Below are 72,089 nucleotides of genomic sequence, written 5' to 3' on the forward strand. Positions count from 1 at the left end.
TTCCAGTTTTCCCAACACCATTTGTTGAAGAGGCTTTCTTTTCTCCATTGTGTGTTGTTGGCCCCTTTATCAAAGATTATTTGACCATATATATGTGGTTTTATTTCTGGGCTTTCTATTCTGTTCCATTGGTCTGAGTGTCTATTTTTTTGCCAATAACATGCTGTTTTGATTATCGTGGCCCTATAATATAGTTTAAAGTCAGGTATTGTAATGCCCCCAGCTTCATTCTTTTTCCTTAGGATTGTTTTGGCTATTCGGGGTTTTTTATAGTTCCATATAAATCTGATGATTTTTTGTTCCATTTCTTTAAAAAATCTCATAGGGATTTTGATGGGAATTGCATTAAATTTGTATATTGCTTTGGGTAATATGGCCATTTTGATTATATTTATTCTTCCTATCCAAGAACAAGGAATATTTTTCCATCTCATTGTGTCTTTTTCGATTTCCCTTAACAATGCTTTGTAATTTTCATTATATAGGTCCTTTACGTTCTTTGTTATGTTTATTCCTAGGTATTTTATTTTTTTTGTTGCAATCGTGAAGGGGATTATTTTTTTGAGTTCGTTTTCTAATATTTCATTGTTGGCATATAGAAAGGCTATGGACTTTTGTATGTTAATTTTGTATCCTGCGACCTTACTGTATTGGTTTATTGTTTCTAATAATCTTTTTGTGGAGTCCTTCGGGTTTTTGATGTATAGGATCATATCATCAGCAAAAAGTGATAGCTTTACTTCTTCTTTTCCGATATGGATGCCTTTTATTTCTTTGTCTTGTCTGATTGCTCTGGCCAGAACTTCTAGCACCACGTTGAATAAGAGTGGAGAGAGTGGACAACCCTGTCTTGTTCCTGATTTAAGGTAGAAAGTCTTCAGTTTTATGCCGTTTAATAGGATGTTGGCTGATGGTTTATCATATATGGCCTTTATCATGTTGAGATATTTTCCTTCTATACCCATTTTGTTGAGAGTCTTAAGCATAAAATTGTGTTGTATTTTATCAAAAGCCTTTTCTGCATCTATTGATAAGATCATGTGGTTTTTGTTCTTTGTTTTGTTGATATGGTGTATTACGTTAACCGTTTTGCGTATGTTGAACCATCCTTGAGATTCTGGGATGAATCTCACTTGATCATGATGTATTATTTTTTTAATGTGTTGTTGTATTCGGTTTGCCAGTATTTTGTTTAGTATTTTAGCATCTGTATTCATTAGAGATATTGGTCTGTAGTTTTCTTTCTTTGTGCCATTTTTGCCAGGTTTTGGTATGAGGGTTATGTTGGCCTCATAAAATGTGTTTGGAAGTATTGCTTCTTCTTCAATTTTTTGGAAGACTTTGAGTAGAATAGGAACCAAGTCTTCTTTGAATGTTTGATAGAATTCACTAGTATAACCGTCTGGGCCTGGACTTTTATTTTTGGGGAGATTTTTAATAGTTTTTTCTATTTCCTCCCTGCTGATTGGTCTGTTTAGGCTTTCTGCTTCTTCATGACTCAGTCTAGGAAGGTTGTATTGTTCTAGGAATTTATCCATTTCTTCTAGATTGTTGTATTTGGTGGCATATAATTTTTCATAATATTCTACAATAATTCTTTGTATATCTATGATGTCTGTGGTGATCTCTCCTCTTTCATTTTGGATTTTATTTATTTGAGTCCTGTGTCTTTTTTCCTTGGTGTGTCTTGCCAAGGGTTTGTCAATTTTGTTGATCTTTTCAAAGAACCAGCTCCTTGTTTTATTAATTTTTTCTATAGTTTTTCTGTTCTCTATTTCATTTATTTCTGCTCTGATTTTTATTATCTCCTTTCTTCGGCTGGTTTTGGGTTGTCTTTGTTCTTCTTTTTCTAGTTCCTTAAGGTGGGAAGTCAAGTGGTTTACTTCGGCTCTCTCTTGTTTGTTCATATAGGCCTGAAGTAATATGAACTTTCCTCTTATTACTGCTTTTGCTGCATCCCATAGATTCTGATATGTCGTATTTTCATTTTCATTTGTCTGTATATATCTTTTGATCTCTGCGCTTATTTCTTCTTTGACCCATTCATTTTTTAGAAATATGTTGTTTAGTTTCCAAATTTTTGTGGGTTTTTCCCCCTCTTTTTTGCAGTTGAATTCTAGTTTCAAGGCTTTATGATCAGAAAATATGCTTGGTACAATTTCAATTTTTCTAAATTTGCTGATATTTTCTTTGTGGCCCAACATATGGTCAATTCTTGAGAATGTTCCATGTACACTAGAGAAAAATGTATACTCTGTCGCTTTGGGATGAAGTGTCCTGTAGATGTCTATTATATCCAGGTGTTCTAGTATTTCATTTAAGGCCACTATATCTTTATTGATTCTCTGTTTGGATGACCGATCTAGAGCCGTCAGCGGTGTATTGAGGTCTCCAAGTATGATTGTATTTTTGTTAGTTTTTGTTTTAAGGTCAATAAGTAGCTGTCTTATATATTTTGGTGCTCCTTGGTTTGGTGCATATATATTAAGGATTGTTATGTCTTCTTGATTCAACTTCCCCTTAATCATTATGAAATGACCATTTTTGTCTCTGAGTACTTTTTCTGTTTTGTAGTCAGCATTATTAGATATGAGTATTGCTACGCCTGCTTTTTTTTGGGTGTTGTTTGCTTGGAGTATTGTTTTCCAGCCTTTCACTTTGAATTTGTTTTTATCCTTGTTGCTTAGATGTGTTTCTTGTAGGCAGCATATAGTTGGATTTTCTTTTTTAATCCATTCTGCTACTCTGTGTCTTTTTATTGGTAAGTTTAATCCATTTACATTTAGTGTAATTATTGACACTTGTGGGTTCCCTACTGCCATTTTATAAATTGCTTTCTGTTAGTTTTGTATCTAGTTTGATTATTCTCTTTTGTTTTTCTATCATTTGTTTTTGTTTGTTTGTGTTTCATACTTCTTTCCTCTGTTGCTACCTTTTTTAAGTCAAGTGTTTTTGTGGTGGTTTTTTTAAGGGTGGTTACCATTAAGTAATGAAAAGTGTACCTACCATATTCATTGTAGTACCCTATCTTATAAGTATTTCTGCACTTCATCATCCTTTGCTACTGTTAATCTCCATCCTCTCCCCCCTTTTTTTTCCTTTGTTGTCACAGTTTAAGTTTGGTTTTATTGTGTTCTTGGTGGAGCTGTTACTTGTGGTGTTGTTTTCTTTTGTTCTTTGAATCTGGTTGGAAAACCCCCTTTAGTATTTCCTGGAGTGGGGGCTTTCTGTTGATAAATTCTCTCATCTTTTCTGTATTTGTGAATGTTTTTATATCTCCTTCATACTTGAAGGATAGCTTTGATGGGTATAGTATTCTTGGCTGAAAGTTCCTCTCTTTCAGGGCTTTAAATATTGGGGTCCACTCTCTTCTAGCTTGTAGAGTTTCTGTTGAGAAATCTGATGATAATCTAATAGGCCTTCCTTTATATGTTGTACTCTTCTTTTCCCTGGCTGCCTTGAGAATTTTTTCTTTGTCATTGGTTTGTGTCATCTTTATTATGATGTGCCTTGGAGTGGGTTTGTTGGGGTTAAGAAAACTTGGTGTTCTGTTTGCTTCTTGAATTTGAGGCTTTAGTTCCTTCCACAGGCTTGGGAAGTTCTCGTCTATTATTTGTTTGAGTATATTCTCCATTCCATTTTCTTTCTCTTCTCCCTCTGATATACCTATTATTCTTATGTTATTCTTTCTGATGGAGTCAGACAATTCCTGTAGGGCTCTCTCGTTTTTTATTATTTTTGAGTCTCTTTCTTCTTCTCTCTGTTGTGCCTCAAGTTGTTTGTCTTCTATTTCACTAATCCTATCTTCAATCTGGGCTGTTCTGTTAGCTAAGCTTGTTACCTCGTTTTTCAGCTCGTGAATTGAGTTTTTCATTTCTGTTTGATTTGTTTTTATAGTTTCAATTTCCTTGGTAATATATTCTTTGTGTTCATTGAGTTGTTTTCTGATCTCCCTATATTGCCTTTCTGTGTTTTCTTGTATATCTCTGAGTATTTTTAAGATTTCTATTTTAAATTCTCTGTCATTTAGCTCCAAGGCTTCCAATATGTTAAGTCTTTTCTCCATAGATTTTTCCACATCTATTTGTGTTACCTCTCTTTCTTTTGTATCCATAATATTCGATTTCCTCTTTCTTATTGGCATCTGAGGGTGGTCTTATTGATAGCACTAATTAGAATTAATAAAGAGTAAAAAGAAAAAAGAAAAAAAAAAAAGGTAAAACACCCCACAAAAAAAACAGTAATAATTTATTATTTCCCCCTTTTTTTCTCTCTTCTCTTTCCCTCCTCTCCCCTCCTCAGGGAAATATTGTGCCTATAATGGAGGGCCTGATTTGTGGTGAAGAGTTCAAGGGGCAAAAAAAAGGGAGTAGGGACCTACTAAATGCAAAAAAAAAAAAAAAAAAAGGAAGAAAATCTTAGACAAGCATAAGATGATTTGCTTGTAAGTGATGGTCAACTAAGAGATATAATGAGAGGGATAAGAGGGAACCAGAAAAAAGGACCAAAAAAGAATAATAAAGAAGAAAAAATAAAAATAATAAGTAAAAATCTGTTGTATTAAGTGGAGCGAACACTAAATACAATGGAGACCTTGGGTTGGGAGGACCCAAAATGCCACAAAAATAAACAAACAAGAAAAAAAATAAAAACAAAAGCAAAAAAGAGAAATAAAGCCAAAAAAAAGCCTTGAGTCCCAAATTAACTAATTTGTTCGTGACTGAGGATTATATGGGAGGAAAGTAAAATGAGAAAAGAAAAAACGAATAGAAAGGAAAAAATAAGAAAAAGAGAAAAACGAAGGAAGAAATAAAATAGGAAGAGAAAAAAACAAAATAAAGCAAGACAAAAAAAACAAAAAACAAAAGAGGAGAGAGTGAGAGTTAAGTGTTTTGGAGTATAACCTTAAAGGAGGGTGAGGATAAAGAAGAAAAATAAAATGCAACACTCATGGGTAGTGTAGTTCAAGAAAGGGGAAGCATAAGATGGGCAGAGAATAGAAGGACCGAGGTGGAGGAAATAAAGGCAAAAAGATAGAAGAAACAAACAACAACAACAACAACAAAAAAAAATTAGTGGAACAAGTTGTAAAATCTGTGGGTTTTTCTTGATTTTGAGAGGTTAACTTCTTCCTTTTTCTTTTCTCTCCCTCTTCCTGGTCGGTGACTCTGTACCCCAGGCTCTGCCCTTGTGTCACTCTTAGGTAGGGATTTGCAGTTGATGGGATTCTATGGCAATGTCATATAATTGGCTTTAGACTTGCTGGAAGTAAAGGCTTGTTGGCGTTTGTAGGGTCCAACGATGAGAGAGTTTGCTTTCCTGGATTCTCTCTCCTAGTCCCCCCTTTCTGAATTAGCAGCCTGGTGATCCAGCTATAAGGCTGCAACTGCTTCTGCCTGGGGAGTAAGAGGCTCAAAGAGCTGGGAAATCCCCACTCTATCCCCACTCAGTGCAAGGCTTTGGGAAAGGCTCTGACAGTCAGGGCCTCCAGTGTAATCAGGCGGGGGTGGGAGTCAATTGTTGTCAAGGTGACTGTTCAGCGCCTATCATTTAGTTGGACCTCTCAACCCAGGCTTTCCACACTTTGTAGCCTGTTTTTGCAGGGAAGAAGAGGCACTAGTCTCTGCTTATGACTAGTGTAGTATAGACCTTATTATCTGCCAAGTCCTTCTTGTTAGCGTTTATCCCTGAATATGGAGGCTCTATCAATCAGAAGTTGCCCCCGCCCCTTTAGCGAGAGGCACTAAAAAATATCACGCCTCTTGTCTTGGATTGCTGAACTGAGAGAGATCTTATTAATTAGAACCGAGGGTGCACAGATTTCATGGGTTAAGCTAATTTCAGTGATTGGGTCGCAGCTGTGCTTCCGAAGGTATTTTAGGCTGCCTGCGTGCGCCCCTCCCCCAACGCTTGATTGTTAGCTTGAATGGCTGGGTGAGGTGCCCCGCCCACGGAGAGAATCTCCCAAGCCTCTCCCGCTCGCCCCGCCACTGGCGGCTGGACCGCACCAGGCGCAGGATAATGGAGCCCCCTGGGTGTGCGGGCCAGCAGGGCGCCCTGGGCGCGTAGAATGCCCAAGGCACACCCGCGAATGGGGCTCTCCGGGCACCGGTGGCCGGCGACCCCCACTCGCAGTGTGCGGGCCGCTGGGAACGTCAGCGGTGCTCAACCGGACCGGGCGCGCGCGTGGCTGCTCGCGGCGGCTCGCGGCGGCGGCTCGCGGTGGCGGCGAGCGGCCCGCTCGCGGCGGCTCGCGGTTCCCAAGTATATGGGCTGACTCACCACAGGCGCACTTCCTTGCGGTTTGAAAGAACGTCCCTGTGGTAGATTCCTCCACACCCTCGTCTCTCAGATTCAAGTGATAACAGTCCTTTCGCTATCAGTTTGTGTGGAACTCCGGAATGCTCCGAGGATAAATTTTTCTGTTTCTAGTTGATAAATTTGTTGTGATTTAGGGGAGAGCTGTCGGACACGCTGCTCACGGCGCCATTTCCATGACGTCACTCGACAGTCTTTTACTGATCTGTTTTATACAAAATTTTTTTCTCATGACCTTCCTCAATTCTCTAAATAGTTACCCTCCCCTATTTTGTTCATGAATTGTAAATTTTGCTACTTCATCTTTTTGTTTCTGTTTTGTAGAATCTTCCCACATTCACCTCCCCTCTCATCCTCCACCTCCACCCTTTGCGTTCCCTTTCCTTTATTTATATATTGTCTTAAGCTTCTTCTATCTTCCAGATGATTATTATAATTTCACTTAAATGTTGGTGAGATGAAGAGGGTTAGGTTCAGAATGTGTTTGTTTTTGTTCAAGAGATCTTCTAGAAATATTCCTTTACTTGAGTTCTCCAGCATTTTCTCTAGCTATGGATTGACCTTGCTTTGCACACAATAACAATCTAATTTTAAGTGAAGAGATTAAATCTCAAAGTTTCTAATTGGAGATCTTCTTTCTATTGAAGCTTTAGGCATACTGACCATGCTGTAGTCAAGTGTAATCTTGAGGCTTCCTATTCTACTTCCCTGAATCATGTTCTCTAGTGATGCAAACTATATAAATATTTTTACATGAGAGTATCTAGAAATGTTCTCTTTCCAACCATAGTGATCACTCTTCTTTTATTTGCATTAATGGAATGACTACATCACTAAATGAATCTTACTTTGGGATCTTTATACATATTTTCTTCACTGAAATCAATCTCGTATCTCTAACAGGCAGGGTATCTCAATTCTAAGACATTTATTTATATGCCACTCTCTGGTACCCCACTCCAAAATTTATTTAAACTTTTATGTCTTTACATGTCATTTGGTGTTTTTAAAATTATAGTAATGTTTTCAGTGGAATAAGTTATCAAGATATATTCTTTATTTATGGATTAGAGGTGACTTGCTGCAGGAAAAAACCATTAGCAGATGTAGGGCTTTACTTCCTCTTCCTTATAGTGTGTAGAAAAGCTCTCAAACATGTGTACTTAGATACTTCCTTTCTCACTGAAGAGAATGGCATAATAAGGACCGGTGAGAAACGGAGTATCAGTCAGAGAATCCCAGTCCAGTCTCTTGCCTACATTCTGCACTCATGAGAACTAAATAAGCCTTATTAAGGATGATTTAAAAGAGACACTCAAACAAAGTACAGCTAAAATCTATCCATGGACAAAAACATGGAGAACACAGACCCTGACCCTGTGTCACTGGGAGGAGCTGTGTGTCAGTGCTCCTTCCACAGTGTAGTGGCCACTCTGCATGATGTCACTGCTGCAGCAGTGAGACTCACCGATGTGTTTAATGTAACCAATGACCATACTAAAGCTAACAAACAGAATGACAGAAACATAATTATCTCAAATACATCAAGAATATTCCTAGTCTGTCTTGTGGTAGCACCAGGAGTTGAGTGTTGACCTGAAATGCTGAGGTTATCAGTTCAAAACCCTGGTCTTGTCTGGTCAAGGCACATAGGACAAGCAATGTACAGCTGAAGTGAAGCAGCTATGAATCAAATTTCTTCACTCCACCACCTCCTCTAACTGTAAAATCAATATAATCTTTATTACAAAGAACATTTTTGTAACTAACCACCAAAGTTTATATTTTAAAATTTATACTCTTTTATTAATTAACTCCATTTAACTTGTTTTTATTTACTGCAGAATACCTCTGGACAATAGTTAGCTCTGAGCCTTTGTGTGTGTGGAAGGGAGGATTCATGGGAGATGTGTGTGTGTGTTCATGTGAAATATGTTAAGGTTCATTATAAATGGGAATTTCTGAGTGAGTTTAATAGTTTTTGTGGTTTGTAGCTCATGATATTAATTTTGATTTCTTTTTTTTCCAGAGAATTTAAAGAGAAAATTAGGTAAAATTACTGATATCCTTTACTCTTGATCCACCGTAAAACTGGGGCTCATTTCTCTTTTGGACTCATCCTTCCTTTTAACCAGGAGCCTCCATGGCCCTGCCCTCCACCTTGATGTTCACTGTCCTCACCTGATTCTAGGACAGCAGTTCTCCCATGTGGGGCTCTGTCCATTTCCGTTTCCTATCTTCCCTCCTTTCCCATTCCTTCTTCTGTCATTTTTCACAATTATTTCCCTGCAAACATTTTCTGTGTTTGTTTTGCAGAACATTGACGCAGTTTCATTAAAACATTGGTAGCTGAAGGATATTTTGCCAACAGACACATGACTTTTAATATAAGCATATGTTATATATATATCTATAAAGGTCTTTATTTATAAATATATGTATTATTTCTGGAATTCATTCAAGCAAGACTTCTGTCAAATTCTTCAAATTTGAGGACCCATAACTATGTAATTGATCTTTTTCTAAACCCTTGAGAGAAAAGAGTCCAAACATTCAGCGATCAGTGTCTCTCTCCATTGTCTTTTCAAAGCCTGTGTCATGATAAATACATCATTCACTGGTCAGATGTGAGTAGGTCATCACCTTTCCACTGTCTTTGATTATATGAATCAGGTGTTACAAGGTATCTAAATATTTTACATAATTGTTTTTGGTCTATAAAAATATCAAACTATACAAGTATTTATCCTTTTGTATTATTTTTGAACCGATATATATGACAAACTGCACTTAAAACAACAATTTTCAGAAGGACAATATTTCTTAAGGCTGGTGGAGAAGTAATGCATCTCTGACCTGAACTTTTTATGTAAATGATGCTAAAAAAATAATTGACCTCAATGTTTCAAAAAGAATAAAATTTAATCATCCAAATCAAAATAAATGGTAAATATATACTATTTATTGTATATTTACCATGATATTTTTGTTTCCATGGGAAGGGTCTTTAGGATTATATTCCTCTATGTACACAGCAGGTTTCATATAACGAGTGCAACAAAAATTTTTATTGAGATGGGTGCCTGTACAGAAGGCTTCCTCACTGCTGGTTCAGTCCCTGTCTCACAAGTGAATATATATATTCTTTTCATCTGAAAAAATGCTAGTGTAGTGACAGGAACACTTACTATTGCACATCCCAAATTTTCTGACCTAACGTCCTCATTGTTTTATGTCCTGACTTAGTCTCCTGTGCACAGGGGACAGGGGAGGGAGAACAGCGCTGACTCTGATGGGGGAGGTGTCCTTTGGATCCTCAGGGTTCCTGCTTCCACAGACATGGATCCCCGTGTGCTCCACAGTGAACTAGGAAAGGGGCTCATTTCTGTTCTCCTTCCTTCCTGATTTTGTGTTTTTACTTGGAATGAGTTGTTTATTTCTTCCTCTTACTTTTCAGCGAAATATGAACAAGAAAAACGTAAGTACTGATAACTCCTACCCTGGTTCTTCCCTCACCTGGTCCTCATTCCCTGTCCTCTCTCAGGGGTCATCTACATTTGTCTCACTGCCTTCGCCTTCCAACTCTGAACCTCAAAATCAGATTTCTCCCATTTCTCCATGCCTCTGGTTGCAATCAAGGAGGCAGAGCTTTTCTGTCAAATTACTTTTATCACTAAGATATCTGGAAGCTTAGGGACATTTAAAGTTTCTGAGTGTAAGTTTTCTCCCAGGACAGCTCAGGTCATTTGAGTCAGAACCTCCCTCACTGTCAGTTCTTCCACTTTGTCTGATTCACTCAGCTTCATTCAGGCCTGAGTTGAAACAGAAACTCTGGTTTAATATGGTTGTGAATTAACTGGTGAAGAAAAGCGTTGTGAATAGACAGACGCACATAAGAACCTAATCCTTATTTACCTATACGAGCCGTCTTCAGGAACTCTTCTGCAGTGTTTGTATCAACTTTGGACAATGTAGATACTGCCATTAGAATTGAATGCATACATTAAATATAGAAGCCTCCACAGACCATTTTATATATAACAAATATTTCATAGTACTTTACACGAAGTGAAATGGGATCAAGTATATTTTTGTTTTATAATCTCCAGAATAATTTTATCAATTTTTGCACACATTTTTAACTACACTTTTTTTTTCTGTTTTACATATTTTAAAATCTGTTTTTGAGTTTATTATGGTGACCTTGGTTAACAAATGTACGCAGGTCTCATGTGCACAGTTCTATCTCTCTCTGTGTGGCTGTGTGTCCCCACCCCAGTCACATACCTCATCACTCTTTTCATTTGTGTTAGAGCTTGTCTGCCCCATAGTGAGCTCTGAGTTACTAACTGTGTGTGTGTGTGTGTGGGAGGGTGAGTGTATGCTCATCTTCTTCTTGATAAAATCTATTTAAATACATATTTTTCAATAATTTCAATTGTTTTTGTGTGTTTTTTCATGTAAAATATATTTATCCACCTTTTAACAAAGAATTTCAGAAAACATGTGGTAAATTTTCTGCTATGCCTTTACTTTTGATTTCTTTCAAATGACTGGTACTGGATATCTTTAGAATTCCTTATCTTTTTATCTCTATGTCATCTGTCTGCTCATGTTTCCTGGCTATCCAGTCATCTGACCCCGTGTTTTTGGTGTTTGGATTCTCCGCTGTTGAGTGATGTTCACTGCTGTCTCCCTCACCTCCACCCGTTTCCATCCCTTCCTTTCCCACTTCATGACATCATTCCCTATAGACATGGGCATCCTCTGTCTGGAGAGAGTTGCGGCAGATTCATTAAAAGTTTGGTGACAGTACATTAAAAATATTACTGGGAAACTATGCAAACTCCTAACCGATGTCAGGTGTTTGAAGTTCCATTATTTTGCAATTGACACCTCCCTAAAACATTATGAGATAAGGAAAGATTCCAAAGATGCTGAGTTGAGTTTCTCTGGCTATTGTTCAACAAAGGCTGTGTAAAAACTGACATCATCTTCTTGGTCTAGTGTGAACTTGATGGTCACACTTGCACTGCCTTTGAACATATCATCCAAGTGTCTTCACATATCTAAATATATCTCAACTTCTTCTGGCATTAAAAACAAATTCCTACCCTACTACTTGTTCTCTTTCTGCATTTTAATGACACACCGATCAAATTAGCAAACTTCAGTTCCTGTCAAATATTTTTGGATTTTGAATTTTAAAGAAAGCTAAATATATCTCTCAACTCTGAAATTTTAAATGAAGAATTCAAGAACAATTGTCCTGCTATACTCCAAAAAGAAAACTTTATATAATTTTTCAAAGTTGAATATCCTCCCTTTGAGGACAATTTCTATTATATTCTTCAGAATAATATATTCAATATTATTTAGTTTTATTCAATTCTATTCTTGGATGTGCAATTTATAAATATATATTTTTTAATGTATACAGTAGGTTTTATGTGACTGGTACAACAGAAACAGTTTTGGATGGTTCTGTATCTTTACTGTAACATAAATGTCACTAGTAAATTCTTGTCTCATGTATGAATACATTTTTGCATTTTTATATGAATAAGCTGATGGCGAATGAAGAACACTGATATTGTGCATCCCAGAAGGAGTTTAGCTCGATTTCCTCCACAGTATTGTTTCCCAATAGAGTTCCTTTATAATTAAAAATATAGAGGTGACAGGGGTTAATAACATTACATAAGATGCACATGTAATATTCTGTCACACAGCATATATACATTGCACTGTATGTTAACCACCGAAACTCTAGTCTCCCATCACCATGTATGTGATCACTTTTAACCCTCTTCATCCTCTTCCCACTCACTTCCCATTAGTACCCACCATCTTGTTGTCTGTCTATGAGTTTGTGTGTTTGTTTTGTTTCTTTATTTTAGCTTGCAGTTTTATAATTCATGTGAATAAATTAATATGGTTTTAGTATTTTATTCCATATGACTTATTTCACTTAACATGATACTGTCAGGATCCATGCATGTTGCTACAAATGGCAATATTTGACCCTTTCTTATGACTAATTATTGTTCTATTGTACATATCTTTCATATCTTCATCCAATCCACCCATTGAAAGTCACCTGGGTTGTTTTCATGTCTTGACTCTCATACATAAAATACTGCAATGAACACAGAGCTACTAATATCTATACAAATACATACTTTCAAATTTATTGCATCTCTACTCAGAAGAAGTATTGCTGAGTCACAGGGTAGCTCTATTTTTTATTTTCTTGAGGAACCTTCATACTGCTACTATAATGGCTATACCGGTTACACTCCCGCCAGCAGAGTATAAGGGTTCCTCCTCTTAAGATCCTTTTTAACACCAGTCATTGCCTTGTCTTATAAAAGAGGCCATTCATTTTAACAGGTGGGAGGGGCTATCTCATTGTACTTTTAATTTGCATAAAGGTAGTCAATTGCTGGCCTGACCTGTGGTGGCACAGTGGATAAAGCGTTGACCTGGAAATGCTGAGGTCGCTGGTTTGAAACCCTGGGCTTGCCTGGTCAAGGCACATATGGGAGTTGATGCGCCTGCTCCTTCCCCCTTCTCTCTCTCTGTTTCTCTCTCTCCCTCTCTCTCTCCTCTCTAAAAATGAATAAATAAATAAATAAATAATTTTTTTTAAAAAGGTAGTCAATTGCAATAAAGAAATCAACATGTAATTATCCAAATAGAGTACACACACAATGACTAACCTCCTTCAGAAGACACAGCTTTGGATGTGGATCTCAAGTCTCTTTTACTTGCCTCAAATACATAAAACTACCTTCCCACAATCACATCTGGGTCTTCAGTAGAACACCCAAACCAAGGCACATCTTGAATTTGGTAACACTGAGGAAGTCATATCAGGAGCCCATATTTGCTTGTGACTCTGCAGACTGTTTTCTAGGCAGACTCTTGCTGAAGGGGGTGAATGTGAGTTCAAGGTCCCTGTGGGCCCTTTTGCACAGAAATAGTATGCTGAGAAGACAATATCATGAATGGTCCAGATAAACACTTAACGAAGTATGATTGTGTTGTTTTATACAGATAACATGTTGAATCTGATAGATTCATGAATGTTGGTTAATTTATAAAATTTTAATTTTATATTAAGTGTCAAGGCAGTATTATTACTTTTTCGTATTTTTATATTTTTCAAAATTGAGAAGAGGGGGGAGGCAAACAGATACACTCCCGCATGTGCCTGGCCAGGATGCACTCGGAATGCCCTACTGGGAATAATGTTCTGCCAATCTGGCCCATTGCTATGCTGCAGTTGGAGGTATTCTAGTGACATAGGTAAAGGCCATGAAGCCATACTCAACGTCCTGGCCAACTTTGCTCCAGTGGAGCCAGGGTCGCAGAGAAGAAGAGAGAGACAGAGAGAGATGACAGGTGCAAGACTGGAGAAGCAGATGGACACTTCTCCTGTGATCCCTGGACAGGAATTGAACCGGGGGTTTCCACACGCTCGGCTGAAGCTCTACCACTGAGCTAACTGGCCTGGGCCAACAAAGTATTATTGAAGCTTAATTTATATTAGTATATATAGATTATAAATTTGTAAATGTTCATGTGATTGTACATGTAATTTATGAGAGTATAAAATGTATCTCTCCAGATGTATGTATAGAGGGAATATCTGTACATGTTACTTACAAATATATATGCATCTATATCTATATCTATAATAGATATAGATATAGGGGATCCCCAAACTTTTTACACAGGGGACCAGTTCACTGTCCCTCAGACCATTGGAGGGCCGCCACATACAGTGCTCCTCTCACTGACCACCAATGAAAGAGGTGCCCCTTCTGGAAGTGTGGTGGGGGGCCGAATCAATGGCCTCAGGGGGCCGCATGTGGCCTGCGGGCTGTAGTTTGGGGAAGCCTGATAGAGAATAGAGAGATTTCATCACCCTTGTACGTACGTCCACTTCTTATTTTCTGGAGAATTTTAAAGAAAAACTTGACTTCTTTTGTCACTGATGGTTGTGTGTGTGTGTGTGTGTGTGTGTGTTTGTGTTTAACAGCATTTGATTGATTAACTTCACATTCTCATCTTTAAACAAATTTGAATTGCCCTCATGTTGTTTCCCTTGATATTTACATTATATTTTCTGTTTCATTTTACAGACTATCTTCACAGAAACTATGGTAAATATCCTGACAATCAGTCTGTCCTGCACAGCATTATTTTTTTTTATTTCTTGAAATTATATTTAGAAAATTAAATTTAATGATTTGACATTATTTAATAAGAGTAAGTACACTCCAGGTAAACTACTCTACAGCTTTGGACTATTGATTGTGTTGTGTGCGCATCATCCACATTCAAATCATCTTTCATCAATGTGTGTTTGTCCATCTTTGCTTCCTCCTCTCCTGGGTGCCATCACCTGTGAGGCTCTTCCTCCTCCCCAGTGTACAGTCTCTTTCCTCCTTCTCTGGCTTCTGCACTTCTCCCAATGAAGTGTCTTCCTTTCTATTTCCCTAATCCTTCCACCCTTTCCCATTTCTGTGTTTTTCATATCATGTTCTGCTGTTTTCATAAACGTTATCTTTCTCTGTCTTTTAAATGTCACTCATAGTTTCATTATAAAGTTGGTGAGGAGAAAGGAGTTAACATAATAAACATATGGTTTTCAATCAATATGTAATTATTGGCAGACTTCCTTTACTTGGGTCCATCATGGATTCTCCAATGGGGAGCACATTACTCAGTCCAGGATGCTATGTTGATTTTTAAGATTTGAGAGAACACTTTAAAGCTATGAAGTCCTTTGTCATTTTTTCTTTCAAACATTGTGTATATATTGCTGTTATTCATCAGTAAAGTGTGAGATGGTGACTCACTCTTCCATGCCCCTAAATCACATTGCACAAGTGTTTACACATGTGTATGTTTACATGATTTTGCCTGAAATTTGGAGCTTTTTTAATCTCCAGTCAATATAATTATTCTTCTTTTTCTTTATTTTCAATCACCTCGCTATTTTCAATCTATATTTAAATATAGCTTAATTGTATTTATTAGGGTGACGCTAGTTAACATAATCACACATGTTTGAGATTTCCAGCTCCACAAGACATCTCTGTGCATGACACTGTGTGTTCACTCACCCAAGTCATGTCTTCATCCTTCTCCACTTATCCACCCAGACCTTCCTACACTTACCTCCATCTCGGAAATCAATTACTGAATATATTAAGGTGACTGGTTAATAAAATGATATACGTTTCAGGTGTACAATTCTATAATCTCTCATCGGTATATTTTTCTGTGTATTCATAACCCCAATCAAGTGTATTTCCATCACCATTTATTCCCCCATTTTTATTTTCCACCTCCCCTGCCCCGTTGCCTCTTGTAAGTCCCATACTGTTGTCAGGATCAATGATTTTTTTCTTTGCTTAATTTCTTCACCACTTTCTCGAGTCCTCAAACCCTTGCCCCCCCCCATTCTCTCTGGAAGCTGTTAGTCTGTTCTCCATATCTATATCTCGGTTCCTGTTTGTTAGTAAATTTACTTCACTAGATTCCACACATACAAAAAATCATATGGAACTTGTTTTTTGTTTTTTTTTTAATTTTTCCGAAGCTGGAAACGGGGAGGCAGTCAGACAGACTCCCACATGTGCCGACGGGGATCCACCTGACCTGCCCACCAGGGGGTGATGCCCTGCCCCTCTGGGGCATCGCTCTGTTGCATCCAGAGCCATTTTAGCACCTGAGGCAGAGACCACAGAGCCATCCTCAGTGCCCGGACCAACTTTGCTCCAATGGAGCCTCGGCTGCAGGAGGGGAATAGAGAGACAGAGAGGAAGGAGAGTGGGAGGGGTGGAGAAGCAGATGGGCGCTTCTCCTGTGTGCCCTGGCCGGGAATCAAATCCGGGACTCCTGCAAGCCAGGCCAACACTCTACCACTGAGCCAACCGGCCAGGGCCATGGAACTTGTCTTTTTATGACTGGCTTATCAGAATATAATTACCCAGGTCTGCCCATATCGTCCTGAAAAGGAAGAAGTGTCTTCTTTTCTTCAGCCAAGTACAATTCCCTGTGTAAATGTATCAAAGCTTTCTTACTCACTCATCTTGATAGGCACCTGCACTTCTTCCAAATCTAGGTAACTGTGAATAGCATTGCAATGAACATAGGGGTGCATATGCTCTTTCACACCAGAGTTTCAAGTTTCTTCAGATATAGTCCCAGAGGAGGAATCTTTGGGTCATAAGAGAGTGGCATTTTTAATTGTTTGAGGAATCTCCATACTGTTTGTATACTGGCTATACCGGTTTACATTCCCACCCACAGAGTATAAGGGTTCCTCCTCTCCAGATCTTTATAACACCAGGCATTGCCTTGTCTTAATGGAAGAAGCCACTCATGTTAACAGATTTAGGGGCATCTAATTTGCATGAAAGAAGTCAATTGCAATGGAGAAGTCAACATGTAATTATTCAAATAGTGTACATACACAATGACTAACCCTCCTTCAGAAGACACAGGTTTGGATGTGGATCTTGAGTCTCTTTTACTTGCTTCAAATACATAAAATTTCTTCCCACAATCACATCTGGGTCTTCAGTAGAACATCCGAACCAGCGAACATCTTGAATTTGGTAACAATGAGGAAGTCATATCAGAAATCCACATTTGCTTGTGACTCTGCAGACTGTTTTCTAGGCAGACTCTTGCTGAAGGGGGGTTAGTGAGTTCAAGGTCCCTGTGGGCCACTTTGTACACAAATTGTATGCTGAGGCAGCAATATCATGAAGTGATTTAGATAAACACTTAACAACGTATGATTTTGTGTTTTAAAAAGATACCATGTGGAATCTGATATATTCATGAATGTTGTGCAATCTTTAAATTTTTAATTTTAAATTAACTGTCACGGAAGTGTTATTTTTTTTTGTATTTTTGTATTTTTCCAAAGGTAGAATAGGTGGTGGGAGGCAAACAGACAGACTCCCACATGCGCACGACCAGGATGCACCCAGCATGCTACCAGGGGGCAATGCTCTGAACATCTGGGGCTTCACTCTGCTGCAATCAGAGCCATTCTAGTGCCTGAGGCAGAGGCCATGGAGCCATCCTCAGCACCGGGACTAACTTTACTCCAGTGGAGCCTTGGCTGTTGGAAGGGAAGAGAGAGACAGAGAGAATGGAGAGGAGGAAAGATGGAGAAGCAGAATGGGGCTTCTCGTCTGTGCCCAGAAATCAAACTGGGGACTTCCACATGGCCTGCTGATGCTCTGTCACTGAGCTAACGGGCTAGGTCCAAAGCAGTATTTTTGAAGCTTATTTTACACATATATCTATATCTATATCTATATCTATATCTATATATATATATGGACTATAAGTATGTATTTATTCACGTAACTGTACATGTAGTTAATGAAAGTATAAATGATATTTGTTCAGATGTGTGTATAAAGAGAATATCTGCATATATTATTTACAAATATATAAGCATCTATATCTATAACTATTTAAATCTCTGCCACTTATCTACAGATAGAGTCAGAGTCAAAGAATATATTAGAAAATAAGGACATTTCATTACCCTGATACCTCCCTGCACTTCTTATTTTCTGGAGAACTTTAAAGAAAAATTTGACTTAGCTTGTCACTGATGGTTTTGTGAGCGTGTTTGTGTGTGTGTGTTTAGAAGCATCTGATTGATTAACTTTACATTCTCATCTTTAAACAAATTTAAATTGACATCATGTTGTTTCCATTGATATTTACATTATATTTTCTGTTTTATTTTACAGAATATCGTCAGAGGAAATATGGTAGATATCCTGACAATTTGTCTATCCTGCACAGGATGCTTTTTCTTATTTCTTGAAGATTTATTTAGAAAATTAAATGTAATGATTCGACAATAATTAATAAGAATGCATAGTCTAAGGATAAACCTCTCTATCACTGTGGAGTGTTGACTGCATTCTGCCCATCACCCACATTCCTATCATCTTCCTTCACTGTACTTGGTGTCTTTAGTATTCTCTGCCTTTTTATCTCTGTGTTGTCTGTCTGCTCATGTTTCCTGGCTGTCTAGACATCTGACCCCATGTTTTGTTGTTGGGTTTCTCCACTGTTGAGTGATGTTCACTGCTGTCTCCCTCAATTTCACTGGTTCCCATTCCTTCTTTTTTCAATTCAAGCCATTATTGCTTATAAACATGCGCATTCTCTGTCCTCAGAGATTTGCTGAAGATTCATTTAGATGTTGGTGAAACTAACTTATAACAATGCTTTGAATCCATGCAAACATAGAACCTAGTCAGTAATTTTGAAGTTTGAGGTTCTATTATTATGCAATTGATACTTACCCCAAACATTATGAGATAAGAGAAGATGGCATGATTGCTGAATTTATTAAGCCAGAGTCACATCTGGGTCTTCAAAGGAACACCCGAACCAGGGAATATCTTGAATTGGGTAACACTGAGGAAGTCATATCAGGAACCCACATTTGCTTGTGACTCTGCAGACTGTTTTCTAGGCAGACTCTTGCTGAAGGGGGTGAGTGTAAGTTGAAGTTCACTGTGGGCGCCTTTGCACACAAATTGTATGCTGAGAAGGCAATATCATGTATGGTTTAGATAAACAATTAACCATGTATGATTGTGTCTTTTTATAGAGATACCATGTTGAATCTGATTTATGAATGTTGGTCAATTTATAAAATTTTAATTTCAAATTAACTGTCACGGCAGTATTATTACTTTTTTTGTATTTTTATATTTTTCCAAATTGAAAAGAAGGGAAAGCAAAAGGATACCCTCCCACAAGTGACCAGCCAGGATGTACCTGGCATCCCCTACTAGGAACAGTGTTCTGCCAATCTGGGCCATTGCTACACTGCAATCAGAGCCATTCTAGTGCCTGAGGTAAAGGCCATGAAGCCATCCTCAGCGTCCCGGCCAACTTTGCTCCAATGGAGCCAGGGCTGTAGAAGAAGAAGAGAGAGACAGAGAGAAATGAGATGGGGGAAGGACTGAGAAGCAGATGGGCACTTCTCCTGTGTGCCCTTGACAGGAATTGAACCGGGGATTTCCACACACTCGGCTGAAGCTCTACCACTGAGCTAACTGGCCTGGGCCAACAAAGTATTATTGAAGCTTAATTTACATTAGCATATATAGATTATAAATTTGTAAATGTTCATGTGATTGTACATGTAGTTTATGAGAGTATAAAACATATGTCTTCAGATGTATGTATAGAGGGAATATCTGCACATGTTATTTGCAAATATATATGCATCTATATCTATATCTATTTAAATGTCTCTCACTCATCCATGCAGACAGACAAATCAAAGAACATAATAGAGAATAGAGAGATTTCATCACCCTTGTACGTACGTCCACTTCTTATTTTCTGGAGAACTTTAAAGAAAAACTTGACTTCTCTTATCTCTGATGATTGTGTGTGTGTGTGTTTAACAGTATCTGATAGATTAACTTCACATTTTCATCTTTAAGCAAATTTGAATTGTCCTCATGTTGTTTCCCTTTATATTTACATTCTATTTTCTGTTTTATTTTACAGAATATCTTTACAGAAACTATGGTAAATATCCTGACAATCTGTCAATTCTGCACAGCATTCTTTTTCTTATTTCTAAAATTTTATTTAGAAAATTAAATGTAATGGTTTAACATTATTTAATAAGAGTAAATATGCTCCAGGTAAACTACTCTACAGCTTTGGACTATTTATTGCATTGTGTGGCCATCACCCATATTCATATCATCATTCGTCTTTTCTTCCCCCTCTCCTGGGTGCCATCACCTGTGAGGCTCTTCCTCCTCCCCAGTGTACAGTCTCCTTCCTCCTTCTCTGGCTTCTGCACTTCTCCCAATGAAGTGTCTTCCTCTCTATTTCCCTAATCCTTCCACCCTTTCCCATTTCTGTGTTTTTCATATCATGTTCTGCTGTTTTCATAAACGTTATCTTTCTCTGTCTTTTAAATGTCACTCATAGTTTCATTATAAAGTTGGTGAGGAAAAAGGAGTTAACAGAATAAGCATATGGTTTTCATTCAATATGTATTAATTGGCATACTTCCTTTACTTGGGTCCATCATGGGTTCTCTGAATGAGAGCACATTACTCAGTCTGCCAGGATGCTATGTTGATTTTTAAGATTTGAGAGAACACTTTAAAGGTATGAAGTCCTTTATCCACTTTTCTTTCAAACATTGTGTAAATATTGCAGTTATTCATCAGTAAAGTGTGAGAAGGTTACTCACTCTTCTACTCCCCTAAATCACATTGCACAAGTGTTTACACGTATGTATGTTTACATGATTTTGCCTGGAACTTGGGGCTGTTTTTTTATCTCCCGTGAATGTAATTATTCTTCTTTTTCTACATTTTCAATCACCTCACTATTTTCATTCTATATTTAAATATAGCTTAGTTGTATTTATTAGGGTAATGCTAGTTAATATAATCATACAAGTTTCATGTTTCCAGCTCCACAAGACATCTCTGTGCATGACACTGTGTGTTCACTCACCCAAGTCATGTCTTCATCCTTCTCCACTTATGCACCCAGACCTTCCTCCACTTACCTCCATCTCAGCAATCACTTATTGAATATATTAGGGTGATTTGCTTAATAAAATAAGTTTTAGGTGTACAATCCTATAATCCTATCAGTATATTTTTTTGTGTATTCATGAACCCAATAAAATCTCTTTCCATCACCATTTATTATCCCATTTACATTATCTACCTCCCCCGCCCCGTTGCCTCTTGTAAGTCCCATACTGTTGTCAGGATCAATGATTTTTTTTTTCTTTGCTTAATTCTTTCACCATTTTCTCAAATTCCCAACCCACACCCTCCATTCTATCTGGAAGCTGTTAGTTTGTTCTCCATGTCTATATCTCGGTTCCTGTTTGTTAGTTAATTTACTTAACTAAATTCCACACATACAAAAAATCATATGGAGCTTGTCTTTTTATGACTGGCTTATCAGAACATAATTATCCAAGTCTGTCCATATCGTCATGAAAAGGAAGGAGTGCCTTCTTTTCTTCAGCCAAGTAGAAATCCCTGTGTAAATGGATCACTGCTTTCTTACTCATTCATCTACTGATGGGCACCTACACTTCTTCCAAATTTAGGTTATTGTGAATAGCATTGCAATGAACATAGTAGTTCATATGTTCCTTCACACCAGTGTCTCAGGTTTCTTCAGATATAGTCCCAGAGGAGGATCCCTGGGTCATAAGACAGTTGCAATTTTAATTGTTTGAGGAACTTCCATACTGTTTGTATACTGGCTATACCGGTTTACATTCCCACAAACAAGAGTATGAGGGTTCCTCTTCTCCAGATCTTTATAACACTAGTCATTGCCTTGTCTTATTGGAAGAAGCCATTCATTATAAAAGGTGTGAGGGGCTATCTCATTGTGCTTCTAATTTGTAGAAAGGAAGTCAATTGCAATGGAGAAATTAACATGTAATTGTCCAAATAGTGGATGTACACAATGACTACCCCTCCTTCAGAGGACAGCTTTGGATGTGGATCTCGAGTCTCTTTTACTTGCTTCAAATACATAAAACTCTCTTCCCACAATCACATCTGGGTCTTCAGTACAACACCTGAAACAGGGAACATCTTCAATTTGGTAGCACTGAGGAAGTCATATCAGGAGCCCATATTTGCTTGTGACTCTGCAGACTGTTTTCTAGGCAGACTCTTGCTGAAGGGGGTGAATGTGAGTTCAAGGTCCCTGTGGGCCCTTTTGCACAGAAATAGTATGCTGAGAAGACAATATCATGAATGGTCCAGATAAACACTTAACGAAGTATGATTGTGTTGTTTTATACAGATAACATGTTGAATCTGATAGATTCATGAATGTTGGTTAATTTATAAAATTTTAATTTTATATTAAGTGTCAAGGCAGTATTATTACTTTTTCGTATTTTTATATTTTTCAAAATTGAGAAGAGGGGGGAGGCAAACAGATACACTCCCGCATGTGCCTGGCCAGGATGCACTCGGAATGCCCTACTGGGAATAATGTTCTGCCAATCTGGCCCATTGCTATGCTGCAGTTGGAGGTATTCTAGTGACATAGGTAAAGGCCATGAAGCCATACTCAACGTCCTGGCCAACTTTGCTCCAGTGGAGCCAGGGTCGCAGAGAAGAAGAGAGAGACAGAGAGAGATGACAGGTGCAAGACTGGAGAAGCAGATGGACACTTCTCCTGTGATCCCTGGACAGGAATTGAACCGGGGGTTTCCACACGCTCGGCTGAAGCTCTACCACTGAGCTAACTGGCCTGGGCCAACAAAGTATTATTGAAGCTTAATTTATATTAGTATATATAGATTATAAATTTGTAAATGTTCATGTGATTGTACATGTAATTTATGAGAGTATAAAATGTATCTCTCCAGATGTATGTATAGAGGGAATATCTGTACATGTTACTTACAAATATATATGCATCTATATCTATATCTATAATAGATATAGATATAGGGGATCCCCAAACTTTTTACACAGGGGACCAGTTCACTGTCCCTCAGACCATTGGAGGGCCGCCACATACAGTGCTCCTCTCACTGACCACCAATGAAAGAGGTGCCCCTTCTGGAAGTGTGGTGGGGGGCCGAATCAATGGCCTCAGGGGGCCGCATGTGGCCTGCGGGCTGTAGTTTGGGGAAGCCTGATAGAGAATAGAGAGATTTCATCACCCTTGTACGTACGTCCACTTCTTATTTTCTGGAGAATTTTAAAGAAAAACTTGACTTCTTTTGTCACTGATGGTTGTGTGTGTGTGTGTGTGTGTGTGTGTTTGTGTTTAACAGCATTTGATTGATTAACTTCACATTCTCATCTTTAAACAAATTTGAATTGCCCTCATGTTGTTTCCCTTGATATTTACATTATATTTTCTGTTTCATTTTACAGACTATCTTCACAGAAACTATGGTAAATATCCTGACAATCAGTCTGTCCTGCACAGCATTATTTTTTTTTATTTCTTGAAATTATATTTAGAAAATTAAATTTAATGATTTGACATTATTTAATAAGAGTAAGTACACTCCAGGTAAACTACTCTACAGCTTTGGACTATTGATTGTGTTGTGTGCGCATCATCCACATTCAAATCATCTTTCATCAATGTGTGTTTGTCCATCTTTGCTTCCTCCTCTCCTGGGTGCCATCACCTGTGAGGCTCTTCCTCCTCCCCAGTGTACAGTCTCTTTCCTCCTTCTCTGGCTTCTGCACTTCTCCCAATGAAGTGTCTTCCTTTCTATTTCCCTAATCCTTCCACCCTTTCCCATTTCTGTGTTTTTCATATCATGTTCTGCTGTTTTCATAAACGTTATCTTTCTCTGTCTTTTAAATGTCACTCATAGTTTCATTATAAAGTTGGTGAGGAGAAAGGAGTTAACATAATAAACATATGGTTTTCAATCAATATGTAATTATTGGCAGACTTCCTTTACTTGGGTCCATCATGGATTCTCCAATGGGGAGCACATTACTCAGTCCAGGATGCTATGTTGATTTTTAAGATTTGAGAGAACACTTTAAAGCTATGAAGTCCTTTGTCATTTTTTCTTTCAAACATTGTGTATATATTGCTGTTATTCATCAGTAAAGTGTGAGATGGTGACTCACTCTTCCATGCCCCTAAATCACATTGCACAAGTGTTTACACATGTGTATGTTTACATGATTTTGCCTGAAATTTGGAGCTTTTTTAATCTCCAGTCAATATAATTATTCTTCTTTTTCTTTATTTTCAATCACCTCGCTATTTTCAATCTATATTTAAATATAGCTTAATTGTATTTATTAGGGTGACGCTAGTTAACATAATCACACATGTTTGAGATTTCCAGCTCCACAAGACATCTCTGTGCATGACACTGTGTGTTCACTCACCCAAGTCATGTCTTCATCCTTCTCCACTTATCCACCCAGACCTTCCTACACTTACCTCCATCTCGGAAATCAATTACTGAATATATTAAGGTGACTGGTTAATAAAATGATATACGTTTCAGGTGTACAATTCTATAATCTCTCATCGGTATATTTTTCTGTGTATTCATAACCCCAATCAAGTGTATTTCCATCACCATTTATTCCCCCATTTTTATTTTCCACCTCCCCTGCCCCGTTGCCTCTTGTAAGTCCCATACTGTTGTCAGGATCAATGATTTTTTTCTTTGCTTAATTTCTTCACCACTTTCTCGAGTCCTCAAACCCTTGCCCCCCCCCCATTCTCTCTGGAAGCTGTTAGTCTGTTCTCCATATCTATATCTCGGTTCCTGTTTGTTAGTAAATTTACTTCACTAGATTCCACACATACAAAAAATCATATGGAACTTGTTTTTTGTTTTTTTTTTAATTTTTCCGAAGCTGGAAACGGGGAGGCAGTCAGACAGACTCCCACATGTGCCGACGGGGATCCACCTGACCTGCCCACCAGGGGGTGATGCCCTGCCCCTCTGGGGCATCGCTCTGTTGCATCCAGAGCCATTTTAGCACCTGAGGCAGAGACCACAGAGCCATCCTCAGTGCCCGGACCAACTTTGCTCCAATGGAGCCTCGGCTGCAGGAGGGGAATAGAGAGACAGAGAGGAAGGAGAGTGGGAGGGGTGGAGAAGCAGATGGGCGCTTCTCCTGTGTGCCCTGGCCGGGAATCAAATCCGGGACTCCTGCAAGCCAGGCCAACACTCTACCACTGAGCCAACCGGCCAGGGCCATGGAACTTGTCTTTTTATGACTGGCTTATCAGAATATAATTACCCAGGTCTGCCCATATCGTCCTGAAAAGGAAGAAGTGTCTTCTTTTCTTCAGCCAAGTACAATTCCCTGTGTAAATGTATCAAAGCTTTCTTACTCACTCATCTTGATAGGCACCTGCACTTCTTCCAAATCTAGGTAACTGTGAATAGCATTGCAATGAACATAGGGGTGCATATGCTCTTTCACACCAGAGTTTCAAGTTTCTTCAGATATAGTCCCAGAGGAGGAATCTTTGGGTCATAAGAGAGTGGCATTTTTAATTGTTTGAGGAATCTCCATACTGTTTGTATACTGGCTATACCGGTTTACATTCCCACCCACAGAGTATAAGGGTTCCTCCTCTCCAGATCTTTATAACACCAGGCATTGCCTTGTCTTAATGGAAGAAGCCACTCATGTTAACAGATTTAGGGGCATCTAATTTGCATGAAAGAAGTCAATTGCAATGGAGAAGTCAACATGTAATTATTCAAATAGTGTACATACACAATGACTAACCCTCCTTCAGAAGACACAGGTTTGGATGTGGATCTTGAGTCTCTTTTACTTGCTTCAAATACATAAAATTTCTTCCCACAATCACATCTGGGTCTTCAGTAGAACATCCGAACCAGCGAACATCTTGAATTTGGTAACAATGAGGAAGTCATATCAGAAATCCACATTTGCTTGTGACTCTGCAGACTGTTTTCTAGGCAGACTCTTGCTGAAGGGGGGTTAGTGAGTTCAAGGTCCCTGTGGGCCACTTTGTACACAAATTGTATGCTGAGGCAGCAATATCATGAAGTGATTTAGATAAACACTTAACAACGTATGATTTTGTGTTTTAAAAAGATACCATGTGGAATCTGATATATTCATGAATGTTGTGCAATCTTTAAATTTTTAATTTTAAATTAACTGTCACGGAAGTGTTATTTTTTTTTGTATTTTTGTATTTTTCCAAAGGTAGAATAGGTGGTGGGAGGCAAACAGACAGACTCCCACATGCGCACGACCAGGATGCACCCAGCATGCTACCAGGGGGCAATGCTCTGAACATCTGGGGCTTCACTCTGCTGCAATCAGAGCCATTCTAGTGCCTGAGGCAGAGGCCATGGAGCCATCCTCAGCACCGGGACTAACTTTACTCCAGTGGAGCCTTGGCTGTTGGAAGGGAAGAGAGAGACAGAGAGAATGGAGAGGAGGAAAGATGGAGAAGCAGAATGGGGCTTCTCGTCTGTGCCCAGAAATCAAACTGGGGACTTCCACATGGCCTGCTGATGCTCTGTCACTGAGCTAACGGGCTAGGTCCAAAGCAGTATTTTTGAAGCTTATTTTACACATATATCTATATCTATATCTATATCTATATCTATATATATATATGGACTATAAGTATGTATTTATTCACGTAACTGTACATGTAGTTAATGAAAGTATAAATGATATTTGTTCAGATGTGTGTATAAAGAGAATATCTGCATATATTATTTACAAATATATAAGAATCTATATCTATAACTATTTAAATCTCTGCCACTTATCTACAGATAGAGTCAGAGTCAAAGAATATATTAGAGAATAAGGACATTTCATTACCCTGATACCTCCCTGCACTTCTTATTTTCTGGAGAACTTTAAAGAAAAATTTGACTTAGCTTGTCACTGATGGTTTTGTGAGCGTGTTTGTGTGTGTGTGTTTAGAAGCATCTGATTGATTAACTTTACATTCTCATCTTTAAACAAATTTAAATTGACATCATGTTGTTTCCATTGATATTTACATTATATTTTCTGTTTTATTTTACAGAATATCGTCAGAGGAAATATGGTAGATATCCTGACAATCTGTCTATCCTGCACAGGATGCTTTTTCTTATTTCTTGAAGATTTATTTAGAAAATTAAATGTAATGATTCGACAATAATTAATAAGAATGCATAGTCTAAGGATAAACCTCTCTATCACTGTGGAGTGTTGACTGCATTCTGCCCATCACCCACATTCCTATCATCTTCCTTCACTGTACTTGGTGTCTTTAGTATTCTCTGCCTTTTTATCTCTGTGTTGTCTGTCTGCTCATGTTTCCTGGCTGTCTAGACATCTGACCCCATGTTTTGTTGTTGGGTTTCTCCACTGTTGAGTGATGTTCACTGCTGTCTCCCTCAATTTCACTGGTTCCCATTCCTTCTTTTTTCAATTCAAGCCATTATTGCTTATAAACATGCGCATTCTCTGTCCTCAGAGATTTGCTGAAGATTCATTTAGATGTTGGTGAAACTAACTTATAACAATGCTTTGAATCCATGCAAACATAGAACCTAGTCAGTAATTTTGAAGTTTGAGGTTCTATTATTATGCAATTGATACTTACCCCAAACATTATGAGATAAGAGAAGATGGCATGATTGCTGAATTTATTAAGCCAGAGTCACATCTGGGTCTTCAAAGGAACACCCGAACCAGGGAATATCTTGAATTGGGTAACACTGAGGAAGTCATATCAGGAACCCACATTTGCTTGTGACTCTGCAGACTGTTTTCTAGGCAGACTCTTGCTGAAGGGGGTGAGTGTAAGTTGAAGTTCACTGTGGGCGCCTTTGCACACAAATTGTATGCTGAGAAGGCAATATCATGTATGGTTTAGATAAACAATTAACCATGTATGATTGTGTCTTTTTATAGAGATACCATGTTGAATCTGATTTATGAATGTTGGTCAATTTATAAAATTTTAATTTCAAATTAACTGTCACGGCAGTATTATTACTTTTTTTGTATTTTTATATTTTTCCAAATTGAAAAGAAGGGAAAGCAAAAGGATACCCTCCCACAAGTGACCAGCCAGGATGTACCTGGCATCCCCTACTAGGAACAGTGTTCTGCCAATCTGGGCCATTGCTACACTGCAATCAGAGCCATTCTAGTGCCTGAGGTAAAGGCCATGAAGCCATCCTCAGCGTCCCGGCCAACTTTGCTCCAATGGAGCCAGGGCTGTAGAAGAAGAAGAGAGAGACAGAGAGAAATGAGATGGGGGAAGGACTGAGAAGCAGATGGGCACTTCTCCTGTGTGCCCTTGACAGGAATTGAACCGGGGATTTCCACACACTCGGCTGAAGCTCTATCACTGAGCTAACTGGCCTGGGCCAACAAAGTATTATTGAAGCTTAATTTACATTAGCATATATAGATTATAAATTTGTAAATGTTCATGTGATTGTACATGTAGTTTATGAGAGTATAAAACATATGTCTTCAGATGTATGTATAGAGGGAATATCTGCACATGTTATTTGCAAATATATATGCATCTATATCTATATCTATTTAAATGTCTCTCACTCATCCATGCAGACAGACAAATCAAAGAACATAATAGAGAATAGAGAGATTTCATCACCCTTGTACGTACGTCCACTTCTTATTTTCTGGAGAACTTTAAAGAAAAACTTGACTTCTCTTATCTCTGATGATTGTATGTGTGTGTGTTTAACAGTATCTGATAGATTAACTTCACATTTTCATCTTTAAGCAAATTTGAATTGTCCTCATGTTGTTTCCCTTTATATTTACATTCTATTTTCTGTTTTATTTTACAGAATATCTTTACAGAAACTATGGTAAATATCCTGACAATCTGTCAATTCTGCACAGCATTCTTTTTCTTATTTCTAAAATTTTATTTAGAAAATTAAATGTAATGGTTTAACATTATTTAATAAGAGTAAATATGCTCCAGGTAAACTACTCTACAGCTTTGGACTATTTATTGCATTGTGTGGCCATCACCCATATTCATATCATCATTCGTCTTTTCTTCCCCCTCTCCTGGGTGCCATCACCTGTGAGGCTCTTCCTCCTCCCCAGTGTACAGTCTCCTTCCTCCTTCTCTGGCTTCTGCACTTCTCCCAATGAAGTGTCTTCCTCTCTATTTCCCTAATCCTTCCACCCTTTCCCATTTCTGTGTTTTTCATATCATGTTCTGCTGTTTTCATAAACGTTATCTTTCTCTGTCTTTTAAATGTCACTCATAGTTTCATTATAAAGTTGGTGAGGAAAAAGGAGTTAACAGAATAAGCATATGGTTTTCATTCAATATGTATTAATTGGCATACTTCCTTTACTTGGGTCCATCATGGGTTCTCTGAATGAGAGCACATTACTCAGTCTGCCAGGATGCTATGTTGATTTTTAAGATTTGAGAGAACACTTTAAAGGTATGAAGTCCTTTATCCACTTTTCTTTCAAACATTGTGTAAATATTGCAGTTATTCATCAGTAAAGTGTGAGAAGGTTACTCACTCTTCTACTCCCCTAAATCACATTGCACAAGTGTTTACACGTATGTATGTTTACATGATTTTGCCTGGAACTTGGGGCTGTTTTTTTATCTCCCGTGAATGTAATTATTCTTCTTTTTCTACATTTTCAATCACCTCACTATTTTCATTCTATATTTAAATATAGCTTAGTTGTATTTATTAGGGTAATGCTAGTTAATATAATCATACAAGTTTCATGTTTCCAGCTCCACAAGACATCTCTGTGCATGACACTGTGTGTTCACTCACCCAAGTCATGTCTTCATCCTTCTCCACTTATGCACCCAGACCTTCCTCCACTTACCTCCATCTCAGCAATCACTTATTGAATATATTAGGGTGATTTGCTTAATAAAATAAGTTTTAGGTGTACAATCCTATAATCCTATCAGTATATTTTTTTGTGTATTCATGAACCCAATAAAATCTCTTTCCATCACCATTTATTATCCCATTTACATTATCTACCTCCCCCGCCCCGTTGCCTCTTGTAAGTCCCATACTGTTGTCAGGATCAATGATTTTTTTTTCTTTGCTTAATTCTTTCACCATTTTCTCAAATTCCCAACCCACACCCTCCATTCTATCTGGAAGCTGTTAGTTTGTTCTCCATGTCTATATCTCGGTTCCTGTTTGTTAGTTAATTTACTTAACTAAATTCCACACATACAAAAAATCATATGGAGCTTGTCTTTTTATGACTGGCTTATCAGAACATAATTATCCAAGTCTGTCCATATCGTCATGAAAAGGAAGGAGTGCCTTCTTTTCTTCAGCCAAGTAGAAATCCCTGTGTAAATGGATCACTGCTTTCTTACTCATTCATCTACTGATGGGCACCTACACTTCTTCCAAATTTAGGTTATTGTGAATAGCATTGCAATGAACATAGTAGTTCATATGTTCCTTCACACCAGTGTCTCAGGTTTCTTCAGATATAGTCCCAGAGGAGGATCCCTGGGTCATAAGACAGTTGCAATTTTAATTGTTTGAGGAACTTCCATACTGTTTGTATACTGGCTATACCGGTTTACATTCCCACAAACAGAGTATGAGGGTTCCTCTTCTCCAGATCTTTATAACACTAGTCATTGCTTTGTCTTATTGGAAGAAGCCATTCATTATAACAGGTGTGAGGGGCTATCTCATTGTGCTTCTAATTTGTAGAAAGGAAGTCAATTGCAATGGAGAAATTAACATGTAATTGTCCAAATAGTGGATGTACACAATGACTAACCCTCCTTCAGAGGACAGCTTTGGATGTGGATCTCGAGTCTCTTTTACTTGCTTCAAATACATAAAACTCTCTTCCCACAATCACATCTGGGTCTTCAGTACAACACCTGAAACAGGGAACATCTTCAATTTGGTAGCACTGAGGAAGTCATATCAGAAACCTACATTTGTTTATGAGTCTGCAGACAGTTTTCTAGTCATACACTTGCTGGAGGGATGAATGTGAGTTCAAGGTTCCTGTGGGCCACTTTACACACAAACTGTATACTGAGGCAGCAATATCATGAAGTGATTTGCACACTTAACAACATATGGCTGTGTCTTTTTATAGAGATACCATGTTGAGTCTAATATATTCATGAATATTGGGCAATTTTTGAAATTTAAATTTCAAATTAACTGTCAGTATTATTGTTAATTTTTATTTTTATATTTTTCCAAAGTAAGAAGGGGTGAAGGGAGGGAAACAGATAGACTCCTGCCATGTGCCCAACCAAGATGCTCCCAGCATGTCCTACCTGGAGTCGTATTCTGCCCATCTGGGCCATTGCTTCACTACAATCAGAGCCATTCTAGCACCTGAGGTGGAGGCCATGGAGGTATCCTCAGCACCCGGGCCAACTTTGCTCCAATGGAGCCTTGGTTGTGGGAGGGGAAGAGAGAGACAGTGAGAAAAGAGAGGGGGAAGGGTGGAGAAGCAAATGGGTACTTCCTCTGTGTTTCCTGGCTGAGAATTGAACCCAAGACTTTCACACGCCCAGCTGAAGCTCTATCGCTGAGCCAACCGGCCAGAAAACAGGAAGTATTATTTTGCTTATTTTTGATATGCATATATGAATTATAAGTTTGTATATGTTCATGTGAGTGTACCTGCTATTGATGAGAGTATAAAGGACATTTGTTCAGATGTGTGTACAGAGAGAATATCTGCATAAGGTGTTAGCAAATATATATGCATTTATATCTATATCTATTTATACCACATTATATATATGAAAGAAGCAGAGTCAAGGAACATATTAGAAAATAAAGTACATTTCATCACCTTTGTAAGTTTCTCAGCTTCTTATTACCTGGAGAATTTTTAAAAAAAAAAATTGACTTCTGTCACTGAAGTGTGTGTGTGTGTGTGTGTGTGTGTGTGTTTAACAGCATCTGATTGATTAACTTCACATTCTCACCTTAAACAAATTTGAATTTTCTTCATGGTGTGTCCCTTGATATTTACATTATATTTTCTGTTTTATTTTACAGAATATCCTCCATGGAAAAATGGTAAATATTCTGACAACCTGTCAGTCCTGCACAGAATGATTTCTTCATGTTTTTAAATTTTAGTTAGAAAATTAAATTTAATGATTTGACATTATTTAATAAGAGTAGATATGCTAAAAAAAAAAGAGTAGATATGCTCCAGATAAACATCTCTATCGCTTTGAACTATTGCTTGCATTGTGTGCCCATCACCCATATTCATATCATCGTTTCTCACCGTACTTGCTGTCTTTAGTATTCTCTGCCTTTTTATCTCTATGTCATCTCTCTGCTCACTACTTCCTGGCTGTCCTGTCATCTGACACCATGTTTTTAGTGTTTGACTTCTCTGCTGTTGAGGGATATTCACTGCTGTCTCCCTCACCTCCACCCTTTCTCATTCCTTCCTTTTCCATTTCATACCATCGTTTCCTATATACATGGGCATCCTCTGTCTTCAGAGACTTGCAGCAGATTCGTTAAGATGTTGATATAACTTATTTATATCAGTCCTTTGACTACATGCAAACATAGAACCTAGTCAGTAATTTTGAAGGTTGAGGTTCTATTATTATGTAATTCATTCTTTCCAAAAACATTATAAGAGAAGATGCCAAACTTAATGAGTTTAGTATCTCTAGTTACCGTTCTTTCAAATTCTGTGTAAAAACTGATACCATTCATTTGTTCAAGTGTGAACTGATGGTCACACTTATACTGCCTTTGAACATAAAATTCAGAAGTACTATCTAAATATATTTTGTAATTTTTCCTGGCTTTTAAAATATATGCCAACCCTATTAATTGTTCCCTTTTATATATTTATAATGACACACTTCTCAAATTGGCTAATTTCACTTTCTTTCAAATACCTTTGGAACAATTTTTCTTGTAAAGAGAGGACAAACATATCTTTCAATTCTGAAGATTTTAAATGAACAATACAAGTACTATTATCTTGCAGTGTTTCCAAATAATACGTAATAGAGATATTTAGTTAGATATTCTCCCTTTCAAATGAAAATTTCAATTATAATCTTGAGGTTAATATATTCAACTTCACTTAGTTGTATTCAACTTTATTTTTAGACATGCATTCTAGGAAGATATCTCTTTAAAGTACAGAGCAGGTTTCATGTGAGTGATGCAAGAAAAACTGTTTTGGGTCTGACCAGGTGGTGGCGACGTGGATAAAATGTTGGCCTTGGATTCAGAGGACCCAGGTTCAAATCCCCAAGATTGTAAGCTTGAGCACAGGTTTATTAGTTTGAGTGATGGATTGCTGGCTTGAGTGTGGGATCATACTCACTGGCTTGAGCAAATTGTCATTTGCTAGGCTGGAGCCCCCCGGTCATGGCACATATAAGATGGGAATCAATGAACAACTAAGGTGCTACAACAAAGAATTGATGATTCTCATTTCTCTCCATTCCTTTCTGTTTGTCACTCTCTCTTTCTCTCTTTCAAAAGAAAAAAAAATTGACAGTTTGAATGGATGAGTGAACCTACTATAACTTCTGTGTCACTGTGATGCACCTTAAGCCAATCATAAGTAAATACGTATGAGATAAAGATCTAGGTGATCTCTGACACTATTTTAACCTTTACTCTTTATTGACTCACTTGAGAAATGTCGCTTATTTTTCTCAACTTTCTAAAAATATAATTTTCTGCAGATTTTTATGTTTTGGTTTGTTTTCTGCTTATTCTCTTCCCGTTATATTCATTGCACCAATTTACTTTGAATTGGCCATTATCAATTGATCTTAATTTTTTGTGTTTGTTATCCTTATATTTATAAAATTTTTCTATTATCTTTTTCAGATGAATTTCAACAGGAAAATGGTAACTTTTCTCAGACTGACACTCTTTTACTGATATATTTCTTAGAAAAGATTTTCCTTGTGACCTTCCTTAATAATCTAAATCATTACCCTCCAATATTTTGTTCATGAATTGTAAGTTTTGTTATTTCATCAATTTATTTCTGTTTCATAGAATGCTCCCATATTCACCTATCCATTCATCCTCCACGTCCACCCTTTCAATTACCTTTTTTTGATATATTTTCTTAAGCTTCTACTATCTTCCAGAAGATTACTATAATTTCACATAAATGTTGGTGAAATGAGCAGAATTAGCTTAAGAAGAATGTGCTTGTTTTTGTTCAAGAGATCTTGTAGAAACTTTCTTTACCTGGATTCTCCGGCATGTTCTCTGGATATGGATTGCCCATTGCTGTGCACATGATAACATTCTAATTCTTAAGAGAAGATATCAAATCTCAATGTTTTTGATTGAAGATCTTCCTTCTATTGAACTTCTAGGCATACTGACCATACTGTAGTCAAGTATAATCTTGAGGCTTGCTGTTCTACTTCCCTGAATCATGTTCTCAGTGATCCAAACTATTTAAATATTTTCACATGATAGTACCTAGAAATTTTTTCTTTTCAACCACAGTGATCATTCTTCTTTCATTTGTATTAATGGAATGATTAAATCACTAAATTGTTCTTCCTTTGAGATCTTTATACATACATTTTTCACTGAAATCAATCTCGTATCTCTAACAGGTAGGGTGTTTCTATTCTAAGACATTTCTACACACTGTCTGGTACTGCACTCCAAAATTTATGTAAACTTTTATGTCTATACATGTCATTTGATATTTTTAAAATTATAGAAATGATTTCAGTGGAATAGATTTTGAAGATATATTCTTTATTTATGGAATAGATCTGACTTGCTGCAGAAACAACCAATAGCAGATGTGGGGCTTTCCCTGTCTCTTCCTTATAGTTTGTAGAAAAGCTCTCATACATGTGTGCTTAGACACTTTCTTTCTCGCTTAAGAGAATGGTATAATAAGGAACAGAGATAAACAGTATATCAGTCAGAGTATGGCAATCCTATCTCTCTCCTACATTCAGCACTCATGATAATTATATAAACTTCATTCAGGACTGAGTTAAAAGAGACACTCAAATACAGTACAGTTAAAAATCAATACGTGGTCAAAAACATGGAGGAAGCAGCACCCAGCCCCCTGACCCTGTGTCACTGGGAGGAGCTGTGTGTCAGTGCTCCTTCCACAGTGTGGTGGCCACTCTGCACCATGTCGCTGCCACAGAGTGAGACTCACTAATGTGTTTAAAAGCTTCCGAAGACCATACAAAGCTAACAAACAGAATAACAGGAACATAAATATCTCAATTACATCAAGAATATTTCTAGTCTGTCTTGTGGTGGCGCCATGAATTGGGCGTTGACCTGAAATGCTGAGATTGTCAGTTCAAATCATTATCTTGCCTGGTGAAGGCACATAGGACAAGCAATGTACAACTGAAGTGAAACAGCTGTGAGTCAAATTATCTCTCTCCATTCCCTCCTCTAACTGTAAAATCAATATATTCTTTTTTAAAAGAACATTTTTGTAAATACCCACCATAACTTATATTTTAAAGTTTTATATTATGTTACTAAATTAACCCCATTTAACTTATTTTTATTTACTGTGAAATACCTCTGGGCAATGGTCAGCTCTGAGCCTTTGTGTGTGTGGAAGGGGGATTCATGGGAGATGTGTGTGTGTGTTCATCTGAAATATGTTAGGGTTCATTATAAATGGGAATTTCTTAGTGAGTTCAATTATTTTTGTGCTCTGTAGCCCATGACATTGATTTTGATTTTTTCTTTTTTTTTCAGAGAATTTAAAGAGAAAATTAGGTAAAATTTTCACATAAATGTTGGTAAGATGAAGAAAATTAGCTTAAGAAGAATGTGCTTGTTTTTGTTCAAGAGATCTTGTAGAAACTTCCTTTACCTGGGTTCTCTGGCACGCTCTCTTGCTATGAAGTGACCATTGCTGTGCACACGATGACATTCTAATTCTTAAGAGAAGAGATCAAATCTCAATGTTTCTGATTGAAGATCTTTCTTCTGTTGAAGCTTTAGGCATACTGACCATGCTGTAGTCAAGTGTAATCTTGAGGCTTTCTATTCTACTCCTACACTCAGCAATCATGAGATCCAAAATATTTGAAAGTATGTATTTGTATAGATTTTTATACCTTTGTGTTCATTATAGATAGTATTTTATGCATGAGAACCAAGACATGAAACAACCCCTCAGGAATATTAAGAATAGAGCTATCATGTGAACAACAGACGCATACAGGAGTCTGTCCCTCTGCCTCCCACCACCCCTTCTAACTTCAGAAAAATACAAAAATACAAAGAAAAATAATAATACTGCCCTGACAGTAATTTGAAATTAACATTTCAAAAACTGCCCAACGTTCATGAATATATCATGAATACTCATCATGGTATCTCTATAAAAAGACACAATCATACATTGTTAAGTGTTTATCTAAATCGCTTCATGATATTGCTGCCTCAGCATACAATTTTTGTGCAAAGTGGCCCACAGGGACCTTGAACTCACTAATCCCCCTTCAGCAAGAGTCTGCCTAGAAAACAGTCTGCAGAGTCACAAGCAAATGTGCATTTCTGATGTGACATCCTCAGTGTTAGCAAATTCAAGATGTTTTCTGGTTCAGGGGTTGTATTGAAGACCCAGATGTGATTGTGGGAAGAGAGTTTTATGTATTTGAAGTAAGTAAAAGAGACTCGAGATCCACATCCAAAGCTGTCCTCTGAAGGAGGGTTAGTCATTGTGTATGTACACTATTTGGACAATTACATGTTGATTCCTCCATTGCAATTGACTTCCTTTATGCAAATTAAAAGCACAATGAGATAGCCCCTCACACCTGTTAAAATGAACACAAAGGTACAAAAATCTATGCAAATACATACTTTCAAATTTTTTGGATCTCTACCCAGAAGAAGGACCAGTGATTCAAATGATAGCTCTATTCCTAATATTCCTAAGGAACTTTCATGCTGCTACTATAGTGGCTATACTGGTTACACTCCCGCCAGCAGAGTATGAGGGTTCCTCCTCTCTAAATTCTTATTAACATCAGTCATTGCCTTGTCTTAGTGGAAGAAGCCATTCATTCAGGAGTGAGTTAAAAGAGACCCTTAAATACATTACAGTTAAAAATCAACCCGTGGACAAAAACATGGAGGACGCAGCACCTGGACCCCTGACCCTGTGTCACTGGGAGGAGCTGTGTGTCAGTGCTCCTTCCACAGTGTGGTGGCCACTCTGCACGATGTTGCTGCCACAGCAGTGAGAGTCACTGATGCCTTTAAAGAATCTACTGACCATACTAAAGCTAACAAACTGAATAAGAAGAACAAATATATTTTGAAGAGACCAAGAATATTTTAAGCCTATCCTGTGGTGGCCCCGTGGATAGAGTGTGGACCTGGAACACTGAGGTCACCTGTTCGACCCTGGACTTGCCCGGACTCGGCACACAGGGCAGCAGCTACAGCTACAGTGAAGCAGCTATGAGTCCACACGCTTCCTTCCTGCCTATGTCCCTTCTCTTAGTAATATTAATAAATAAATATTTTCTAAAGAACAATTCCTTTATAAATTAAACACAAAAAAGTATAGTTTAAAATTTTAATATTATTTTCTTAAATTAAACCTGTTTTTCACCTTTTTCTTTACTACAGAATACTTCTGAACAATCGTGTGCTCTAAGTCATTTAGTGTGGAATGTTGGGGTGGGTGCATGTGTGATGTGGTGTCTGTGTGTGTTTGTGGGTGTGTCTGTGTGTTCATCTGAAACGTGGCTGGATTAATTTTAAATTTGAACTTATCAGTATATTTAAATTCTCTATGTGGTCGTTTCGCATGAAATTGACATTTATTATTTTCTTTTATTTCCCCCCAGAGGAATTTAAGAAAACATTAGGTAAAATTATTCATATCCCCTTACTCTTGATCCACATGAAAACATCTGGGGTTTTTTTCTCTCTTTTACATTTCCAGTCTTTTTATCCAAGTGCTTTCTGTTGTCCTGTCCTCCTCCTGGATGTCTGCTGTCCTCACCCCTGGGTGTAAGACAGCACTTCTCCTGTGTGGAGCTCTGTCCCTTTCTGCTTCCTACCTTCCCTTTTTTTTCCATTCCTTCTTCTGTCATTTCACACAATTATTTCCCTGTAAACACTGGCTGCTTCTCCCTTGCAGTAAATTGTCAAAGTTTCATTAAGACATTGATGAGAGTATTTTGCAGACAGACACATGTTTTTTTTTTTTTTTTTTTTTTTTGCATTTTTCTGAAGCTGGAAACAGGGAGAGACAGTCAGACAGACTCCCGCATGCGCCCGACCGGGATCCACCCGGCACGCCCACCAGGGGGCGACGCTCTGCCCACCAGGGGGCGACGCTCTGCCCACCAGGGGGCGATACTCTGCCCATCCTGGGCGTCGCCATGTTGCGACCCTCCTGGGTGTCGCCATGTTGCGACCAGAGCCACTCTAGCGCCTGGGGCAGAGGCCACAGAGCCATCCCCAGCGCCCGGGCCATCTTTGCTCCAATGGAGCCTTGGCTGCGGGAGGGGAAGAGAGAGACAGATAGGAAGGCGCGGCAGAGGGGTGGAGAAGCAAATGGGCGCTTCTCCTGTGTGCCCTGGCCGGGAATCGAACCCGGGTACATGATTTTTAATGTATACATATGTAATATGTATACATTAGTGTTTGTAATATGTATATATTCATATATATTAGGGAGTCCAATTACTCCCATATATATAATACATTATATATATATATACTAATATATATATATATTAGTTCTGGAAAATATTCAAACAAGACCTCTGTCAAGTATTTCAAGTTTGAGGGCCCATTACTACACAATTAATACTTCTCTAATCCCTTGAGAGAAAAGACTACAAACTTTCAGCATTAAGTGTCTCTCTCCATTGTTTTTTCAAACCTGTGTCATGATAAATACCTTGTATCATTCACTGGTCAGATGTGAGAGAATGGGGTATCCCTCTTCCACTCTCCTGGATAATATGACCCAGGTGTTCCAAGTTAACTGAATATTTTACTTAATTTTTTCTGGCCTATAAAAATATCCAAGTATGCAAGTGTATATTCTTTGGCATTGTTGACAGCTATTAAATGACAAATTGCACTTAAAACAATTTGCAGAAAGATGAAGTATCTTAAGGCGAATGGAAAAGTCATCCATCTCTGACAAATATTTTTTATGTGAAGGATACAAAAAAAATGTTGACCATGATGTTTCTAAAAAATACAGTTCAGTCATACAGAGCTTAATATTGTCTTTTTGACAAATGCATTCTTTAATGATGAATACAATTATATTTCTGTTTTCCTGGTTATAGTCTTTGGGAATATATCTCTCGAATGTACAGCTGGTGTCATATGACAAGTGCAACTAAAACAGTTTTGTTGAGACGGGTGCCTCTACTGTACACTTCCCACCACTGGTTAATCCCTGTCTCGTATGTGAATACATTTATTTTTTAATCTAAAAAGGATGATTGTCCAGTGTCAGGGGAATGCTTGCTATTGCATGTCCTGCAATTTCTGACCTAACACCCTCTTCATTTACTTTCTGATTTAGTTGCCTTTGCACAGGGAATTGAGGAGTTAAAACAACATTCCCTCTGATGGGTGATGTTTCCTTAGCAGCCTGATGACTCCCACTTTCACAGACATGGTGAATGTCGGTTCCTCAGTGAGATAGGATGGGAGCCCATTTCTGTTCTCCTAACTACAGGATATTGTGTTTTCACTTGGAGTGAGTTGTTTATTTCTTCCTTTTGCTTTTCAGCCGAGAGTGAACAGGAGAAAAGTAAGTACTGATAACCTCCTCCCCGTGTTCTTCCCTCACCTGTTCCTTATCCCCTGTCTTCTCTCTCAGTGACCATCTGCCTTTGTCTCAGTGTCTTAACCTTCTAACTCTGATTCGCTGCCTTTATTTAATGTCCAATTACTCCCATTATTATCTCTCTCTTTGTCTTGTTGTTGCAATCAAGGACACAGAGCCTTTCTGTCAAATGAATTTTACCTCTAAGATCTGGATGTCTAGGGACTACTAACATTCTTGAGTGTAAGTTTTCTCCAAGGACAGCTCAGGTCATGTGATTGAGAACCTCCCTCACTGTCACTTCTTTCCCTTCATCTGATTCACTTAGATTCCCTCAGGCATCAGTTAAGTCAGAAACTCAGGTACAATAAGGTTGCAAAAATAATTGGTGGACAAAAATGTTGTCCAAAGTCCTAATCCAGTAATAACTTATACGAGCAGTGTTTCAATAACTCGTGTGCAGTAGTAGAAACCCAAGGTAGAAACTTTCTACAATGTAGGTACTGCAATTAGCATTGAACACATGTATATGTATACATCCAAAAACCATTTTAAATATGACAAGTGGTTCATAGTTGTCCATGGAGAGTGAAAAGGGATCAAGAATATTTTTATTAAAAAATCTCCAGAAGCCTGACCAGGCGGTGACGCAGTGGATAGAGCATCGGACTGGGATGCAGAGGACCCATGTTCAAGACCCTGAGGTTGCCAGCTTGAGCGCGGGCTCATCTGGTTGGAGCAAAGCTTACCAGCTTGGACCCAAGGTTGCTGGCTCGAGAAAGGGGTTACTTGGTCTGCTGAAGGCCCATGGTCAAGGCACATATGAGAAAGCAATCAATGAACAACTAAAAAATCTCCAGAAGAAATATTTTAAAAATTTTATACAATTCTTTAAATATACTTCATATTCCCCATGTTAAAGGGTTTTTTAAGTTTTTATTAAGTTTATTGGGGTGACCTTGCTTAAGAAACTATGCAGGCCCTGGCCGGTTGGCTCAGCGGTAGAGCGTCGGCCTAGCATGCGGAGGACCCGGGTTCGATTCCTGGCCAGGGCATACAGGAGAAATGCCCATTTGCTTCTCCACCCCTCCGCTGCGCTTTCCTCCCTGTCTCTCTCTTCCCCTCCCGCAGCCAAGGCTCCATTGGAGCAAAAATGGCCCGGGCGCTGGGGATGGCTCTGTGGCCTCTGCCTCAGGCGCTAGAGTGGCTCTGGTCGCAACATGGCAACGCCCAGGATGGGCAGAGCATTGCCCCCTGGTGGGCAGAGCGTCGCCCCTGGTGGGCGTGCCGGGTGGATCCCGGTCGGGCGCATGCGGGAGTCTGTCTGACTGTCTCTCCCTGTTTCCAGCTTCAGAAAAATGAAAAAAAAAAAAAAAAGAAAAGAAACTATGCAGCTCTCAGGTGCACAATTCTATCACACCCCATCCGTGTGTGGCAGGGTGTTCACCACCCGTCACGTATCCTCTGTCACCCTTTTTAATTGTTTTAGAGCACTTCTACCCCATAGTGAGCTCTGAGCTACTTAGGTTATGTGTGTGTGCTCATCCTCTTCCTGATAAAATTTATTTTAAGTGCACATTTTTCAATAATTTCAATTTTCTTTGTGGTTTTTTCTCATAAAATTTATATTAAACTTTCCATTGTTTAACAATGTATTACTTTTTTATTTGGTTTATGAAGGTGATTGTTATTTTTATTAATTTTTAAATTTTTTTATGAAAATTAACCTTAACAGGGTGACATTGATCAATAAGAGTACATAGGTTTCAGGTAAATATTCTTTGATAGCTTTGAACTGTTGTTTATGTTGTATACACGTCACCCAAGGTCATATAATTTTCTGTCACCATATATTAGTTTCTTTTTTCACCCTTCCTTTCCTTGTCCTCACCTTGTCCCACCCTCATGTCCCTCCCCCGGTAACCACTTCACTTTCATCTATGTCCATAAGTCTCATTTTTATATAATTGAGAATTTCAGAATGTATCTGATACGCATTTATTCCTGATCTCTCTCAGATGACTGATACTGGGTGTCTTTAGTATTCTCTGCCTCTTTATCTCTCTGTCATCTGTCTGCTCATGATTCCTGGTTATTTAGTCGTTTGACCCCATGTTTTCGGTGTTTGGATTCTCTGCTGTTGAGTGATGTTCACTGCTGTCTCCCTCACCTCCACCCTTTCCCATTCCTTCCTTCTCCACTTCATGCCACCGTTCCCTATAAACATGGGCATCATCTGTCTGGAGAGAGTTGCTGCAGATTCATTAAGATATTGTTGTAACTAATTTATAAATAGTGCTGGAAAACTATGCAAACATAGAACCTATGCTATTCATTTCTAAGTTTGAGGACCCTTATGGTGCAATTGATACTTCCCAAAAACATTACAAGATAAGAAAAGATGTCAAACTTGCTGAGTTTAGTATCTCTAGCTACTGTTCTTTTGAAATCTGTGAAAAAACTGGTACCATTCATTTGTTCAAGTGTGAACTGATGGTCACACATGCACTGCCTTCGAACATATAATCCAAAAGCACTAGCTATCTAAATATATTTTGTAATTTTTCCTGGCTTTGAAAGTATATTCTAACCCTATTAATTGTTGTCTTTTCTGTATTTACAATGACACACTTCTCAAATTGGCAACTTTCACTTCTTTTTAAATACTTTTGGAACAATTTTTTTTTCTTTTTCTTTTTTTTTAATAATTTTATTGTTTTAATGGAGTGACATCAATAAATCAGGATACATATATTCAAAGATAACAAGTCCAGGTTATCTTGTCGTTCAATTATGTTGCATATCCATCACCCAAAGTCAGATTGTCCTCTGTCACCTTTTATCTAGTTTTCTTTGTGCCTCTCCGCCTCCCCTATCCCTCTCCTTCTCCCCCCTCCCCCTGTAACCACCACACTCTTATCAATGTCTCTTAGTCTCACTTTTATGTCCCACCTACGTATGGAATAATGCAGTTCCTGTTTTTTTCTGATTTACTTATTTCACTTCGTATAATGGAACAATTTTTTATTGTAAAGTGAGTACAAACATATTTCTCAATTCTGAAGGTTTTAAATGAACAACACAAGTACTATTGTCTTGCGATGTTTCCAAACAAAACTTAATAGAGATATTCAGTTAAATATCCTTTCTTTCAAATGAAAATTTCAATTACATTCTTGAGGTTAATATATTCAACTACACTTAGTTGTGTTCAATTTTATTTTTAGAGATTCATTTTAGGTAGATATCTCTTTAAAGTACAGAGCAGGTTTCATGTGACTGATGCCAGAAAAACTGTCTTGGGCTTGACCAGGTGGTGGCACAGTAGATAAAATGTTGGCCTTGGATGCAGAGGATCTAGGTTTAAATCCCTAAGATTGCAAGCTTAAGCAAAGGCTCACTAGTTTGAGTGCTGGATTGCTGGCTTGAGTGTGGGATCACAGACATGACCCCATGGTCACTGGCTTGAGACCAGAAGTCACTAGCTTGAAGCCAAAGGTCGCTGGCTTGAGCCCAGGTTCACTGACTTGAACAAGGGGTCACTGGTTCGGCTGGAGCCTCCAGATCAGGGCACTTATGAGACAGCGATCAATGAACAACTAAGGTGTAACAACAAATATTTGATGCTTCTCATCCCTCTCCTTTCTTGTCTGTCCATCACTCCTTCTGTCTCTCTTTCTAAAAACAAAACAAAAACACACACTTTGAATGGATGAGTGAACTTATTGTAACTTTCATGTCACTGTGATGTACTTTAAGCCAATCATAAATAAATAGCTATGAAATAAAGATCTAGGTGATCTCTGACCCTTCTTCAACATTTACTTTTTATTGACTCACTTGAAAAATATCACTTTTTTTTCAACTTTCAAAAAATAAAATGATCCTCTGACAATTTTTAGGTTTTGGTTTGTTTTCTGCTTACTCTTTTCCCATTATACTCATCTCCCAATTTACTTTAAATTGGCCAATTTCAACTGATCTTAATTTTTTGTGTCTATTTTAAAATTTTCTATTTTCTTTTTCAGATGAACTTCAGCAAGAAAATGGTAACTTTTCTCAGACTGATACTCTTTCAGTGATGTATTTCATAAAAAAGTTTTTCTCCTGACCTTCCTTAGTTCTCTAAACCATTGGTCCCCAACCGCCAGGCAGTGGACCAGTACCGGTCCATGGGCCATTTGGTAGCAGTTTGCAGAGAAAGAATAAATAACTTACATTATTTTCATTTTATTTATATTTAAGTCTGAATGATGTTTTATTTTTTAAAAATGACCAGATTCCCTCTGTTACATCCGTCTAAGACTCACTCTTGACACTTGTCTCGGTGACGTGATACATTTATCAGTCCCACCCTAAAGGCTGGTCCGTGAAAATATTTTCTGAAATTAAACCGGTCCGTGGCCCAAAAAAGGTTGGGGACCATTGCTCTAAACCATTACCCTCCCCTATATTTGCACTTTGTTCATGAATTTTATATTCAATATTTCATCCTTTTATTCCTGCCTCGTAGAATCCTCCCATGTTCGCCTCCTCTCTCATCCTTCACCTCCACCATTTTCATTCCCTTTTTTTATTTGATATATTTTCTTAAGCTTCTTCTACCTTCCAAATTATTAGTATAATTTCACTTAAAAGTTGATTCAATGAAGAAAATTAGGTTAAAAAGAATGTGCTTGTTTCCATTCAAGAGACCTTCTAGAAACTTCCTTTTACTTGAGATCTCTGCATGTTTTATGGATATGGAGTGCCCATTGCTGTGGACAAGATAACATTGTAATTCTTAAGGGGAGAGATGGGATCTCAATGTTTCTGACTGGAGATCTTTCTTCTATTGAACTTCTAGCACACTGACCATGCTGTAGTCAAGTATAATCTTGAGGCTTCCTATTCTACTTCCCTGAATCATGTTCTCAACTGATCCAAAGTATATAAATATTTTTACAAGATCGTATCTGGAAATTTTCTATTTCCAACCACAGTGAATACTCTTCTTTCCTTTGTATTAATGGAATGACTAAGTCACTAATTACTCTTCCTTTGGAATGTTTATACATATATTCTTCACTGAAATCAATCTCGAATCTCTAACAGGTAGGGTATCTCTATTCTAAGACATTTCTACACCACTCTCTGTTACCCTACTCCAAAATTTATTTAAACCTTTATTTCCTACATGTCATTTGGTATTTTTAAAATTATACTAATGATTTCAGTGGAATATATTTCCAAGATATATTCTTTATTTACAGCATAGACAGGACTTGCTGCATAAACTATCATTAGCAGATGTGGGGGATTACCTGCCTCTTCCTTATAGAGTGTAGAAAACCTCTCATACATGTGTGCTTAGATACCTTCTTTCTTGCTTAAGGAAATGGTATAATAAGGCCCAGTGAGAAACAGAATATCAGTCAGAAAATCCCAGTCCTGTCTCTCCCCTACACTTAGCAATCATGAGAATTAAATAAGCTTCATTCAGGACTGAGTTAAAAGAGACACTCAAATACAGTACAGTTAAAAATCAGCCCGTGGACAAAAACATGGAGGACGCAGCCCCCAGACCCTGACCCTGTGTCACTGGGAGGAGCTGTGTGTCAGTGCTCCTTCCACAGTGTGGTGGCCACTCTGCACGATGTCGCTGCCACAGCAGTGAGACTCACTGATGTGTTTAAAGCATCCAATGACCATACTAAAGCTCACAAACTGAATAAGGAGAACAAATATATTTTGAATAGACCAAGAATATTTTCAACCTATCCTGTGGTGGCCCCGTGGATAGAGCATGGACCTGGAACACTGAGGTCACCTGTTCGACCCTGGACTTGCCCGGACACGGCACACAGGGCAGCAGCTACAGCTAAAGTGAAGCAGCTATGAGTCCACACGCTTCCTTTCTACCTATGTCCCTTCTCTTAGTAATATTAATAAATAAATATTTTCTAAAGAACAATTCCTTTATAAATTAAATACAAAAAAGAATAGTTTAAAATTTTAATATTATTTTCTTAAATTAAACCTGTTTTTCACCTTTTTCTTTACTACAGAATACTTCTAAACAATCGTGTGCTCTAAGTCATTTAGTGTGGAATGTTGGGGTGGGTGCATGTGTGATGTGGTGTCTGTGTGTGTTTGTGGGTGTGTCTGTGTGTTCATCTGAAACGTGGTTGGATTAATTTTAAGTTTGAACTTATCAGTATATTTAAATTCTCTATGTGGTCGTTTTGCATGAAATTGACATTTATTATTTTCTTTTTTTTTCCCCCAGAGGAATTTAAGAAAACATTAGGTAAAATTATTCATATTCCCTTACTCTTGATCCACATGAAAACATCTGGGGTTTTTTTCTCTCTTTTACATTTCCAGTCTTTTTATCCAAGTGCTTTCTGTTGTCCTGTCCTCCTCCTGGATGTCTGCTGTCCTCACCCCTGGGTGTAAGACAGCACTTCTCCTGTGTGGAGCTCTGTCCCTTTCTGCTTCCTACCTTCCCTTTTTTTTCCATTCCTTCTTCTGTCATTTCACACAATTATTTCCCTGTAAACACTGGCTGCTTCTCCCTTGCAGTAAATTGTCAAAGTTTCATTAAGACATTGATGAGAGTATTTTGCAGTCAGACACATGATTTTTAATGTATACATATGTAATATGTATATATTAGTGTTGTTTTTTTTTTTTGTGTGTGTATATATATATATATATATATATATGTATGTATTAGTTCTGGAAAATATTCAAACAAGACTTCTGTCAAGTATTCCAAGTTTGAGGGCCCATTACTACACAATTGATACTTCTCTAATCCGTTAAGAGAAAAGACTACAAACTTTCAGCATTAAGTGTCTCTCTCCATTGTTTTTTCAAACCTGTGTCATGATAAATACCTTGTATCATTCACTGGTCAGATGTGAGAGAGTGGGGTGTCCCTCTTCCACTGTCCTTGATCATATAACCCTGGTGTTCCAAATTAACTAAATATTTTACTTAATTTTTTCTGCCCTATAAAAATATCCAAGTATGCAAGTGTGTATTCTTTGGCATTATTGACAGCTATTAAATGACAAGCTGCACTTAAAACAATTTGCAGAAAGATGAAGTATCTTAAGGCGAATGGAAAAGTCATCCATCTCTGACAAATACTTTTTATGTGAAGGATACAAAAAAAATATATTGACCATGATGTTTCTAAAAAATACAGTTCAGTCATACAGAGCTTAATATTGTCTTTTTGACAAATACATTCTTTAATGAAGAATACAATTATATTTCTTTTTTCCTGGTTATAGTCTTTGGGAATATATCTTTTGAATGTATACTTGGTTTTGTATAACGAGTGCAACAAAAACAGTTTTGTTGAGACAGGAGCCTCTACTGTACACTTCTCACCACTGGTTAATCCCTGACTCGTATGTGAATACATTTATTTTTTAATCTAAAAAGGATGATTGTCCAGTGTCAGGGGAATGCTTACTATTACACATCCTGCAATTTCTGATCTAGCACCCTTTTCATTTACTTTCTGATTTAGTTGCCTTTGCACAGGGAATAAGGAGTTAAAACACATTTCCTCTGATGGGTGATGTTTCTTTAGGAGCCTGATGACTCCCACTTTCACAGACATGGTGAATGTCGGCTACACAGTGAGATAGGAAGGGGTGGGGCATTTCTGTTCTCCTAATTACACAATATTGTGTTTTCACTTAGAGTGAGTTGTTCATTTCTTCCTTTTGCTTTTCAGCCAGGAATGAACAGGAGAAAGGTAAGTACCAATAAGAAGCTTCCCTTGTTCTTCCCTCACCTGTTCCTTATTCCCTGTCTTCTCTCTCAGGGGTCATCTGCCTTTTGTCTCAGTGTCTTGGCATTCCGACTCTGATTAGCTGCCTTCATTTACTGTTTAACTTCTCCCATTATTATCTCTCTCTTTGTCTTGTTGTTGCAATCAAGGAGACAAAGCCTTTCTGTCAAATGAATTTTACCTCTAAATCTGGAAGGTTTGTTGGGTTTTTTTTTGTATTTTTCTGAAGATGGAAACGAGGAGAGACAGTCAGACAGACTCCCACATGCGCCCGACTGGTATCCACCCGGCACGCCCACCAGGGGCGATGCTCTGCCCACCAGGGGGCAATGCTCTGCCCCTCCGGGAGTCGCTCTGCCGCGACCAGAGCCACTCTAGCACTTGGGGCAGAGGCCAAGGAGTCATCCCCAGCGCCCGGGCCATCTTTGCTCCAATGGAGCCTTGGCTGCAGGAGGGGAAGAGAGAGACATAGAGGAAGGGGTGGCGGGGTGGAGAAGCAAATGGGCACTTCTCCTATGTGCCCTGGCCGGCAAATCAAACCCGGGTCCCCCGCACGCCAGGCCAATGCTCTACCGCTGAGCCAACTGGCCAGGGCCTAAATCTGGAAGTTTAACGTCTCCTAAAGTTCTTGAGTGCAAATTTTCTCCAAGGACTGCTCAGGTCATGTGATTGAGAACCTCCCTCACTGTCACTTCTTTCCCTTCATCTGAATCACTTAGATTCCCTCAGGCAGCAGTTAAGACAAAACTCAGATACAGTAAGGTTGCAAATTAATTGATGGACAAAAATGTTGTCCAAGGACCTAATCCAATAATAACCTATACAAGCAGTCTTTCAATAACTCCTGTGCAGCGGTTCTAGAAACTTTGTACAATGTAGGTACTGCAATTAGAATTGAACACATATATATGTATACATCCAAAAACCATTTTAAATAACACAAATGTTTCATAGTTGTCCATGGAGAGTGAAAAGGGATCAAGAATACTTTTATTAAAAAATCTCCAGAAAAAATATTTTAAAATTTTACACAATTCTTTAATTATACTACATTTTTCCTATGTTAAAGGGTTTTTTAAGTTTTTATTCAGTTTATTGGGGTGACCTTGCTTAAGAAACTATGCAGGTCTCAGGTGCACAGTTAGTTCACACCTCCTCTGTGTGTGGCTGTGTGTCCCCAACCCAGTCACAGATCCTCTGTCACCCTTACCACTTGTGTTAGAGCATGTCTGCCCCATAGTGAGCTCTGAGCTACTTACTCAGTGTGTGTGTGTGTGTGTGTGTGTGTGCTCATCCTCTTCCTGATAAAATTTATTTTAAGTGCACATTTTTCAATAACTTCAATTTTCTTTGTGGCTTTTTCTCATGAAATTTATATTAAACTTTCCATTGTTTAACAAAGTATTACTTTTTTATTTGGTTTATCAAGGTTATTGTTATTTTTATTAATTTTTAAATTTTATTATGAAAATTAACCTTAACAGGGTGACATTGATCAATAAGAGTACATAGGTTTCAGGTAAATATTTCTATAGCATTTGAACTGTTGATTATGTTGTGTACACGTCACCCAAGGTCATATAATTTTCTGTCACCTGATATTTGTTCCTTTTTTCACCCTTCCTTCCTTTACTTTCAAGCTTGTCCCTCCCCCATGACCTTCTCCCTGTAACCACTGCACTTCATCTATGTCCATAAATCTCAGTTTTATATAATTGAGAATTTCAGAATGTATCTGATATGCATTTACTGGTACTGGGTATCTTTAGTATTTTCTGCCCTTTTATCTCTGTGTCATCTGTCTGCTCCTGTTTCCTGGCTGTCCTGACATCTGACTCCATGTTTTTGGTGCTGGGCTTCTCCACTGTTGACTGATGTTCACTGCTGTCTCCCTCACCTCCACCCTGTCCCGTTCCTTCTTTTTCCACTTCACGCCACCATTTCCTATAAACACGGGCATCCTCTGTGTTCAGAGACTTGCTGCACATTCATTAAGATGTTGGTGTAACTAATTTATAAATAGGGCTGGAAAACTATGCAAACATAGAACCTATGCTATTAATTTCTAAGTTTGAGGTCCCTTATGGTGCAAGTGATACTTCCCAAAAACATTACGAGATAAGAGAAGATGCCAACCTTGCTGAATTTAGTATCTCTAGCTACTGTTCTTTCAAAGTCTGTGAAAAAATTCGTATCATTCATTTGGTTGAGTGTGAACTTTATGGTCACACTTGCACTACCTTTGAACATATAATCCAAGAGTCCCACCTATCCAAATATATTCTGTAATTTTTTCTGGCTTTAAAAATAAATTACAACCTTATTAATTGTTCCCTTTTTATATTTATAATGACACCTTTATCAAATTGGTATATTTTAGTTTCTGAAAAATATTTTTAGATGGATTTTATATCGTATAGCGAGTACAAACATATCTCTCTATTCTGAAGATTTTAAATGAAGAACACAAGTACTATTGTCTTGCGTTGTTTGCAAACAAAACTTAATATAAACATTTAGTTAAATATCCTTTCTTTCTCTCTTTCTTTCTTTCTTTCTTTCTTTCTTTCTTTCTTTCTTTCTTTCTTTCTTTTTTTTTTCTGCATTTCTCTGAAGCTGGAAACGGGGATAGACAGTCAGACAGACTCCCGCATGTGCCTGACCGGGATCCACCCGGCACGTCCACCAGGGGGCGATGCTCTGCCCACCAGGGGGCGATGCTCTGCCCCTCTGGGGCATCGCCCCATCTCGACCAGAGCCACTCCAGCGCCTGGGGCAGAGGCCAAGGAGAGATCCCCAGCGCCCAGGCCATCCCTGCTCCAATGGAGCTCGCTGCGGGAGGGGAAAAGAGAGACAGAGAGGAAGGAGAGGGGAAGGGGTGGAGAAGCAGATGGGTGCCTCTCCTGTGTGCCCTGGCTGGGAATCGATCTCGGGACCCCTGCACGCCAGGCCGACGCTCCACCAACGAACCATCCGGCCAGGGCCATTTCTTTCTAATGAAAATTTCAATTACATTCTTGAGGTTAATATAGTCAACTTTACTTAGTTTTATACAATTTTATTTTTAGACATGCATTTTAAGATGATGTGTTTTTAAAGTACAAAACAGGTTTCATGTGACTGATGTAACAAAAACAGTTTTGGGTCTGACCAGGTGGTGGCAAAGTGGATAGAGCCTTGTCCTGGGATGTAGAGGACCCAGGTTCAAAATTTTAGGGTCACCATTTTACCACAGGCTCAATAGTTTGAGCACGGTGTTACCAGCTTGAGCCCAAATGTCACTGGCTTGAAGCTCAAGGATGATAGCTTGAGATCAAGGCCGCTGGCTTGAGGAAGGGGTCACTGGCTCAGCTGTAGCCCCCCGGTCATGGCACATATGAGAAAGCAATCAGTGAACAACTAGGTGCCGAAACAAAAAATTGATTCTTCTCATCTCTCTCCCTTTCTGTCTGTCTGTCTCTCTCTCTGTCTCTTTGTCTCTGTCACTCTTGGTAAAAAAAAAACAAAAAAAAAAAAAACCAGTTTTGAATGGATGGGTGCATTTACTGTAAAATTTCATGTCATTGTCATGTATCTTAAGCCATTCATAAATAAATATGTATGAGATAAAGTTCTAAGTGGTCTCTCTGACACTTCTTCAATATTTTTTATTTACTCATTTGAGAAATGTCATTTATTTATCCCTCTTTTGTAGAAAAAATTGGTATCTCACCAAGTTTTCAGTTTTCGTTTGTTTCCTGCTTACACTTTTCTCATTATATCCATCGTAACAATTTACTATGAATTGGCTATTTTGGACAGATCTTAATTTTTTCTGTTTGTTTCCCTTATATTTACAAAAGTTTTCTATTTTCTTTTGCAGATGAACTTCAGCAAGAAATTGGTAAATTTACTCAGATTGACACTCCTTTAGTGATGTATTTCATGGAAAAATATTTTTTTTCTTGTCCTTTAAATCATTACCAGTCCAATCTTTCCTCTTCTTTTTTTTCATGAATTTTAAATTACTTACACAATTTTTATCAGTAAAAGGTGGTAGTCCAATGACAGGTGAAAACAATAGTGCACATCCCAGAGGATAGAATGGCACTCCCTCTGATGGTGACATGTCTTCTGAATCCTAATAATCTCATTGTCGTAAATATGTGTCAATGTGCATTTTAGACTTGAGTCCAAATGTCACTGGCTTGAAGTTTAAGAATGATGGCTTGAGACCAAGGTCGCTGGCTTGAAGAAGGGATCACTGGCTTGGCTGTAGCTCCCCGGTCATGGCACATATGAGAAAGCAATCAATAAACAACTAGGTGCCGAAACAAAGAATTGATTCTTCTCATCACTCTCCCTTTCTGTCTGTCTGTCTCTCTCTCTCTGTCTCTTTGTCTCTGTCACTCTTGGTAAAAAAAAAAAAGTTTTGAACGGATGGGTGCATTTACTGTACAATTCCATGTCACTGTCATGTATCTTAAGCCACTCATAAATAAATATGTATGAAATAAAGTTCTAAGTGGTCTCTCTGAAACTTCTTCAATACTTTTTATTTAATCATTAGAGAAATGTCATATATTTATCCCTCTTTTGTAGAAAAAAGTGATATCTCACCAAATTTTCAGTTTTCGTTTGTTTCCTACTTACTCTTTTCTCATTTTATCCATTGTACTAATTTACTATGATTTGGCCATTTTGGCTGATCTTAATTTTTTCTGTTTGTTTCCCTCATATTTACAAAAGATTTCTATTTTCTTTGCAGATGAACTTCAGCAAGAAATTGGTAACTTTACTCAGACTGACACTCCTTTAGTGATGTATTTCATGGAAAGAATTTATTGTTTGTTTCTTGTTCTTTAAATCATTACCAATCCAATATTTCCTCTTCTTTTTCTCATGAATTTTAAATTACTTACACAATTTTTATCAGTAAAAGGTGATAGTCCAATGACAGGTGAAAACAATACTGCACATCCCAGAGGATAGAATGGCACTCCCTCTGATGGTGACATGTCTTCTGAAACCTGATGGTCCCAGTTCTCATAAATATGGGTCAATGTGCACTTTAGACTGAGCTAGAAAAGGGATTCCAATTTCTGTTCTCCTCCCTTCCTCAACTTGCGATTTCACTTGGAATGAATTGTTTTTATTTTTCTTTTACTTTTTAGAGGAGGGTGAACAGAATAAAGGCAAATCCCAGCATGTAGCTCACTGTGTCTCTGTCCTCCTCCCGTCTGTGTCTTGTGCCCTTTCCTCCAGTTCCCAGTGATCATTGTTCTAAACAGAGCTGTGCTTGCGTATGACTTTGTCTTCATATCTCATCCTTCCAACTCAGATTACCCATCTGCACTTGTTCTTCCATTTCTCTCATTATTACCTTGTTTATTTGTGTTGTTTTTGCAATCAGAGACAAAACCTTCCTATGAATAGAACCTTCTTAATAAGACATGTGTAAATTTGGGGATTTTTAAAGTTTCTGTTGTGTAGGTTTTCTCCAAGAAAGGCTCATTTGGCTTAGAACTCTCTTCACTGCCATATAGTATTTCTTTTCTCCTATTTTCCTGACATTTAATTTAGGAATGGTGGACTTTCCTCACTAAATAGATATGAAGTAACATTTTATTTTCTGTGAGTAAAATTGCACTAAGAGGTATCTAAATTAAGTAAGGTTATACTTTGGGAGATGGTGATGAGTTTAGCAGATGTTCTCATCTGTGAAACACAGAAGACAGAGGACCACACCACTAAAGAGCCCTGGACAAAGAGCTTAGTTGGTTAGAGTGCTATCTGGAAGTAAAGTTGTTGGCAGTTCCATCCCAGGTCAGGGCTCAAACAGGAATAGAACAATGTCCCTCTGTCTCTCTCTGTCTCTGTCTCTCTGTCGCTCAAATCAATAAATTTTAAAAAAGAACTTCCAAAGAGGCTCTCTCCAAGAATGTAAAACAAGTAAGTGCAGGCCAACTACATAAATGTATGAATCTGATAAACTGAAACTATTCACAATCACTGTCTTTAACAAAATATTTATTCTATAAATGAGCTAATCTTCTGAAATTTGCATGAAAGTTTTAAAACAGACATCTACAAATTCCACAGTCTAATAAGGAAGAGATAAAATGAATATTAGTCACTAATTCACATAATTTTATTCCATTTATTTTCTATTTCCTTTTTTAAAAATTATGTATTCAGAAATTCTCTACTTATATTATGTTAAAGGGTCAAATTCTTTGACCTTCTGAGGTAAATGAAGAACTCAGAGTATAGGTTTTTTTGGGGTTTTATTGTATTTTTCTGAAGATGGAAACGGGAAGAGACCGTCAGACAGACTCCTGCATGCGCCGACCTGGATCCACCCGGCACGCCCACCAGGGGCGACGCTCTGCCCACCAGGGGGCGATGCTCTGCCCCTTTGGGGCGTCGCTCTGCCGAGACCAAAGCCACTGTAGCGCCTGGGGCAGAGGCCAAGGAGCCATCCCCAGCGCCCGGGCCATCTTTGCTCCAACAGAGCATTGGCTGCAGAAGGTGAAGAGAGAGACAGAGAGGAAGGAGGTGGGGGTGGAGAAGCAAATGGGCGCTTCTCCTATGTGCCCTGGCCGGGAATCGAACCCTGGTCCCCCGCACTCCAGGCTGACATTCTACCGCTGAGCCAATCGGCCAGGGCCCAGAGTATAGGTTTTTAAAGCTGATTTGAAGTCCTACCAATTGAAATTCAAATTAAATTTATTGTAGTTATGTTAAATGTAAAGAACAAGAAATCATCAGACTTGCAAAAGATTATACCCATACTGATAGTCATTCATTTTCTCAATGGTTGTGACATCTTCTAAACAGACTTTTTCAGGACTTCTACATATGTTTACCACTAATTATACAAATAAACTTTTCACTTAAGGACATCCTATTTAATATCAGACATAATCGGAAAGATTTGTAAAACTAAAACTCGATTTTAATACACTTTCATCAAGATAACATTGACATCTTGAATTACTTATAGACTTAAAACTCTCCATAAAGGAAATATAAGCACAATAAAACACGTTTTCTCATTTTGTCCACATTTTTGCCATTTTTCTTTTATTCTATCAATTGCAAAAATTCTCCTTTCTCACTTTTCTAAGATAAAAATGTGCTCCTTGCATTTTTTTTATTTCCTGGTTTTAGTTTAATTTTTTTCTGATTATATTCATGCTGCCAATGTTCTGTACAGTGAAAATTGTTAACACATCCATGTTTTGTGTGTTGATTTTCCTTGACATTTACAAGAAGGGTGTTGTTTTTCCTTTTTTTTTAATTTTACTTTTCATAAAATCTTCTGTGTCGAATTGGTAACTTTTTTCTGACATTCTTTTTTGCTGGTGTATCTTTTATAAATATTTTGTCTTTTTTCTTTTTTCTGCCCTTTGTTGTATCCTTAGCCTTTTACCTTCTAGATAGACACCACAATGTTATCATGAGCTTGGTGATGTGAAGGGGATTAGACAGTTGGTATGGTTGTTTCCATTCATAGAAAGCTTCCTATAACGTGGGTCCCTCACATCTGCTCTGAGATGGAGCCCATTGCGTCTACATGATGTCTTTCCAGTTCCTAACGCGGGGGTCCACCCTCCACAGCTGCCGAGTGGGATGTGCTCCTCCTTTGCTGATCCTCCTCACACTTTGTATAAGCTGATGTCAGGTGTAAATTGAGACGAATCCTCTTCTCCTGACCATGTTCTCAACTTTCCTAAGTACATAAATACTGTCCATGATTATCCTGGTTATTTTCCCTTTCTGACCATAGTTATTATTTCCCTTTCATTTTTATTTTAATTAATTTAATTATTAATTCTAAAAAATTGCTTTTCCTTCAAGGTCTTTCACACATGCATTTTCCATTCCAGTGAACTCAATTGCTAATATACCTCTAAAGAAAGGTTATTTTCTGAGATACTCCAACATTATTTTTTAGTACTCTTTTAGAAGAATTATTTAAATTCTTATGAATTCTTAATCTGTAGTAAAGTTTTCAGACAGAATAAACTTTATAGAGATTTTTTCATTACTTTTGAAATAAGGATTACTTAGTCAATATGCAGACAGAAACATTGTCAGATGTGCAGCTCTACCTGCATCTTCCTGATGAGGCTGAGAACACCTGTCTCATACGTGTGTCTGTGTGTTTTCTCTCAGACAGGAGGAAGGCTCAGTACAAGTCCGGTGAGTAGTGCTTTGCTCTCAGAAAGCTCCATTCATTTGTCACTCTGGGTCGTCCCCTGTAGCAGTCGGAGAGGATGAGGAGATACACAAAAAGTCTATATTGGCAGAACAGCATCTGAGCATCATCTTTCTAAACTTCAATAAATTCTCTCTGAACTGCAAACCACACGTGATCCAGCACATCCTTTCTCCTCTCCTCTCTCTTCCTTCCTGCCTGCATTTAATTTCCTTCCTTCCACTCCTTCCCCATCCCTCCCACGTCCTGTCAGTTCAACATTTCCAGCTGCCTTACATCTGACCATTTTTATTATCATGCTTGAAAAAATGAAATATGAAGGTAACACAGGATAGAAAGAGGAAGTTCAAGAGATTTAGAAGAAAAGGAACAAAGACAGGAAGAAATGAAAATGACAATGAGAAACAAGGAGGGAACAAAAGTAAACATTTTCCTGTTTTGTTCTTTTGCAGTTTGGAAGAATGCACCATTATATCCTGGTGAGTGACATGGGATGTGATGAAAAAAGACTTGTCAGAGATTTTATTGGATAAACACACCCTGTGCACACAATGCTGAAAAACAAAGAAACACCAAAGTATACTTTCAATGAACATTTTAGCAGTTTTTTTATTATTTTAATTCCACCTCACATTATGATTTGAGCATAGGTAGAATGTTAACATCTGTTAAAATTTGAGAAAACAAAAGCAAAAAATAAATTTTTTGGTTAGACTTACCATATATGCTATTTACTCAAAATCATCTTAAATAAATTAGATATTTATCACATAGGAAAGCTGGATGAAGAGAGCAGAATGGGTCAGATCTTCAAGTCATACATAATTTATCATATTGTAAGAGACTCTAGTATATGGAAGAGCATTATCTTTAGTTGGTATTTTCTTGAATTAATCCTAAGGAATTTCCAAATAAATTTATACTCACAGTGTTCTGGGAAGACAAGCAGCTTATCTTTCAAATAGTGAGTTCTCATGTTCATTTTTTCCTTGCAGATTGGAGAAAAGAAGAGTTCAAAGCTGGTGAGTCTATGATGGTCCAGGAGGGACCCTGGTCCTTGCAGGGTGGTCTTGGGGAGAGATGGGTGGAGAGGAGCTGGATCTACCCAGGACCAGAGGAGATCTCATAGAATGGGGACCCTCCAGCCCAGATATACTGAGACCTTTCTCAAAATCATGACGATCTACTTGTCTTGTAGTAACTGTGACCCTGGACGCAGCCACTGCTCATCCTGCCCTCCACCTGTCTGAAAATGGGAGACGAGTGACCTGGCAAGAAAGGGGACAAGATCTGCCCAGCTCCACCCAAAGATTCCAATCCCTTCCCTGTGTGCTGGGTCAGCTGCACATCAGCTCGGGGAGATGCTACTGGGAGGTGGAGGTTGGGAAGGCACATTCCTGGGACCTGGGAGTTTGTAGAGATAACGTAACAAGGAAAGGGAGGGTCACCATGTCCCCACAGAATGGCTTCTGGGCCATCAGGCTCTACAGTGGGGAATACTGGGCTGTCACTTCCCCAGAAACCCTTCTTACTGTAAGAGAAAAGCCCCTCAAAGTGGGGATATTTCTGGATTATGAGGATGGAGATGTATCTTTCTTTAACATGACAGATGGGTCCCACATATTCAGCTTTCCCAAGAACACTTTCCACGGTGTCCTGAGACCTCTTTTCAGGCTCTGGTCCTCGGACTCAGGCTCCCTATCCATCTGCCCAGGTGAAGGAAAATAAGTGACTGATGTTGTAATTCCTATGCTACACTAACTCTCATAAGAAATACTTACTTTGGGTCCCAATGTTGACCACATTTCCCAGGTGAGATACAAATAGACTGTTTCCTTCTCCTTACTGGTTCAGGTTCAGGATGAAGCTCTGACACACAGACTGATGATTGTCCCTCACGTCAACGTTCCCTCTTCCTTAGTTATAGAGTCCTCTAATTACACACCTAGAGACCCTCATGCAAATGGTGGATTTCCCATTCTTGTATGACCCCTAAAGTGTGTCCTTAGAGGGAAATTGTGTTCTTTTTTATCCTTTACTTTTTCTGCTGGCTATAATATATCATGAGGGATGGAACTCAAATAACATCTGTGACCATGTAAACTGACAAGGATGGCAGAGAAATTAGAATTAGCTTGGACTTTGACAACATCATGGAACCTCTGTATTGCTCAATTCCAGCATTGTTTTCTGTGATAAATAAACTTTTGTACCTTTAAGACATTTACATGGTATTTGTCCTCCTAATTGACTCTAACTGCATGCTACACTCTCCCTTTAAGAAAGACAAAGGAGGACGTCCAGGTGGAATGTCCAGGGGAACCCCAGGTGTGACCCCTGGTCTCTCAGCTCTTCCTGCTCCCCCAGTGTGTCCCTCCCACTGGGGCCCCTTGTTCCTGCTGAACCCCTAGTCCCTCCTGATGGACGTCACTCCTGCCCTTTCCTGCTTAGAGCTGTGGTGAACACTGTCTAGTGTCCCATGACTCATAAATGAAACCCCTGGATCACTGTCCTTCTGTCACATCCGCTTGACAAAACTCCAAGCACAGATCAATCTAATGACCTGTTTCTCAGACCAGAGCTCACCGTGCTATAAAGGTCCCTCCTGTGAGAAGACGGGCTCTCTGCACATGCGCAGTCCCTGTCACGGCGTGGACACCGCCCTCTGTCCTCCTCCCGTCCTCTCCAGCCATGTGCACGTCCTCACCTTTGCTGTCACGTCTATTAACAATGTCACTGTCTTTCTACTGCCAACCCTGCTTTCCCGTTTTCTCATATACCTGAACTGTCCTGTCCTCTCCAGTTCTAGACTCCATCAGCCTTTCTATTAGTGTATTTCCATTAATCTTAAATTTTAACCTTGGCCAGTTGGCTCAGTGGTAGAGTGTAAGCACGGTGTATGGTAGTCTCAGGTTCAATTCCCAGTCCGGACACACAGTAGAAGCCCCCATCTGCTTCTTCACCCCTCCCCCTCTCCTTTCTCTCTATCTCTCTCTTCCCCTCCAGCAGCCAAGGCTCCATTGGAGCAAAGTTGGCCCGGGCACTGAGAATGGCTTCATGGCCTCCACCTCAGGCGCTAGAATGGCTCCAGTTACAATAGAGCAACACTCCAGATGAGCAGAGTATCGTCCTCTCGTGGGCATGCCAGGTGGATCCTGGTCAGGCGCATGCGGGAGTCTGTCTCTCTGCCTCCCTACCTCTCCCTAAATTGTTAAAAAAAATAATTAAATTAAAATTTTCAATATATTTCCCATATTAAAATCAAAACTTTTTAAATAGTTACATAAATAGTCTATTAATATTTCCCTATTCTCATTTTCTCTTCATTATACACTATGGTACAGATTGTCTTTCCCCATTTCAAACTCAAAGTCTCATGTTAAAGTCATAACTTTCAATAATCAGAATGTGACCTTGTTTAATTTTCTATAAAGAGCACTTATAGCACTATGGGCCTTCACCTCATGACCTGATCTAAACCTGACATCTCCCAAAAGCTTCTCTGCCAATACCATCACGCTGGAGGCTGAGACTTTAATACAGAAAGTGGGAGGAGGAACACTAACATCAGTCTAGTATTGGCAACAAACTATATAAATCCTCCGTTCAGCTTGGGTTTCTGGTTTGATGTATATGGGCCCCTGTCTCAGGTGCATTTGGATGCAGGGAGCCCATGAGGTCAGTTCTGGGGACAGAGTGGGTGGAAACGCTGCTCTCAACTGAACTGTGCATCTTGGAGCTCCTCCCTGCTGGGGGCTCGAAAGAGGCTTTTGGGACCTAGACTCTGTAGAACCCCTAACACAGCCCATCATCAGACAGCCTAGGGTTTCTGTCTCTTCCTGTTACAATCCACTGGCATCCAATTAATAGTATCTTAATTATACACTTTTAGTTATAAAAATGTGGTATTATACTTTCTGCTGTCATCTTCCAGACCTTTCCTCCAATATTTGTGATATAGTATCTTTTCCATTGCTGGTGTTTTTTAATTCAAAATATCCAAACTGAAAACCCATCTTAAATATTTATATATTTTTTGAAATGTGTATGAAACATGGTTTCTCCAAAATTAAATGATCATTTATTAAAGGCTTCAAGAATAGGATAGACTGTGTAGGTGAGTCCGCATCATACTGGTAAACAATTGAGGCAATGTTTTGAGAGATTCAGGTGCAATTATAACAGAGTATCTAAAATTCAGCTCTAGGAGCTAAGGCAGAGAAGTTCCCAGCTCACAAGGTTATTCCACTTCAACCTCATAAGTGTACATTCTATAAAGAGCATCCACCTCACACAGGAGCCCATTAGGGATCTCTCTACCTGAGTGAACTGGTCGTCTGGAGCACTGGTTCAGAGAGGGGGCAGTGCTGGGGGCTGGGTGTGACAGAGAGACCACAGAGTCCCACTCCCTGCAGCACCTCGTAGCAGCTGGAGGTCTGGGAAGTGTCTGTGCAGGAAAATCCATCCTGGGAGCACGGAGGGCACATTCTGCACTCCTGGTCATTGAAACAATGGGACCATTCCCTCACTTTAAAGGGTGTTAGGTGAATAAACCACCATCTTCACTGGGACCCCACCTGGTGAGAGCAGGAGACGCAGATCAGGAATCAGCGCACAGGAGAGACGAACGGGCAGACAGGAAGGTTTGCACATGATCTACCCAGAATTCCCTGGGGTAAAATGAGGCACAAGGAAGCACAGAGCTGTCTCCAAGGGCGCAGAGGGAACATGGAGAAGACAGAAGAGAGACCTCAAAGGAGACGGGTGAGCACTTGTAAGGGTTCCCTGTCTGTGACCCACGTGTTTTCCTGTAAATATTTAAGCATTTATATATCCACCCCCTCTTTTTAGAGTAATTATAGCATTAAAGGTACTTACTTTTGGTTTGTTTTTAACAGAGAAATCTATGTTCTTTTGTATTTGATATTTGAATTAATAGTATACATAGTAAATCACAAATTTCAAAATTTTGTTTCTGTTGTTTTTCTTTTTATTTCAAATGTTTCATGGAAAGAGTAATTATGGTAGGTGGATTTTCTTTTCCAATTCACATGTAAAGACATCAAGTTTAGCAGAAAAACATCAAAATGTATTCCACATAAAAACATAGTTTATTGCTGACTTCCATATTAATTTTTATTTTATTGAGTTTGTGAGGGTGACTTTGGTTAATACAAAGATACAGAATACAGGACTACAACTCTATGATACATCATCTGCATATTGTTGTATGTTCACCACCCCAAGTCAGTGATCCCGTCCTGTTACCTTCTCCTCCCTCCCTCCTTCCCCCTTCTCCTCTAACAATCACCATGTTTGCTCTTTGTCTATGAGTTTTGTAGGGTTTTATTTTATTTTTGTTTAATCCCTTCACCTTTTTCAGTCAGCCCTCCATTCAACCCACCTCCACTCTGACACCTGTCTGCCTGTCCTCTGTACCTGTGGGTCTGGTTATATTCTGTTTGTTAGTTTACTTTGAGCATTAGTTTCCACATACCAGTGAAATCATATGGTACTACTCTTTCTCTGACTGGCTTATGTCACTTTCATATTACCGTCCAGTACAGCCACGACCCAGTAATTATACTCTCGGGAATATATCAAAAGATACCTGAAACACTAACTCAAAAATATATCAACAACCTTATGTTTACTGCAGCGTTATTTACAACAGTCAAGTTATGGAAGCAGCCCAAGTGCCCGTCAGTAGATGAGCAGATAAAAGAGCTGAGGGGCATCTACACGGGGAATACTACACAACTGTGAAAAGAAGTAGGGAGTCTACCTTATAGAACAGCATGGATAGACCTGTTGAATTGCTTTTTAAGTTCAATGTGGTGGGTAACATCACGGTAACACTCTTCATTCTACAGCTTTAAAAATAAATTAATTTTTAAAGTATATATTTTTAAAAAATTCAAAAAGCTGAGACGATGACACTGACTGATGAAGTAGATGAGGTCATACAAGCCAATCTCCCAGCCCACTCCCCCCACATTTGCTCATCAGTGCAAGGGGCACATCCCAAGTAGAGGGACCCTGGGGGACAGAGTGTGGGGACAATGAACAAACCTGCTGAGGGGGAGAGGAGGAGAGGGGAGTAGAGTAATTTCTGATATTTTCACTTGTTTGGAGACAAAAAATCTTTCTGGAATAAAGGAGCCTTCAACAAATACAAGTTCAGTTTGTCAGCTTTTGAAATATGTTCTCCAACACAGCGGGAGATCAAACCTGTAGGAACATGAATGTGGGCACCTTCATGGCTGTGTAAGTTTCAGGCTGGGTAGATAGGACCACAGTACCCAGCAGAGCTACCTATATGCCCAGCAACAACCCCCTCTGAAATGATAGTGAAAATATTAAGTGCCTATTAAAAAGTTTTTAAATAAAAATCAATTCCCTTTTATAAAAATTTTCTACTAGCACTAAAAAGGGAAAGTGTGAAATATACTATGGATGGACAACGTGGGACTCTGAGGATATAATCACAGCCCCCAGTAGTACATTTAAGGAGCAAACGATGAATTCAGCTTTGCATGTGCTGACCTGGGGTACAAGCAGGATGACCCCAGGGAGACATTCTGGAGGTAGTCCCAGGTATCGGTCAGAAGTCAGGAAAAACACCTGAAACACATTCATATCAGTGATCACTGAAGCAGGAGACGGGGTGAGTCCATCGATAGAGTCACAGGGGGCAGAGCAGGAAGGGACAGCTGGAAAGCCTAGGACAGAGGGACAGGGGGGAGCAGGGTGAGGACAGGGCTGAGAGCAGGACCAGTGACTGGCCCATGCAGACCCTGGAGCTACAAGAGCACCGTGTCCTGGAAATCTACAGGACGAGAGTGTCTGTGTGTCAGTGCTGTGCACGTTCAAGGCTGAGACACAGGCCAGCAGAGCACGCAGGACCGAGCTGAGCACGTTCAGCAGACTGACGGGTCTGCAGAGAGGATGGACATTCGGAAAGTGAGGAGGCTGAATGTTGGGAGTTGATCAACGACTGCTGGCTGACAAGGTCACAGCAGAAGAAGACCTACAACTGCTGGCTGACAAGGTCACAGCAGGAGAAGACCCACAACTGCTGATTGACAAAGTCACAGCAGAGAAGACCAATGGCTGTGGGGTGACAAAGTCACCACAAAGGAAAGGCACAATGATACTTCCCCCTTTGACCTTTTTGAATTAATCTGGCCTTATATCCCCCCTTTTCTGGGTGTGTGCTATTATTTATGGCACAGGGATAATAGTACTGTGCTTTCCCTGTAGATTTGTAGTAATTTCTTTGGAAATGAGACAGAAGGTGTAAGTTCCACAGAAAAGCCTGTAAGCCCCTTGAACTGGGCTCATAAACATAAGAGGCTGGCCATGATATCCCTCATAAAGGGTTAAGTTTGTAGGAGAATTTCTTCTTATTAATCATGTTAGAAAGAATAAAGTTAGAACTTAACTAGTGTATGAATATAGTAAATGAATAAAGTTTAACTAGACATTAGAATCTTAGGTAAAGTGTAGTGGAGTGGCCTGTTGTGTGGCCTTGGATAGGAGTGCAGCTGGCTAGTAAAGAATGTTTTGTTAAAAGACTTGTTTTGTCACTGAAGGCAGTTGCTGGGCTTTCTCACTGAGACATTCTCATGAGATTTTTGTATTTTCCAAGAATAAGGAGAGGAATGTGGCGGGATTCATAGCAGCAATAGCAATTAATGCCTTCTGATATTATGTTGCTACTAGCTATTTTGCAGGTGCACTTTATATATCTTTAAGCAAAAGTTACTCTTGATGTTAGGTCAATTCCTTAATAAGCAAGCCTTTTGTAGTCTTGTGAGAAAAATTAGGACACTACATGAACTCAAGGCCATTTGCCTGAGCAAGCGGTGGTCCTTTGCTAGTCCTTGATGATTTTGTCTGTTAATCTCTCTCTGCACCCTTGACTCACAACAACAGTAAATTAGAGTTATTAATTAGTACTAATCTTTTAGAAGTTTGTACCAATATTGTTATTGCTATTCAAGTTATTGTATAACTGTACTTTGAATGACTTACCACCTGACTTGTAGCTTATAGATATGAATTAACTGTTATCTGAAAATATGTAACCATAGTGAAACTAAAACAATGATGTATTCAAAATACCATGTGATTGTAACTTAGTGTGTGTGCATAAAAAGTAAAGTTAGACCAGCCATTGGAGGAGATGCCTGGCAGTAAATGCTAACCAGAGAATAAAGAGAAAGAAAAGAATTCGGGTCTCTCACTCGATTTCGCCAACGCCGTCTCCTCCTGTGGGACCCCTGGACCCCCCCCCCGGGGCTGGACCCCGGCAGCTGAAGGCAGACCATTCTTTCAAAGAAATATTGGTTTATAGGGAAGAAATATGTGACAGATTCTATCAAAGAATGAAGGAAGGACTTTAGTTTGTGTTTTTTTTTATTTTATCAATTTTCTTCTGTTTTTAATTGGGAGATAGCAAAACATATATTCATGTAGAAAGGAGAGCAGGGAGTGAGGGCGGAAGGTGCAGGAGAAAAGGTGTCACCTGAGGTGACTGTGCTGAGGAGGAACAGAGTGAAGTGGGCGCTCAGTCCTAGGACAGCAGGACAGACGGCAGGGAATAGAAGACCTCACAGCAGAAGACCACCGTCAAATCCGTGGATAGAAGGATTGGCTACAGTTGTGAGTTGACTAAGTTAATCTACATAAGGACTGATCTGGTGGAGAGTGAATAACTCCTGAGGACAAGCCCTTAAAACTTGGGCGGGACACCCCGAGAGCAGAGGGGAGAGGGAACTTTGGGCTCCGGAGAAGAAGGACAAGTCTGAGTGTCGAGGAGGATGAAAGAGTGTGAGAAGCTGTGTTGTTTGTGCAGGTAAATCACAGAAATAGTCTCAGCTGCTTGTTGCCTCTCAGTAAATATGTGATCTGAGTTTGTCACCATTGGGTCTTTTTCAGAAGGGAGCCCACATGCTGCCGTGTCCCATGAAGTCTCTGTCTAATTATCACAACCTCACACTGAGCCCAGAGTCACCACATATGAACTCAGTTATTAACAAAGTCTGTCACCAGCCTTATAAATCTCCCTGCAGAAATGATCTCCCAGCATTCCGTCCTCTCTCCCCACACACTCCCTCTTCAGTCTTTCTGAAAGTCCCTCTGACCTGCCCGTTCATTTGTCAGATCCTTCTCAACTCTCCTTCTCTCTAACTGTGCTTGTGTGCCACCTTTGTCATGGCTTTAGCTCTGAAATGTCCCAATATCATATCTTTAGTTTAATGAACATTAAACATTTTCTAATTTTTCAACACTAAAACATATTAAAAATGTCTAAGTCCAAATACTCTCCCAGCAATAAAAACGATATCTCTGACTTCTCAGCCCCGTGGACCATGTAACAAAGGTTAACCAATGCACACCGATATCTTTACTAAGTCATTGGTTGTGGAAATTTATTGCTGTGATTACTCTTTTCCAAGCAGTAAAAACATCTGCGTGACCACCTCACACTATCTGAAGCAGTGTGTTCAAAGATCAACGATATACAAGGAGGGAGTAAAGAGAGAGAGAATGACAGAGAGACAGGCTCCTTATACTCAGCAGATCATTCACAGAGAAAAAATGGAGATGGAAGAATTAGCAAACTTTCGGAAAAGGGAATGTAAGGTATATTCTACGTGACTTACTTTAAATATATATGTGACAGCCTGACGAGGCGGTTATGCAGTGCATAGAATATTGTCCTTTGAATCCTGAGGACCCAGGTTCGAAATCCCGAGGTCGCCATCTTGAGTGCGGGCTCATCAGCTTTAATGCACTATTGCCCGCTTGAGTGTGAGATCATAGACCTGCGCCCGTGGTTTCTGGCCTGACAACAAAGGTGGCTGGCTTGAAGCCCAAGGTCACAGGCTTGAACAAGGGGCCACTATCTCTGCAAAGCCCCCTATTCAAGGGACGTATGAGAAAAGAATCAATGAATAACTAAGGACCCATAACAAAGAATTGATGCTTCTCATCTCTCTCCTTGTCTGCCTCTCTCCTCTCCCTCGCTCTCTCTCTCTCTCTCTCTCTCTCTCTCGCTAAATATATATATAACTATAAAAATATATAAATATATAATATGTGACAATAGAGTGATAAAAATAATATGAAAGATGAAATTTATGTGTTCACCAACTCAGTTATCTATATTAATTTACTATTTTTATACCATTTCACACTGTGTGAACAGTATAAATTTCAAGTTTCAAACAAGGTTGCCCTCAGGGTATTGTTCTCTGAGACTTACAAGGAACAAATCATGACCACTTGGTTTGATATGTGATTTAATTCTATTGTGGTAAATAGGATTTGAAAGAGCACAGTGCACTGGAGAACTCACACATGAAACTTCCCCCCTGCCCCATGGAGCACTGGGGTGACTCACAGCAGGTCTGAAACCTAGAGGGGGGACCACGGAGCCCACCCTGAAGGCAGCTGGACCACAAACTCTATAGTGTGGAAAGAAATATCGTCAGCAAAAGTGCCAAAACTGTGATTCCAGGACAGACTTGGCACATCTGAGTGAGACACAGTCTTGAGAGGGGGAACAGAAGCAGTTGTCTGTACCAAGAAGGTCGGGGCACCCAGGGCAGGGGCCCCAGAATCGCCTCCATCACTGTTGACCTCACTCCGCTCCGTAGGTTCCTGGTGGAGAATCACCCCACATCTCAGTCCACGGGGCGGGGACCCCTGAGCAGCTTGGAGCTCCAGCAGGTTTACTGGGTGGAAACCCCTCCCACTTCCAGTGGAATGTCTGTAATGACACCGGGTGTTACTCTCTGGCTTAGTTCATTGCTGATTTAAATGTCTTCCCCTCGGCCGTGGGGCCTGCACTGTGACCAGAGGTAAGAGGGTCCCACTCAGGTCCCGGGCTCACGGCTGAGACGTAGAAACACCCCCAGGACACCCGGTGTCAGGGCAGGTGCAGGACATGCTGTCCTTCAGGTCCCTGATGTCCCCACAGCTGGGAGAACGTTCTGGAGCTTCCCCTTCTGAGGGCCCTTCTGCACGAAGACCATTGAGTCCTGTTCTTAACCCCGTCCTTTCATGGGAAAGAACCCCAAACAGCGCAGTTCTCATTTCTTCACGGGCAGATGTCTCAGCCCACGAGTTCTCAAGGCTGGGTGACGGGAGGGGGGCGTGAGCTTGGGAACTTTCTCACTGAGTCACCCAGTCTCCTTCCTGAGAGGGGACAGTACATGGAGGGTTCTCTCAGACATGGAAGAAACTGCTCTAAGACCAAAAAGTGCATGATGCTGACGTCAGTGTGGGGACCAAGACCCACGAGGGGCAGTTGGGACCTCAGTCAGGGATCAAATCCAGGAAATCAAGATCAAACCAAAAGAATCTTAGTAAATTCAGATTATGACCTGTCGGGTTTATTTATGTGCTAAGAGGTTAAACTGAGTGCAAGTGACATAACAAGCAATGAAAGGTGGTGGCCTTATTTCTTGCCCGGAGCCACTGAGCGAATTCTAACTCAGAGCTGTGGGCATCGAGTGCCCAGTGTCCTGAGAGCAGCCTCTTGAGACTGTGAGCATCTGCACCAGCTCTGTGCACAGACACTCTGAGCACCTGTGGGGCTGAGCTGTCAGAGGAAACAGCTCCCCTCAGCATCCTGGGTGTATTCTCCATAAACTGTACGATGAACAAGTCTAGATTGCAAAACGTGGCAGAGGTAGTTTATACACACAGTCCTTACTCTGAACAAGATGAATACATAGATCTGGGATGTTTCATGTAAATCCCTATTGTATACTATCATCTGGAAAATAATAGTAAAAGAAACAAAATCAGGCAGAAAGACAGTCTTTTTCTAGATGTGTGTGTGTGTGTGTGTGTGTGTGTGTGTGTGTGTTCACATGAGCACAGCACTGATATCTAGATCATACACGTGGCTTTATGGCCAGGTGAGGTCTCTATCACCGTCATAGGAATGAGGGAACAAAGTGCAGTCTGCAGTCCCCAGCTGCTCTCCACATCCGGGAGCTCCTCTCACATCCCCGCTGGGGCCGCGCAGGGAGGAGACTTCCAGACCTCTGAGCGAAGCTTCTAGGCTGTGGGCTTCCGTGTTTCAGAAGAGGCTTCACAGGAGAAAGATGTCCTATGACCCTCAGAAACGGATACATTTCTGTTGATGGCTCAGCCAGGTAAATCTAAACAGAAAATTTTATTATGGTGAGGAAGAGTAGTGTGTGTATGTGTGTGTGTGTGTGTGTGTGTGTGTGTAAAACATAAAGTGTCAGTAGAGACAATGTAGAATTGAGAGGAAAGGGCATAAATTTAGCATATTTAACCTTCATAATTTGACCACTTTTGTTCTAACTTATTTCTCTCTTTAGAAAACCTTACAGATTCTTCTAGAAAAGCTCTAATCCTCTCTGTCTTAAACACGAGACTGTAATCTTTTTCTGGTCCTAACAACGTGTCTGGCTGGATCGCTATAGATTCTGGGTCCCCTCTCTGTCCTGTATCATCCCGGCTCCCCTCAGTTCTCTCCCCATCAGTGGCTTTTACTTTCTGTCTGGTAAGAACACTCTGAGTCTCTTTCCCCTGCGCCCCCTTCTGGAATGCAGTCTCTCTCCCAGACCCCATCAGAAATTCACTCAAACAGACCTTCTAATGATCCAGAATCTTCCTTACACTTTACACTTTCTCACACTGCCCTCAGGAAGAAACTTGGGGATGAGAGCAGGCCTGTGACAGACAGGGCGTCCTCCACTTCCCAGGGAGCTGCTGCCAGGGGCGGTGACCTTGGTCAAAGCCCATCCCTGACCCCAGAGAGAGGCTCCGCCCATCCTAAATCAGTCCTCAGTTCCCCACCGTGGGCTACGCCCAGATGCCAGTCTCCCCAGCGTCCTAGAAAGTGATGGAGGTCACTTCTCCTGAGGAATCTGATCTGGGTCTTGGTTCTGTTTGCTTGCAGGAAGGAAGTGAAGGCAAATACTGTTTTAAACTATATGAGAGTCAACAGGAAATGTTATATTTTACATCGTACGACTAATTTACAGAAGATCATGATAGCTGCACTTCTAGTCGTAGGAGCACTTTTGGTTTATCAAGTCACCTCTGAGAATCCCAGAGAAAATGGTAAGTTTAAAAATGGCTGAAGTCGAACAACTGGGTATTTGTGGCGCAGAACGTCTGAACAGAGCCAGGAAGACTTTTATACCGAGTTTGTTTCTTCTACAAGTTTGATATTCTGAACAAATTCATTTCCAAGATCCTTCCTGCACAAAGGATCCGTACCTCAGTAATCAGGTACCATGATTCTTAAGGAAGAGAAAGGAAAGTGTAAGTTAGAAATTTGGAACTATTATAAATACACCTCAGAGGAAGTCATATCAGCTCATTCTGATGCTGCTGGTTTTATTAGAGGTTTGTGATATGTCTATAAAGAAAGTAATTTCTACAGAAGGGCTCTTATAACCTCCTTCTAACATCACATCACTCCGTGTTCACAGCAAACCTGAGTTAACCCTGGGAATCAGTGTTGGTGAGCACATGAAGTGAGAGTCTCAGAATTTGCCGGGTTACCAAATTCCAATTCAGGAAAATTGTTTAAATAAATGAAAGATACTTAGTTTGTGGGAAAGAAGCCTTTGCAAAATGTGGTGGTTATTTTAATTTCAAATACATAATGAACTATCAATTTTGAGGAGATGTTTAACTGAGTGGATTAATTAGGCAGAATTAGAACTGATCTATATGAACTGTAATGAAGATTAATGATTATGATCTTGTCTGTTTCTCCCTTAAGCTCTGTAAATAGGTGGCTTATTTATTTCTGTGTTCTCTAATTCAGTGCATTATATTAAGAAGTGCCATGTCACTTGACCAGGTGGTGTCGCAGTGGATAGAGTGTCGGTCTGGGACACTGAGGACCCAGGTTCAAAACCCCGAGGTTGCCAGCTTGAGTGCGGGTTCATCTGGTTTGAGCAAAGCTCACAAGCTTGGACCCAAGGTTGCTGGCTCGAGGAAGGGGTCATTCGGTCTGCTGTAGCCCCATGGTCTAGGCACATATGAGAAAGCAATCAATGAACAACTAAAGTGCTGCAACAAAAAATTGATGCTTCTCATCTCTCTCCCTTCCTGTCTGTCTGTACCTATCTCTCCTTCTCTCTGTCTCTGTCAAAAAAGTCAAAAATAAAAGAAGTGTCATGTCTTTGTGATGTAATGTTCTTTTATCATTATAAACTTTTTTGTTTCTTGTTACGTTCCATTTTTGTTTCCTGTTACGTTTGCTATCTTGAGATCTGTTTTGTCAGATACAAGTATGGCTACACCTGCTTTTCTATGGATATTATTTGCTTAAAGAATCATACACCACCGTTTCATTTAACTCTAACTTTGTCTTGGCAGCTTAGATGTGTCTCCTGAAAACAGCATATGATTGGATTTTGTTTTTTGATCTAATCTGCTACTCGCTGCTCATTATTCTTGAACTCAGTCTGTTGACATGTTGGTAATTGTTGAGGTGTGAGGGTTCCTACGCCTTTTAATCTTGTGTTTCCTGGTAGCTTGGTCCTTGTTGGTTCTTGTCCTTTGTGTTTCTGTCTGTTGGTTTTGTTTGGTGATATTCCATACTCCCTCTGTTTCCTCTTTTTCTAAGGTGTATGTTTGAGTTTTGAGTTTTTGTGTGTGCATGGTTTCCATTAAATATACGATAAAAAGGTTTATATATACACTAGTCCTTTTTCTTTTGAAAGAATCTGATCTCCAGCCTCCTTTGTGAGTTCATACCTTCGCCCCTTCCCCTTTTATGTTTCTGTTGTCACAAATTATCCCTGTTAATGCTGTGAGTATATTGGTGATAGTACTTCTCGTATTGGGACCTTTTTGTTTTAAGTTTAATAACCCCCTTGAGTATTTCTGGCAATAGAAGTTACCTGGTGATAAATTCCCTCAGTTTCTTTATATCTGCAAGTCTGTATTTCTCCTTCATACTAAAAGAATTATTTTTTTCTGTGTATGTTATATTCACTGGTAGTTTTCTGTTTAAGTTGTTTGAATATTTGGTTTCATTTTTCTTCTGACTCTGGGTGGATCAAGCTGTCCCATACAAGATCTCTACAGAATCCCTTCTTTACTACAGTACTCTATGGTTAAATTAAATTAACCAACCATTTATTAGTGATTATTTTGTGGCAGCACCTGACCTTTTAGGGAAGAGAATCCCTGGAGATCCAACTGCATAATGCAACTTTAGTGAAATTTTGTTCCTATGTGTTCCTATAGCAAGCAGTGTAGTATTGTGAAAGCACTTGATGTTCACACACAGGTTTCTACCTTTTGAATAGACACACACTCAAACCTACCTAGAAGGGGGCAGAAAACTACAAGGGGGCTCTGTTGGGGTGAGAGAAGACTGAGAATGAATATTGAGTCTAACTATACATGTCTACACTCTGTTTTTGTTTTTCAGAAAAGTGTGCAAAAGATCATATTATAATAACTGTGCTTGGAATCATCACTGGAATACTTATATTAATTATATCTTTATTTTACATACGTTGCATAAAAATTTGCAAAGACAAAGGTAAGATGTCAAAAATGAAAGGCAATGTGTTATGACAAAGCCAAGAGAACAAGAGGGGCAGGGAGAATAGGAAAATAGTAACAGCAATCTTGACTTGAGGTGTTACTTGTTTAGGAAAAACATGAAGATAAAATAATAACAGATGGTGTTTCTTGTATATGTTATTCCCATTGAATGCATAATCAGTCTATGTTTGACAATATTTAGAAGTTAAAATTATATTTTTGTTGTTAAAGTTGTTACTACTGAAAAGCAGGAAGATGTGAGAATTAGAAGCAAATTTTATCTTAAATTTAAGTTTTCACCTGGCCCCCGGTGATCTTTGCCTCCTCATGATCTCTTTCTGTGACTAATTGCCTTTAATCTGAAGTCTGAAGAGATAGCATTGAAGTTACAAAAGTTGTTGATGTCTGTTTTGCTAGAAGAATCTCCGCCTTACTATCCTCAGAAAAGCTTGTTGTCAAGCTGAGGAAAACCATACAGCTAGCTGGGAACTGAGGCCCTCAACCAAGAATCATTCTGTGAAAACTCTGCCTGTAGCCATGTCAGTGAGCTCAGAAGCCTTCCCTAACAAAGGTCCCAGTAGTGAATAACTCCATGATTTCAGCCTTGAAAAGCCCTGAGGTACAAGACCTGGCTTATATCATATTCCCGATTCACAGAAACTACTAGATAATACATGTGTGTTCTTTTAGGCCACTGAGTTTTATTGGTGATTTAGAAATACAGCTAGTAAATGTTTTATTGTTAATTATCCTTGAAAAACAGGCATACTCTGGAATAGGTCAAGCTAAATAAAACTTTAAACATCTT

General features: G+C 39.1%; 1 protein-coding gene across 1 annotated transcript; it reads left to right on the top strand.

Annotated features, from left to right (window-relative positions):
- The first annotated feature begins 6,091 nt into the window (after nucleotides 1–6,091).
- Nucleotides 6,092–57,944, top strand: LOC136319148 (butyrophilin subfamily 2 member A1-like). The gene is made up of 20 exons (XM_066252546.1): nucleotides 6,092–6,264; nucleotides 8,163–8,179; nucleotides 9,776–9,796; nucleotides 14,469–14,489; nucleotides 18,117–18,137; nucleotides 23,295–23,315; nucleotides 31,946–31,966; nucleotides 33,770–33,790; nucleotides 35,654–35,674; nucleotides 37,765–37,785; nucleotides 39,681–39,701; nucleotides 43,745–43,765; nucleotides 45,985–46,005; nucleotides 47,452–47,472; nucleotides 51,371–51,391; nucleotides 52,256–52,276; nucleotides 55,669–55,695; nucleotides 56,164–56,190; nucleotides 56,707–56,733; nucleotides 56,910–57,944. Exons 1-20 carry the CDS (start codon nucleotides 6,092–6,094, stop codon nucleotides 57,437–57,439), a joined length of 1,095 nt encoding a protein of 364 aa, XP_066108643.1. The 3' UTR covers nucleotides 57,440–57,944.
- Nucleotides 57,945–72,089: the final 14,145 nt, after the last annotated feature.

Source organism: Saccopteryx bilineata, chromosome 1 (assembly GCF_036850765.1).
Source record: "Saccopteryx bilineata isolate mSacBil1 chromosome 1, mSacBil1_pri_phased_curated, whole genome shotgun sequence".
NCBI lineage: Eukaryota > Metazoa > Chordata > Mammalia > Chiroptera > Emballonuridae > Saccopteryx > Saccopteryx bilineata.

What these genes read in the sequence shown, in the direction of transcription:
- LOC136319148 (XM_066252546.1), top strand. Translation starts at nt 6,092, where the DNA reads ATGGGGCTCTCCGGGCACCGGTGGCCGGCGACCCCCACTCGCAGTGTG. An exon ending in GAAGGCTCAGTACAAGTCCG is followed by an intron (nt 55,696 to 56,163) that starts GTGAGTAGTGCT and finishes GTTCTTTTGCAG; the next exon opens with TTTGGAAGAATGCACCATTA. An exon ending in GAATGCACCATTATATCCTG is followed by an intron (nt 56,191 to 56,706) that starts GTGAGTGACATG and finishes TTTTCCTTGCAG; the next exon opens with ATTGGAGAAAAGAAGAGTTC.